Source organism: Manduca sexta, chromosome 11, assembly GCF_014839805.1.
Source record: "Manduca sexta isolate Smith_Timp_Sample1 chromosome 11, JHU_Msex_v1.0, whole genome shotgun sequence".
Taxonomy (NCBI): Eukaryota; Metazoa; Arthropoda; class Insecta; order Lepidoptera; family Sphingidae; genus Manduca; species Manduca sexta.
The window spans coordinates 843,166-915,254 of NC_051125.1; the positions used below are offsets into that span (position 1 = coordinate 843,166).

The window sequence follows — 72,089 nt, forward strand, 5'->3', positions numbered from 1 at the left end:
TCGCCGGCGACTTCAACGCGAAGTCCGCGGTCTGCGGTTCGCCGGCGACCAACGCTCGCGGTGGGCGGTACCAGGAATGGGCGATCTCCGTCGGCCTGGCCGTCCTGAACAGGGGGTCGGTGAACACGTGTGTGCGGCACAACGGCGGGTCTGTTGTGGATCTATCGTTGTCGGACCATCGTCGCCCCCGAGTATTCGGCCGAGTATTCTAGTGTTGGACCGAGTGCCCCTCGACAGGACGGCCCGCGGTGGGCTCTGGGACGCCTCGACAAGGAAACCATAGGGCTGGCCGCTCTGGCAGTCTCGTGGCTCCCCGCACCGGACCCTCCGGTGCGGGGTCGAGCAGCAGGCGGAGTGGTTCGGGGTGTCGGGGTGGCAATGTCGGATGTTTGCGACGCCGCCATGCCCCGGGCGCTCCGTCGTCCTCCGCGGCGGGAGGTGTACTGGTGGTCGGTGGAATTAGCGCAGTTGCGCGCGTCATGCGTGGCTGCGCGCCGCCGATGCGCCAGGCATCACCGCCGCCGTATTCGCAGTCAGAATCACGAGGACCAGGAGCGGCAGCTCTACGGCCTCTACAAGGAGGCGAAGAGAGCGCTGCGGGTGGCCATTCATAGGGCCAAGGTCGCGGCACGTAGGGAGTTTTAGAGACTCTCGACGCGGACCCGTGGGGGCGGCCATACAGACTAGTGTTCAACAAACTTCGATCGGCGGCGCCCCACTGTCGCAGAGTCTCAGGCCTGATCTTCTGGGATGTGCTAGGTCAGGAAACCTCCACGTGGTGCACCCCGGGCAACGGCGCGTCGATCAGACCGGTCAGGCTGATCTGCGCGCCGGCAAATATCCTGACAATGAGGTGGTTGGCGGTCGTCGCCTCTTGTGGCGGCCGTCGTATCGTAGTGTGACGTGATTGGCCCATCTTGGGCGGCTCCCGGTTCTGTCCCGGGGGTGTCGACGGACGGATGGATCTTTCAAATTTTAACAAAACACCAATCATCACTTTGACGAGGTTGCCTACTCCAGTTCCGGCTGGAGAGGCGGAACTCAGGGGACGAAAGTCCACCGATGGTATCTTGGTAGAGGAGTGCGTGGGCGAGAAGCCTGCAGAGGTCGTGGCCGAATTTGTCCGGCCTTATAGCAACATCGAGGTCGATTCTGAGTCGAGCGAGAGTGTCTCCTCAGTTCGTAGTAGAATGTTTTGGAGGAGGTACTCTCGCTCCAAGGACAGCCGAGCCCTGACGACCGATACGAATGAGCCGGCTCCGAAGACAGTCACAACGGATGGTCGCGGTAGAGGGCGTCCGCCATCAATAGGGAAATACGTGGGGCTCAAAAAGGCCCAAAAGGAGCTCGACGCTCGAAGACGAGAGCAAGCCCGTCGAAGGATGGAAGAAGAGACGGAGGGGCAACGCAAGAAGGAAAAACCACCGGTGGCTCCCTAAGCCTATGGACGTTGGAGAAGATCGCGTCATAAGCAAGGAAGACCTGCTACACTGCGGTCAAGTGGTCCGTCAAATAGTTCGTAAGTCGGTGAACCTAAAAGGCACCTCGCAGAAAGCTCTCAACTACGTGACGGACACAATCAAACAGTACGTCGTGCAGCCAGAATCAGCCAGAGCTGATGGCACGCCTTGAAAAAGAGGCAAGGGAATGGAAGGAGCGCGGCGCTCAAATTGAGGCGTCTGTGAAGACGCTCCAGGATGAAAACAGCTCCCTCCGGAAGCGCCCGAAAGAACTGGAGACGTCCGCCAGCAGGCCTTCCACGGAGGAGGAAAATGTTAGCAATGGTGGAGGCATTTCATAGAAATCATGGATATCTAACTAGTCTGCTCGTGACTTCGCCCGCGTGAAGTTTTTATCCGGGATATATATCCCGCTATATATTCCTCCAGGATAAGTAGCCTATGATCCCAAGGTCCACTATCTCCATACCTTCATCGAATCCGTTCGGTAGTTATTGAATTAATCGCGTGATAAATAAACGCAGCGAGTGTCTTTGTTTTATAATATGTAAGGATGTAGTGACTTGACTTCTAAATTGGGAACTGAATCATAATTTACAATCGAGTAGGAACTCGCTTACTTTACTATTGATATATTATATATTTATTGATTGATTCCTTTCTAACCGAAGTTCGACTACGGCGGCCAATCACATCGGAGATAAACCAAGTACGCAGGACATATTATAGTGCACAAGTGTGTGCAATACACAGGTGCACTCTCTGTTCTTTCACTCTCATAGTCCGGTGAGACGGCAACCCGACATGACCGTAGAGAGATCCGGTGCAGAACCAACGGCTTTACGTGCTCTCCGAGGCACAGTAGTATCACACCGCCAACTTCCTGACTCCGAGCTGCGACTGAGTATATTTTGGAAGAACCCAGTCGCAAATATTTTGCCCGACCCGGGATTCGAACCCAGGACCTCAGCGTGGTAGTCGTACTCATAACGTGTACAAATACAACTACGCCACTAAGGCAGTCGGGCGTTATTTATTATTTTATACATGAGACAACTCAAACTCTATTGATACAGAAGTATTCTAAGTCGCAACTGATAACCGTCGCGTAAAGCAAATAAATTATTAGTGTTCGGAAGTTCCTTACAAAAATATAACCGCAATTAATTGTCTGAGTAATAACGTTAAAATTGTAACCGTTAGGCATTTTAAATGTTGTACATGTTATTTTTATATACGTCATGACTTCACTTGCTCCGTAGCACTCTCAGCGCTCACATCGAATTGTCAAAGTTAAAGGGAATTATTGTAATTGTTTAAAAACTATTTTGTAATATATACCAGTTGCCGAGATACGTGATTTTATTGCACCGACTACAGTGTGTCCCCTACGAGACAATTAGGTACTAATAAACACGTTAAGTGTGGACGATTTTGTTGGGTCGGAAACCTCTAATTAATTGGGATTTATATTGAGACTTATTTATATTTTTGCTAATATAATATTTATGATACTATCGACACATATCGTAGATCTTTACACTACTTTTGCTTTTTCATCAACGTATCGTCTATTGATTAGAGTCAATTCGTTAGGACACCGCTCTTCAAAGTTAACGCTACAAGTTTGCCGAACGGGGACGTGTGTCATATTAACTGCGTATTCAAAATTAACTGATAAAATTCGTTTTATTTGACTATGAATAATAACTATGTAAGGTGATAACTTACCTATCAGTATTTTCTTGTGGCTTGGTTCGCTTGCAAGTGTTCTCCTCGTTTAAGTTTGTATATGAAGTTATGTTTATATGTTCGTAATTATGATTAGGTATGAGCGTTATATGGAGGTTGTCTCAGAAAACGAAGTACATACATGACGATATACTTATTATTCTAATAGATTTCCTTTTAAATTATTACTTGTGCGAAAATTAGACCTGAAAAATAACGTGGAGGAAGAATACAAAATATTTTTATTATAGATCAGCGATAAAGAACACTCATTTCTGATTTATAATTGCACGCGACACTCGTGACACCTAGCGAAACATAACGGAACTTCAATATAAGATCGATCGAATTAGAGAACGCCATCTATAGAGCAATGTATAAAACTTGGTGCAATATGATTCTGTTCACCAATTTTAATAAATACCAGATGGCAATTTTAGCCCCGATTTAATTGCCAAGGTTGACATGACGCGGGCGAAGGATCGAATCCTGCGTATGTATGACAAGTGGTTTTACATTGCACAATCAAGGAAAGTGTTGAAAATTAAAATAGGTTAGCAAAACAGATCGGTAAAACAACAATATTTACTTACAATACCGTTTTTGATAATGTCATAAAGTACAGGACACAAGAACATTCGCGCGCGCTCGCCCGCCCGCTATAGATAAAATACATACTATTATATTCTTGACGCGCCGCAAAATGCGCGCTACGCGGTGCGGCTGAATGCGTTTCCTGGATGTATGTAGTTTCGAAGCAAATGAAAAAGCAAAATTAATACAACACGATTCGATGCGACTCGCCGGGTCTCACAGGCGACTCTAGCCGCCGCGCCGCGCCGTTATGACCATGAAAATTATTGGAAGGTACGAAATACGCCAGGAGGAGGCGCGAGTCGAACGGGCAACAAGAAGAGTTCTGTATCGAACGGCGAGCGGCACAGCGACAAGCGGGCGGCATGTATGGGGCAATAGGAAGGATGGCCGAAACAAAGCGAAGCGGGCAGCGGCGTCGCTACGTAACGTTCCTGACATGAGAACCGTGTCGTCGTACCGCTGCCAGCGGTACACACCGCTGAGCTCATCGTGGTAGCTGAGCGGTTAGGATACATTGACAAAGCGTGGCTGAACGATCAGCCGCGGACAGCGATGATCATGACACCCGCAAAGCGGCAATACCATATTTGGACCTTGATCGGGCAAAAAATTGAATCAACATTAACATTAACATCTGACAATGGTTAAGTAAAGAGTAAGCTTAATAAAAGTAATCATGCCTAATAACGGTTCCACTATGTTATGTAGAATGCAATTCGCCAATATTCGCGGACTGCGCTCGAATCTCCACGAAGTTCACCATCATCTCCAAACAGAGCGTCCTCCTCTCCTATTCTTGACGGAAACGAAAATCGGTGATCCAAAAAACAAGGATTCTTTAAAATGTAATGGCTACGTGCTTGAAACACATTTCAAACTCTACGCTGGTGTATGTGTTTACATCCGCTCCGATTTGGTTTACCAACGTCTACGTAAAGATAATAGTTTTCCTGTCCTATGGATTCAAATAATGTATGGCAACCAGCGGTGGATCTACGGGTGTCTTTACAGATCTCACAAAGAAAACAAATATAAAACTAGTCTTTTTGAGCATTTGTCTGAGCAATTAAAACAATACCAAAGAAATAATTATGAAGTAGATAAAATAGTTATTTTAGGGGACTTCAACGCGCATCATAAGCAATGGCTTGGGTCATCGAAAACTAACCACGCAGGGAAGGAAGCATCTATATTTGCAGTTGAAAATAATTTGATACAAATGGTTAATGAGATCACCAGGCTCCCTGATCGATCAAGGGACACTGCCGCCCGTCTAGATCTTATATTGATGACTTGTCCAACCGAAATGTATGTAACCAGTGTGCATGAACCGCTGGGCACGTCTGATCACTGTTTGGTGAAATTATTCGAACAAGGTAAACATATTATTGAAGGGTCATCTGCGGCCACTGACAGAAGCTTTCAATGCAATTCTGAGTGCACTAAAGCTGCCAGTAAAAAGACACAGTCCTATGAGGTTTTGAGGAATGCTCTTCTAAATGGGAATCCAAATGTTCCGGAACTGAGACAATTCTACAAAAAGGATGCGATAACTTGCAAAAGAGCCCGTTGCACAAAACGATTAAAAAAGGGAATAAAATGAATTAAACTAGCGAGGGGATGCGTGGCCGATGGGAAGTTCGATCTCGAGTGCGGCCCCGCTAGAGTACTAGAGTGCAGGACGAAAACTCTTTCCTCCGGCGCCGCCTCGAAGATCTAGAGGCGTCCACCAGCAAATAATCAACGGAAGAAATAATGGAGCTGGTAGAGGCGAGAGTGCAGGCTAGATTGGAGTCGGCGCTGATGGGGCCGGCTCAGAGACCTTCACTGGCTCACGAGAGGCGATTAACTCCAGGGGACATCCCACTCGCCGAGATGGATTTGGAGGAGATCGTCCATCAATAATGGACCTCAGTTTGCTCCAGGCGAACAAAACCACTGGGCCCGCGCCCAGGACCTGTTGTCCTAAAGCCTGGCGCAATGGTCGGTGCAAGTGGCCGTGGTCGCCGAACCGTATTTTGTCTCGCCCCGCGATAACTGGGTAGGGGACATCGACGGGTCGGTGGCCATCATCACCCAGAGTGCCGCTGGCTCCACGCCCTTCTCGCAAAAAAGTCGAGAAGGGCCAGGGATGCGTCGCGGCTTTGTTGGGGGACTTGTGGATAGTAGGAGTTTATTTCTCCCCCAACAGACCTCTGGCCGAGTTCGAAACGTTTCTTGTTCGGCTGGGGACCCTGGTTGAGCAGGGCCAACCTCACCCGACGATCGTCGCCGGCGACTTCAACGCGAAGTCCGCGGTCTGCGGTTCGCCGGCGACCAACGCTCGCGGTGGGCGGTACCAGGAATGGGCGATCTCCGTCGGCCTGGCCGTCCTGAACAGGGGGTCGGTGAACACGTGTGTGCGGCACAACGGCGGGTCTGTTGTGGATCTATCGTTGTCGGACCATCGTCGCCCCGAGTATTCGGCCGAGTATTCTAGTGTTGGACCGAGTGCCCCTCGACAGGACGGCCCGCGGTGGGCTCTGGGACGCCTCGACAAGGAAACCATAGGGCTGGCCGCTCTGGCAGTCTCGTGGCTCCCCGCACCGGACCCTCCGGTGCGGGGTCGAGCAGCAGGCGGAGTGGTTCGGGGTGTCGGGGTGGCAATGTCGGATGTTTGCGACGCCGCCATGCCCCGGAAGCGCTCCGTCGTCCTCCGCGGCGGGAGGTGTACTGGTGGTCGGTGGAATTAGCGCAGTTGCGCGCGTCATGCGTGGCTGCGCGCCGCCGATACGCCAGGCATCACCGCCGCCGTATTCGCAGTCAGAATCACGAGGACCAGGAGCGGCAGCTCTACGGCCTCTACAAGGAGGCGAAGAGAGCGCTGCGGGTGGCCATTCATAGGGCCAAGGTCGCGGCACGTAGGGAGTTTTAGAGACTCTCGACGCGGACCCGTGGGGGCGGCCATACAGACTAGTGTTCAACAAACTTCGATCGGCGGCGCCCCCACTGTCGCAGAGTCTCAGGCCTGATCTTCTGGGATGTGCTAGGTCAGGAAACCTCCACGTGGTGCACCCCGGGCAACGGCGCGTCGATCAGACCGGTCAGGCTGATCTGCGCGCCGGCAAATATCCTGACAATGAGGTGGTTGGCGGTCGTCGCCTCTTGTGGCGGCCGTCGTATCGTAGTGTGACGTGATTGGCCCATCTTGGGCGGCTCCCGGTTCTGTCCCGGGGGTGTCGACGGACGGATGGATCTTTCAAATTTTAACAAAACACCAATCATCACTTTGACGAGGTTGCCTACTCCAGTTCCGGCTGGAGAGGCGGAACTCAGGGGACGAAAGTCCACCGATGGTATCTTCTTGGTAGAGGAGTGCGTGGGCGAGAAGCCTGCAGAGGTCGTGGCCGAATTTGTCCGGCCTTATAGCAACATCGAGGTCGATTCTGAGTCGAGCGAGAGTGTCTCCTCAGTTCGTAGTAGAATGTTTTGGAGGAGGTACTCTCGCTCCAAGGACAGCTCCGAGCCCCTGACGACCGATACGAATGAGCCGGCTCCGAAGACAGTCACAACGGATGGTCGCGGTAGAGGGCGTCCGCCATCAATAGGGAAATACGTGGGGCTCAAAAAGGCCCAAAAGGAGCTCGACGCTCGAAGACGAGAGCAAGCCCGTCGAAGGATGGAAGAAGAGACGGAGGGGCAACGCAAGAAGGAAAAACCACCGGTGGCTCCTAAGCCTATGGACGTTGGAGAAGATCGCGTCATAAGCAAGGAAGACCTGCTACACTGCGGTCAAGTGGTCCGTCAAATAGTTCGTAAGTCGGTGAACCTAAAAGGCACCTCGCAGAAAGCTCTCAACTACGTGACGGACACAATCAAACAGTACGTCGTGCAGCCAGAATCAGCCAGAGCTGATGGCACGCCTTGAAAAAGAGGCAAGGGAATGGAAGGAGCGCGGCGCTCAAATTGAGGCGTCTGTGAAGACGCTCCAGGATGAAAACAGCTCCCTCCGGAAGCGCCCGAAAGAACTGGAGACGTCCGCCAGCAGGCCTTCCACGGAGGAGGAAAATGTTAGCAATGGTGGAGGCATTTCATAGAAATCATGGATATCTAACTAGTCTGCTCGTGACTTCGCCCGCGTGAAGTTTTTATCCGGGATATATATCCCGCTATATATTCCTCCAGGATAAGTAGCCTATGATCCCAAGGTCCACTATCTCCATACCTTCATCGAATCCGTTCGGTAGTTATTGAATTAATCGCGTGATAAATAAACGCAGCGAGTGTCTTTGTTTTATAATATGTAAGGATGTAGTGACTTGACTTCTAAATTGGGAACTGAATCATAATTTACAATCGAGTAGGAACTCGCTTACTTTACTATTGATATATTATATATTTATTGATTGATTCCTTTCTAACCGAAGTTCGACTACGGCGGCCAATCACATCGGAGATAAACCAAGTACGCAGGACATATTATAGTGCACAAGTGTGTGCAATACACAGGTGCACTCTCTGTTCTTTCACTCTCATAGTCCGGTGAGACGGCAACCCGACATGACCGTAGAGATCCGGTGCAGAACCAACGGCTTTACGTGCTCTCCGAGGCACAGTAGTATCACACCGCCAACTTCCTGACTCCGAGCTGCGACTGAGTATATTTTGGAAGAACCCAGTCGCAAATATTTTGCCCGACCCGGGATTCGAACCCAGGACCTCAGCGTGGTAGTCGTACTCATAACGTGTACAAATACAACTACGCCACTAAGGCAGTCGGGCGTTATTTATTATTTTATACATGAGACAACTCAAACTCTATTGATACAGAAGTATTCTAAGTCGCAACTGATAACCGTCGCGTAAAGCAAATAAATTATTAGTGTTCGGAAGTTCCTTACAAAAATATAACCGCAATTAATTGTCTGAGTAATAACGTTAAAATTGTAACCGTTAGGCATTTTAAATGTTGTACATGTTATTTTTATATACGTCATGACTTCACTTGCTCCGTAGCACTCTCAGCGCTCACATCGAATTGTCAAAGTTAAAGGGAATTATTGTAATTGTTTAAAAACTTATTTTTGTAATATATACCAGTTGCCGAGATACGTGATTTTATTGCACCGACTACAGTGTGTCCCCTACGAGACAATTAGGTACTAATAAACACGTTAAGTGTGGACGATTTTGTTGGGTCGGAAACCTCTAATTAATTGGGATTTATATTGAGACTTATTTATATTTTTGCTAATATAATATTTATGATACTATCGACACATATCGTAGATCTTTACACTACTTTTGCTTTTTCATCAACGTATCGTCTATTGATTAGAGTCAATTCGTTAGGACACCGCTCTTCAAAGTTAACGCTACAAGTTTGCCGAACGGGGACGTGTGTCATATTAACTGCGTATTCAAAATTAACTGATAAAATTCGTTTTATTTGACTATGAATAATAACTATGTAAGGTGATAACTTACCTATCAGTATTTTCTTGTGGCTTGGTTCGCTTGCAAGTGTTCTCCTCGTTTAAGTTTGTATATGAAGTTATGTTTATATGTTCGTAATTATGATTAGGTATGAGCGTTATATGGAGGTTGTCTCAGAAAACGAAGTACATACATGACGATATACTTATTATTCTAATAGATTTCCTTTTAAATTATTACTTGTGCGAAAATTAGACCTGAAAAATAACGTGGAGGAAGAATACAAAATATTTTTATTATAGATCAGCGATAAAGAACACTCATTTCTGATTTATAATTGCACGCGACACTCGTGACACCTAGCGAAACATAACGGAACTTCAATATAAGATCGATCGAATTAGAGAACGCCATCTATAGAGCAATGTATAAAACTTGGTGCAATATGATTCTGTTCACCAATTTTAATAAATACCAGATGGCAATTTTAGCCCCGATTTAATTGCCAAGGTTGACATGACGCGGGCGAAGGATCGAATCCTGCGTATGTATGACAAGTGGTTTTTACATTGCACAATCAAGGAAAGTGTTGAAAATTAAAATAGGTTAGCAAAACAGATCGGTAAAACAACAATATTTACTTACAATACCGTTTTTGATAATGTCATAAAGTACAGGACACAAGAACATTCGCGCGCGCTCGCCCGCCCGCTATAGATAAAATACATACTATTATATTCTTGACGCGCCGCAAAATGCGACGCTACGCGGTGCGGCTGAATGCGTTTCCTGGATGTATGTAGTTTCGAAGCAAATGAAAAAGCAAAATTAATACAACACGATTCGATGCGACTCGCCGGGTCTCACAGGCGACTCTAGCCGCCGCGCCGCGCCGTTATGACCATGAAAATTATTGGAAGGTACGAAATACGCCAGGAGGAGGCGCGAGTCGAACGGGCAACAAGAAGAGTTCTGTATCGAACGGCGAGCGGCACAGCGACAAGCGGGCGGCATGTATGGGGCAATAGGAAGGATGGCCGAAACAAAGCGAAGCGGGCAGCGGCGTCGCTACGTAACGTTCCTGACATGAGAACCGTGTCGTCGTACCGCTGCCAGCGGTACACACCGCTGAGCTCATCGTGGTAGCTGAGCGGTTAGGATACATTGACAAAGCGTGGCTGAACGATCAGCCGCGGACAGCGATGATCATGACACCCGCAAAGCGGCAATACCATATTTGGACCTTGATCGGGCAAAAAATTGAATCAACATTAACATTAACATCTGACAATGGTTAAGTAAAGAGTAAGCTTAATAAAAGTAATCATGCCTAATAACGGTTCCACTATGTTATGTAGAATGCAATTCGCCAATATTCGCGGACTGCGCTCGAATCTCCACGAAGTTCACCATCATCTCCAAACAGAGCGTCCTCCTCTCCTATTCTTGACGGAAACGAAAATCGGTGATCCAAAAAACAAGGATTCTTTAAAATGTAATGGCTACGTGCTTGAAACACATTTCAAACTCTACGCTGGTGTATGTGTTTACATCCGCTCCGATTTGGTTTACCAACGTCTACGTAAAGATAATAGTTTTCCTGTCCTATGGATTCAAATAATGTATGGCAACCAGCGGTGGATCTACGGGTGTCTTTACAGATCTCACAAAGAAAACAAATATAAAACTAGTCTTTTTGAGCATTTGTCTGAGCAATTAAAACAATACCAAAGAAATAATTATGAAGTAGATAAAATAGTTATTTTAGGGGACTTCAACGCGCATCATAAGCAATGGCTTGGGTCATCGAAAACTAACCACGCAGGGAAGGAAGCATCTATATTTGCAGTTGAAAATAATTTGATACAAATGGTTAATGAGATCACCAGGCTCCCTGATCGATCAAGGGACACTGCCGCCCGTCTAGATCTTATATTGATGACTTGTCCAACCGAAATGTATGTAACCAGTGTGCATGAACCGCTGGGCACGTCTGATCACTGTTTGGTGAAATTATTCGAACAAGGTAAACATATTATTGAAGGGTCATCTGCGGCCACTGACAGAAGCTTTCAATGCAATTCTGAGTGCACTAAAGCTGCCAGTAAAAAGACACAGTCCTATGAGGTTTTGAGGAATGCTCTTCTAAATGGGAATCCAAATGTTCCGGAACTGAGACAATTCTACAAAAAGGATGCGATAACTTGCAAAAGAGCCCGTTGCACAAAACGATTAAAAAAGGGAATAAAATGAATTAAACTAGCGAGGGGATGCGTGGCCGATGGGAAGTTCGATCTCGAGTGCGGCCCCCCGCTAGAGTACTAGAGTGCAGGACGAAAACTCTTTCCTCCGGCGCCGCCTCGAAGATCTAGAGGCGTCCACCAGCAAATAATCAACGGAAGAAATAATGGAGCTGGTAGAGGCGAGAGTGCAGGCTAGATTGGAGTCGGCGCTGATGGGGCCGGCTCAGAGACCTTCACTGGCTCACGAGAGGCGATTAACTCCAGGGGACATCCCACTCGCCGAGATGGATTTGGAGGAGATCGTCCATCAATAATGGACCTCAGTTTGCTCCAGGCGAACAAAACCACTGGGCCCGCGCCCAGGACCTGTTGTCCTAAAGCCTGGCGCAATGGTCGGTGCAAGTGGCCGTGGTCGCCGAACCGTATTTTGTCTCGCCCCGCGATAACTGGGTAGGGGACATCGACGGGTCGGTGGCCATCATCACCCAGAGTGCCGCTGGCTCCACGCCCTTCGCAAAAGTCGAGAAGGGCCAGGGATGCGTCGCGGCTTTGTTGGGGGACTTGTGGATAGTAGGAGTTTATTTCTCCCCAACAGACCTCTGGCCGAGTTCGAAACGTTTCTTGTTCGGCTGGGGACCCTGGTTGAGCAGGGCCAACCTCACCCGACGATCGTCGCCGGCGACTTCAACGCGAAGTCCGCGGTCTGCGGTTCGCCGGCGACCAACGCTCGCGGTGGGCGGTACCAGGAATGGGCGATCTCCGTCGGCCTGGCCGTCCTGAACAGGGGGTCGGTGAACACGTGTGTGCGGCACAACGGCGGGTCTGTTGTGGATCTATCGTTGTCGGACCATCGTCGCCCCGAGTATTCGGCCGAGTATTCTAGTGTTGGACCGAGTGCCCCTCGACAGGACGGCCCGCGGTGGGCTCTGGGACGCCTCGACAAGGAAACCATAGGGCTGGCCGCTCTGGCAGTCTCGTGGCTCCCCGCACCGGACCCTCCGGTGCGGGGTCGAGCAGCAGGCGGAGTGGTTCGGGGTGTCGGGGTGGCAATGTCGGATGTTTGCGACGCCGCCATGCCCCGGGCGCTCCGTCGTCCTCCGCGGCGGGAGGTGTACTGGTGGTCGGTGGAATTAGCGCAGTTGCGCGCGTCATGCGTGGCTGCGCGCCGCCGATGCGCCAGGCATCACCGCCGCCGTATTCGCAGTCAGAATCACGAGGACCAGGAGCGGCAGCTCTACGGCCTCTACAAGGAGGCGAAGAGAGCGCTGCGGGTGGCCATTCATAGGGCCAAGGTCGCGGCACGTAGGGAGTTTTTAGAGACTCTCGACGCGGACCCGTGGGGGCGGCCATACAGACTAGTGTTCAACAAACTTCGATCGGCGGCGCCCCCACTGTCGCAGAGTCTCAGGCCTGATCTTCTGGGATGTGCTAGGTCAGGAAACCTCCACGTGGTGCACCCCGGGCAACGGCGCGTCGATCAGACCGGTCAGGCTGATCTGCGCGCCGGCAAATATCCTGACAATGAGGTGGTTGGCGGTCGTCGCCTCTTGTGGCGGCCGTCGTATCGTAGTGTGACGTGATTGGCCCATCTTGGGCGGCTCCCGGTTCTGTTTCGGAGGTGTCGACGGGCTCGGTATGCGCTCATCCCGCCCCGAGCAGGCAGTGGGGGGACTCTCTCTCCCATTGTCGCCGTCGTAGTTCGTAATCCGGTATGGAGGTCTGTGGATATGTCTCGCGCTCCTGCTGGACCGAGGGTTTTGGCTTAACCGCCCGGACCGCGAGGAAGAAAACCTCTATAAAAATCACCCCGAATCCCAAGCGGCGGCGCACCGCGAGGGCATGCATGGCCGATGGGTAGTTCGGTCTCGAGTGCGACCCCCGCCAGAGTACCTCGCCTAAGAACTCAAAAATCAAAAATCTTTCAAAAATCCTTATATCTCACATTTTGTCTCGTTGTTTGTAGAATATTCTCAATAATACACTACCAAAGGAAGATTTTCGGAGTATAAAACAAATTAAATGTCTACTTCTCAAATATATTCAGTCAGTTCAATATTTTCGATTGCCAATTTGGGAGATAATACCAATTTGTAGTAACAAATAAAACACAAGGCCCCGGTAATAATTATAATTTTCATAAATACAGTAAACGTCCGTAAACTAGATATATCTAAAATCACTACACATTAAAACTTAAAATTTAAAAACAGATTTAATTTAAAATACATTGATTAAAGATGGATTATTTACAAACAAATATTATTTTTAATGTTTAAGTTATTAATTCCATTAATTTATATTTTAATTATTTAGTATTAAGAAAATTTCGAATTTATTCGAGTAATGACCAAAATTTAAATACATTATTATGACTAGATATATAAATGCATTGGTTATGAAACACTATTTTCCGAACGTAAAATTAATAATGCGATTATGAATTTTCAAACTGATTGTCGAATGAAGAAAGTTAAATATTCTTAATTTAATTTTTTATCTTACTGAAGCGTATTTTGGGCAGTTGGTATGCGGAAAGTGAGGTAATATTCCATAATAAATTAAAACATACTACGACTAGAATATAATTAGATAGCCATATACTTTCATTTAAATTAAAATATGTCGAAATAGTTCGCGTCTAGCAAGTTAAGCCAATGTTAGAATAATAAATAAAAATATAAAACATTTGAAACTCCTACGTACTAAACTGCTAGACATTAATTACTTCAATGATTCAACCAGTCTATTCAATTAGGAAATTAAATAATTAAAAACATACTCAATAGCTTTAAACTAAAATATTAATCATGAAGGTATATGACAAATCTCATACCATTTCGTTTTACCATGGTTTCTTTAACTTAAGATATCCCTGAATATATGAGATGGTCATATCTATGTTTCCTTAATCATAGTTTATGATTGAACTCTTATTTCGTAAATAGATGCCATTGAAATATATTTTGGGATCCTTACATTTAAAGGCTTGGCGAGTATTTTTAAACATAACAAAATTCCTGCAGCGCTAAAATCAGATCCGACAAACTTAAATCGCTATTGGAATCGAACTTTATCAAACGGGTATCGGGTTTGCGGGTATTCGAGTACCCAGGGTAAGGATTTGTGATGCGTGGGTCTGCGTGAGTGGGCTGCGCGCGTCGCGAGGGCATGGGGGGGTATCTACCGCCCGAGTCCGGTCCACAGCAGGCCAGGGTCGTGGTTGTTGGCCCCCGGGTATCCATGATCCGCCTCCACATACGATCTGCGGTTGTAAGATCTACGTACAACGATATTTTAGACAATATTTGTATATGAACCGGTTTAATGTAGCGTAACATTTGAGCGTTTAGCGCGTATGCTTATTTGTCGAAAATCACGTGTCGACGCGTTGCTTTAGTCCAAAACCGTCTAAACGACAAATGTGTACACTGTATTATATTGTATTTGTTGTGCATAAATGTGCGTGTAAATTGAGTAAATGTGTAAAAGTAATAGAAACTAAAATTGTTTCATCTAACGTGAAAGTCTTTAGCCCCAATTCCAATCTTGTGCAATGTGCAATAAGTGTTAAAATCAAAAATACTTTTGACTTATAGACCGGGAGTCGAACCATGGTCTTTACTGGTTTCAAAATGTTAGCACCTTGCTAAAAGGTTATTGATAAGTTCTATAATTAAATATGTTGTCAGGGCTTCTCTTAATATTTCTTTTGATTTCAAATCTCAACAAGGCCTAGAACGATTATTCAAGTACTTATCATGTTTATGAGCGTAAGTGATAACTTAGCATCATTCCTCAGGTAATTAGTATGACGGTAATCTACTATAAAAAGTGGATACACACCTGATACTGCCGAAGGGTTTGACCGGGCGCAGAGAGTAGATCTTGTGCATGCCTCCACCACCGCCGCCTGGTACAAATAAGCAATACATTAAGAGTCTTATTCCCGTGGAACCAGAGAGATCCTGCGCTTCAGGAAGGAGGCTGGCTAGACCCTTAGCAGGCATACCACTTACAACGACCCGACCTACTTTAGGCTAAGAGCGGAACAAGAAGCCCCTCAACATAAAACATAGAAGTCTTATTCACTATAAAAGTAAACATTAATCGTATATAATGCGACCAACTACAGAAGTCAAGCCCAAATAAATGGTACACAAAGGGGGTTTTCAGTGTTGTTTGTTTTATTTGTTAACTGGCTGATATCATTAATTCGAACGTTGTGAAATAGGCTTTAAGATATTAAAAACGATATAAGGGAACAGAGAAGACGCATGTCGGCACATTGTTCGGGGGGAAGAATTTAGATTCCTTTGGTTCGAGCCGAAATCGAAGAACGGAAGCTGTTGTTTCTGAAGCCAGCTCAAAAGTTTAAAAATTTAACAAGCGATCATTTCTATAAGCGTCTTTGATAATTCATCAAGTGGATTGCTAGCGATTGCCTACTAAATATTCAAAGGCCAGCCATAAAATCTGTTACAAATGCCAACGCCCTGATCTTCCGAGGAAGCGGCATCCTTATCAAAGATAATTGACATCCGCAGTGCGTGGTTTAATGTGTTTAAGGTCGGGCTTCTGTATTTATTATGTCCCATAGCTTAATGGCATGATGTAGCACTTTTGCATAGTGATATTTTATAAGTCGACTGAACAAATGGTAATTTGAATAAGGGCCGATGACCTATGAGATGAGACTATAAATAGGCGATTAAGAAAAACATATGATAAAAGTTTTTAGGCAGTATATAGTAGGAAGGGACGAGAAATATACGTTTTATAGACTTTATATATAAAATAATGCTGGTGGTGATGTATTTAATATCCGTTCGGATAGCGACCACCGTACACAAGTTGTTAAAACCCGCCATAGTGGCCCATGTAAATGTGTCGCGTTCCGGGATCAGCCTGTGTATATCCGGATCCGACAGGCCGGCATAATTGTGTCGACTGTCGAGGGGTAATCATCTCTCGTCAGTCGACATTCTATTGGACCCCTCACCACTTACCATCAGGTTGGATCACTTTACCGTGGCAATATAAAAATAAATAATTGTATTTAGTTGCGTACTTAATTAAAAAACTAATATATCGCTTATTTATTGGCTATTACTAAGTGGGTCACAGAGTCCCTGAGGAATAACAAATTATGCCACATTACATTATTTAAATAATTATGATAAGGATATACTGTTTATGACGTAAAGTGTTATGGAAATAGTAAATAATTAAATTTTATACTTAATTTTATATTAAATGAAACCAGCATTAGTGCCTTCTCGGGATAAAGAGGATCTCATCACAAGCAACTGTTTTCGACTTTGCCAGTGTAAAAGGCCTTTCCCGCTAAAAACGTCGCGTCGTCAAAACACTGTATAAAGTCAGTGCTGTCTACTTAAAAATTCTGATAAAAAATCCATTATTTCCCATGGGAGCAAATTACCGGAATAAAAAGTAGCCTATGTTTCAATCCAGGACACGGTCTACATGTGTGCTAAATTGCATCCAAATTCGTCTAGTTATTTTTGCGTTTACTTTTAATGAATATGAAAACATTTTTAAACACTTTCGCATTTATAAAATTAGTAAGAAGATAAGACAATAGTAATATAATTTCAATAATCGGAACAGTAGTTTCAAAGGCTACTCACTACATCCAGACCTAAAACTCTTTGTAATATACGTAATTACTCGTAAGATGACGAAAGACTTGAAAGTTGCATCATTGCTTTTAAATTTAAAACATTTTTGATACCAATAAATTGGTATTTTCTTTTAAATTGACGCGATACGATACAAGATTTAATTCAAACAATATAATCTATCACTCAAAACTTCCATTATAGCGTTCTGAAAATCATTTAATCCAATAGAAATATTATTTATTAAACGGTTTTTATGATATAAATTTAAGCTTAAAATATACAAAGCCTTGTCTCAAATCTATAAAAATATAAATTTTGAGAAATGCTTGTGAATAACAAAAATATTTACGGAGTTGTTTTTGTAACGCCAACACAGGCTTCTGAGAAGTTTTAACAACCCACCTACGACTAGGTTAGTGCGACAAACCACACCTATTGTTAGCAAACTAATCAGCAAGTTTGATGGCAAGTTAATCCATCACGGGGCTCATGTATCAAGCACAGACGGTGGCAGATCGAGTTTAATTGGAAGTTGTCCCTCGGGCTTGCAACTGCGAGTTGCGACTTGTCATTACAAATAGTTGCAATTGCCGATACGGTTTCCTGTTTGAAATGGTGCAATGATTCAATTTTAGAATTGGAATAAACTGGATGTATTTTGTGATTTCATATTTAGAACATTGTTTTTTATGACGTGGGCTTATCTATAAATTTAATTAATTAGTGATTATACCATTTTTGAATTATTTAAGAAAGAAAAGGGGTAAACAGAAATTTATTACATTACTGAATAATCTGTATTAATGTATGCGATATTGTATAAATTATTTTGTTCTCTGAGCATTACAATCGTCTTCGAAGTTTTACATAATTTATACTGCACATGGCACATGATACCTACTGGTATGGACAAAGAAATATTGTAGTCCTCGGTCTATACCTGATCTAAGAATCTTGGCTATCCAACTCCAATCATACCAACCATTAGAAATTAGGTAAGGTAGCTCAGCTATAGGTCTTGTATTTTGTAATAATTTATTATTTAGTGTACACAATTTTGTCGAATCTAAATTTTCGTTAACTTTAAGTTCCATTCAACAAACATCGAGTTAAAAGTTGAAACAAGGCTCATTGTCTACGTTTAAAGTTACTCGGAAAGTAACTTTTCTTATGTTACATAAAATACCATGTAATGAAGCCGTTACTCATCCTTACAGCTAATAAGACAACGAATAAACAATATTACGGTCTAAAGTCCGTTACATGTAACATATAGGGTTGCTAGAGTTTACTCGTTTTAGGCGACATCGGCATTCTAGGGGATTCAAGAATAAAATACGCGACGACCATTTTGAATATTAAAACATCTTAAATAAAACTATTTATTGTAGTTTTTATATTATAATGTTTTCCTTCAACGTTTTAAAGACTTTGCAGCCTTTGTAGACCGGGAATGGGCCCCGTGACCATATATAAAATCCGAGATTAAATCAGCAAAATAATTTTGTTTCAATGTCTAACATTCGCGTAAACATAAGAAATCATTATTAACACATTTTTTTTTTAATTTATTTTCAGATTATCTTTCATTAGACCCATCGACGCTTTTTCCTTTCTTTGAACTGATATCATTCTTTATTGCTTTTATTAAACTTAGGGTTTTACAGTTAAATTCATGACAAAAGGACATGGGTGTCCCTTTAAATACTTACGGGCAACTGGTCAGCCTAGTTACAAAGTTACTAGTTACTACCCTCCAGTTATTACCGCAACTCTGTATGCTTAAAGATATTTTTAAAACTCAGTTTATTTCTTACTTTACAAGCAGATGTGGCATACTTAACAGTTACGTATATTTTAATTGCTTTCTACACATACAAGAATATGTATGAAATTTCCGAGATTTCGTAAAGTTTTTACCTTAGCTAAAATATGATTAGTATTTTGTCAAACTTGTACAAAAGTATTTGTCTTGTTGAGTCAAACTACAAAACTAACCAATTTTGATATGTTAATAATTTATCTTCTAGGCTATCAAAAAATGAAGGTAAAATAGAGCTTATTTCATGCTTTTAAGATCGCTCTTAATGTGCTGCCAGCAGTCTCTTGACAGCGAGCGAAAAATTTACACGTAAGTAAGGGTTGCGAAAGTAGACTTTAATTCATGCAATATTTATCATTTTGGATTTATCACATACATATCCTGGAACAGATGTTTGTACTTTATAGGTACTATAAGTTATTTTTTACTGTTCGCACAAGTTTACTACTCCGATCTATGTTATGAGGCACTTTTTTCGTACTTAGCCTGTAATAAAACGTACTGTTGTGCGTGATTACAACTCCAATGATGAAATATCTGTCACTAAAAGTAAAATACGTTATACCTAATGACTCCAGGCCACTTGTAATCCTGTTAACTGACGTTTACCCGCAGGATATAGGTACTGATTAAATATGATTTGTATTTGCAAAAGGCGAAAGAGGTATCATGCTGTCAATGGTCTATGTATGTAGATATTCATAACATTATTATTTAATAAATACCATTTGAGCGTTGACGTCATTATTCCCTGGTCAATTTTTTATCTATAGCCCCCCAAGGAAGAATATTCGTAATCAATAATTATAGACCTAATTAAGGTATTTAAACTAAATGTGCTTACCGGGAATCGTATATTATTTGATAACATTGAAAATGTGCTTACATAAGTTCAAACATGAGAAGGGAGTGGTACTAACCTACATTTAATCATGTAGTTTTTTTTATCATAAATACAATATTTTTCAAACACACTGGCTAAAATGACCTTTAAAAGCACACACACACACACACATTTTATCCCTGGAGGAGTATGCGAAGACGCATCTAATGCACCCACTTTTCACCATATGTAGGTACTCCGTCCTATGATAGAAGAAAGCTATGGCCGTACCAGGCACTAATTTTAGACTCCGCGCTGATACTGAGCAGAAACCCAATAGCACTCTCTGACTCGGGATTTGAATCCAAAACAAAGCGATAATGTGTACCTAGCACGAATACTATGCAACCGAGGTAGTCCTTAAAGCACAAAATTAGAAAATGTGTTCTTACCGGTGGCGAAAGGTTAAATTTTCCGTTAGAGAACCCGATACAACGTATAGGCACTTATATACATCAGCAATCAATATAATAATAATATATGCAAATCGGTATGATTATAACTACATTCTACATAAATTCCATATAAAGGGAAGCCGGGATGAATCGGGTTATATGGACTCTTCACCACTGATCCTTGCTGAATTAATTCTACCGTGGAAAAGTAGCGTGGAATGGAATGAACTATCTCCCTCGGAGTTATCTCGGCGTAATGACTTGTCCTTTAAACGAGGTTTCGAAAAAGTTTTTTCACGGTAGACAGCGGCTTGGCTGTGCCGACGTCCATGGGCAACGGTAACCACTTACCAACAGGTGGGCCGTTAGCTCGTCTGTCTTCGGCAGCAATAAAAAAAAATATATTACTCTAGTAAAGTTATGCTTACCGCTAGCAGGCGCTTGGACCACAGTTGGCGGCTCGTGGAAGAAATTGGATCGTTCCTCAGGGGACAGTGAAGCCATGGTCTCCAGGTTCTCGCGCAGGGAGTCGAAGAATGATCCCACGTCGTTTAGCACTCCTGTAACATATGTACTATTTGAAAACCAAACAGCCTTATACGGGCAAAGGGAGTCCACTGTACCTAGTAAGTTCAGTGGTGGAATAATGATTAAGCAGAGATGGTCATGCTTCCCTAGTCGAAACAGTAGAAAAGTTCAAAACTGGCTAAGTGTAAATACGATTTTATTTCTTTTAAATTCTGTACTAGACATAATACAGTCATCATAATCTATAATATTATTAATGAGAATTTAGATGGATGTTTGTTTCTCAATCACGCGAGAACGAAACGGATCTGGATGTTTGGCACAGAGATAGATTACAATCTGGAGTAGCACATAGTCTACTTTTTATCGCAAAAGAACGATCCACCCTTGCATACAAAGCAGACTTAATAAAATGTACCAAATGTTACACGAAAGCAAGAAATCTTCAAATATTTACGCCTTACGACGTTTCTTTATCAATATAATGTCGCCGAAAGACATAATATTACAGATTTTCCTTAACATTCTGACTCGATAAACAATTGTGGTAAACATGGCAGTAAAAGGAATGCATATACGAAGCTCACGAGACGATTTCATAATAAAAAGATTGCCATTTCTTTTATATTCGCCAGTTTTATATAACTCAGCGATAAGACCACGAAGTTATTTTGTTGATGGTGTCACGATTGTTGAAAAAAATTACTATATGGGGGTACCCATAGGGAATAGGGGTGAGGAAAGGCAGCCGCTTGAGTTCAATACAAGTTTTTTTTCTAGACAAATGATTCAACTATGGGACATTTTTACTATCGATATGTGAGAGACAATGTCGCTATTTGTGTCTACATTCTAGTTAGTCAGTGGGGGATACGCTATTTGATACGTTTGTCCCCCACCACTAACAGTGTTTCTATAAGGTTTGTTTGAGCGATTCGATAAAAGGTTAGATTAGTAAATAGGGGTCCGAATTCAATACAAAGTGTATACTCCTGTATGGTAAGTACGTGAGTACTTTTGTTGTATTATTGGGACTATTTGAGATTTGCAACCGTCTCCCTCAGATAAAAAGCTGGTTACGCCTAAAAGCAATTTCAGAAATACGATCAACACTTCAGATTATTGTACCTGCCTATACTAAGACTTAATGATAGTGATTAGATACTATCTGTCTGTTGTCGGCTTTGGAAAATTCAACCAAAGAGTGTGGGACTCTCACGATCTCAAGTTTAAGACCAAGCTTGCAGTGTACAGTGCTATTTTACCGATACATCTGTATGCCTCTGAAACGTGGGTTGCTTACAAAACTGTTAATAAGAGACTAGACGCGTTACACATGAAATGCTTACGCGCAATTTTACGCATAAAATAGCAAGATCTTTTTCGTAATACTGAGGTTCTTCCAAGGATGGGCCTAGTGGGTATTGTCTTTGTTATAAAAGCTCAGATACGCTGGTGTGGACATCTGATACGCATGGAAGAAAATCGCATGCTTCGTCTATTTTCTATGCTGATTTACAAACAGGCAAACGCAAATCTGGTGGACAATGCCTCCGCTATAAAGATGTCCTAAAAAGAAACTTAACAATCTGCAACATCCCAAGTGACAACTGGGAACGAATCTCGCAAAAGGGTTGTCGGTGGCGCAGATGTGTTACTGATGGTATACACAATTTTGAAGCAGTGTGTCTTGAAAGCCTGTATGCCAAACGCCAATTAAGAAAGACACCGAAGAGAACTTATAACTACGTACTATGTATTGGGCCTACTGTGCTGTTTGACGTGCAATCGCATTTTCCCAACTAAATTCGGGTTCGTTACATTCAAGCACACTCCAGAATATAGCCAGATGTCGCCGTCGACGGATACGTCGTGGAGGACATCATCACGGCGAAATTGAACGAGTATAGTATCTTCCCAAAACGGATTAGCTTATTTTGAGTATATAAGATTTATTAGAAAGTGGAGATCCAATAACATAGCATTTCAATCCTGCGAACTCACGTGTATTATTTATTGAAAAGTCAAGTATATTAGAACCATAAAAACAATTTTATCAACCTACAGTGCATGTAAAATTACATTGAAGTGAACGTGTCATGCATGTCATGTGTTTTAAATTATCCGTTCTGGCGCATACCTAAGTCCCTTGGGAGCTGTCCACGTCAGCTCACGATGTCTATGCATCTATAAAAGTCATATTTTATAACATAATATTGTATTCGACGAAGCAGTACGATGAAGCATTTAATATTTCAAACATTTACAAGTGGATTGCAATGACATTTAATTTAAATACCTTCTTAATTTATTTCAGGCATTTATTACAAAATTTTGTGCCGAGCCGGCGAGGATGTAATATGCGGTAGTATCATTAATCGTACTAACTGTTGGCTTAGTTGATAGATGTATTTAGCATTATTATGGTAATGTACGTTCCTAGCTTAAACAACTGAAAAAAAAAACCATTGTAAACCTGAACAAGTCATTAAAAGAAAGCAATATAAATGGAAGATGAATTTGCTATAAAAGTTTTAGTAGGCACTTGTACATTTGTTTATTGATTTATATGATTTGTAGTGTTTTTACAGCGAAGTAACAGCATTTAGAACGAGAGGGATCTAAAATTGTATTTCAATGTCTGGCACAACCTACGTGAAAAAGCTACTGAATGAAGTTATTGATAAATGTATCAAAAAGGCCGGTGAAAAAAATAAAATATAAGTCTATGAATGCATAGACTTATATTTTATTTTTTCACCGGCCTTTTTAATAATAATTCTCAATTGCATCAGTTATATTCTAGCAATCGTATGTTTAATTTTGGCGTATTTTTTTAAACATATTACGTAGGTATACTATTCGGTTAGCTAAAGGAAAAAATATTTACTACTATCTGGCTCCTTTTTAATACTTGCAAATAAGATACGAAGTCACGTTTTCACGTAATAAGCTATGTTATGTATGTATGAAGTTACCTTAGAGGTTTTTGCATTTTCCAGTGTATTTCCTTTCCCTTGAAGCACTTAGTTAATATGGTGGAAACACGCACTATTTTGTTTTATTTTTTGACCCAGAACAAGCTCGGAACAATTTATTCCACCTTATTGAACTGAAAGGGTACCGTGTTGTATGTCATTTTATTTTGCAAAAATGACTTAAAAGGTACAATATCGGTATGTTTCTATACCCTAATAAGTAAGAAAAAACTAAATGATAATATTAAAAGTATTTTAACATCCCACAGAATTACTCGCGGGTATAGGAATTTGCGTCCTTGGCCAAGAGTATAAAATTCAAATTTCATAGCTAATAGACTGGCAGAAAAGCATATGGCAGTAGTTCCTTGACGGAACATCACATAAACCAACATAAAGGGTCTAGGATTAGAGGATGTCTTCAGGATAAAGGATCTAACTACAGTGAAACATGTAGAAAACGACATACTTCCAGCGTTTATGATGGATGATGGATTCATGGCAGTGGAATTTACTTTGCCTACTCTCCGGGTATCAAAAGCCTAACTGTATAGCAACATTTAAACGGATAGCCTATTTCTTATCTATATTTAGCGTAACAAGCAGACGAATACCTTATCGATAGATCGCCGTATCACCAAACATTAAAATCCACTGAAAAGCGACGAGGCAATGAAATTGACCATCTTCTGTTAAGTTGCCTGCTTCACCGAACGTGTAAGCTATGAGAGGATTTGGGCAGAGGAATATGACTTCTTTTTCAAGGATTTAAGGTATCTAACTACACAGCGATAGCCAATGCATGACGTTAACCAAAGCTGCTGTTTTTTGTCACGGCCTTACCAAACACGAAAGGATTTGGCAGGGGAATATGATGTCTTCCAAGGATTAAGGTATCAACTATTCGCCATGAATAGGAATTGACGTTTATCAAATTGTCACATTGTGTGACTGCCTCACCGAGCGAGAATTTTGGCAGAGGAATATGACTTCTCTTCCAATGATGTAAGTTATCTAACTACACAGCATTACCAAAGCTGTCATACATTGTGACTGGCGCACCGAGCAAGGATTAGGTCCGAGGAATGTGAACTCTCTTCCAATAACATAAGGTGTCTAACTACACAGCGACAGACGGACAGTGAAGTGTTCTGGCGCTGCTTACCGACGCCGACATACGGCGTGACTGCCTTACCGAGCGCCGGCGTGGGTTGCCGCCGCCGACGCCCCGAGTTCAGCGCAGTCGCCACCGCCGACCGCTTCTCCAAACCAGCCCTGTCGTAAACAAAAAATATTATTGTATTTTGTGAGATATATTTCTTATTTTCTCTTATTTGATTGAGGGGTCGTTTAAGTATTACGTAACGCAATTTTTGAAGATTTTTGACCCCCCACACCCCAATGTAAAGCGCCGTAACGTTTTCCTGTATGCCCTCCCTCAAAAAGTTATGTAACTCGAAATAATTTTTTTTCTAATATTCACAATTATTTTACGCAAAATACCGGAAAGTCGCTAAAATACCTTTGTTATTGTTTTAAAATAAAATAAACAATGTTACGTAACGCGTTGTACGATCCCCCTCCCGCGCCTGTTACGCATCGTAACGTTTTACAAGACACCCTCCCCCCAAATTGCGTTACGCAATACTTGAACGGCCCCTGAACCACAATGTCTTGTCATAGACAAGGATGGTGATAGAGTTTTCTATTTATCGTTAATATCAGCTTTGCTAATATATTTTATAAGGCTAAAGTTGAACGATCACATAGCTTAACTCATATTAGAAACTACTCCATCTTAAGAGTTAATTATGCATTTCTGATTCCTCAGGTATTGTTTTTATGACAGTACTGTACAGATACTATACGTGATGAAAGCACAAAGCCTGCTCATAAAGAATAAGAATACCATCTAGACAGATGTGGATCTCTACTCTCTATTGCAAAACTTTTTCTGCACTATTATGAAAAGAATATTATGCTAAGCTGTCCACCCTCAGAACAGCTTGTCATTGTTCTAAGTGTCCACCTCATTGTGATATCACGGGCGAGCAACGTTTGCCTAATTAAAAAGGGTTTTTCTTTTATATATATTATAAACCACATTTTTATCATGTATTTTATGCACTAGATGTGACAATAATCGTTTTTTTTTCTTTCTTTACCGGCTATTACATCTGCGATTGGTTTTAAGTAACTTATAAATCAGCAACCAAATCTAGTTGTCACACAATTCCCTACCTTATTTCATCATCAATATAGTTCCTTTGGTCTTCGCGATACGGGGGTGGTCCCTCGAGATCAGCCATCTCTGCTGCCACCCGCGGCGCTTCCCAACGAGCTTGCAGGGGAATGCCGCGCCAGTTCTTCTCTACCAGGAGTCGCAGCAGGTCCTGGTTTAGGGAGTAGTCTCTGGTTTGCGCATCAGTGATGGCTAGCCCTGTAGACGGAATATTTCAACTGAGTTATATAATCAGATAGCTTGATACTTTAAAAAGTTTTTGCTTATTGTCGATGTACGTCAGGGTGGTTGGTCAAGAATCAAATCTACAATATATTATGTGAAAAATGTGTATCAGAGAGTATACTGCTGATAACATTACGAAGATAATATATCGTTAATTATAATTAAACAAAAAATAACTTGCTTTTTTGTTTATTCAAAGAAAAAATTTACACAAAGAGAGCTAACAAAGGCAAACCAAACAATAACAGTGTTATGCTAATATCGTAATCAGATCATATCATAAATCATAATTTATCCACTTTTAAGTTACAATAATATCTCATTGCGTTGTTCGCAACTAAAAACTAATTTGTGGCCCGCAAAATAAACCTTTTACTCAATTGAAACATTAAGTTGTTTTGTTAACACAATTATTTAATCATATTATTGTGAGGCTAAACTACAGTTGAAAAGTAATAATATTATACAAAGTCCAGATATTTCACAAAACATATTTTGACTAATGGAATTTCGCGCGAATGCACAATACTAAAATTGACCTACGAAGCTGTTTTAACGCATAATGGAAAAATCTAAATGTAATTTGTAAGTATGAGACACTTTGTTTCGATTGATCCATTTTCGATATAGATTCAACGATAACGATTAAGATCATTTATAACCACTACCTTTAATCTAAGTTCGTAATCGAGCAAGGATTAGGGTTGAGGATATTTGGGCTTCAGGATATGAGAACATTCTCTACCGAGAAATATTTTCTCAGTTTTATTTTAAAGATCATTTCCTTGACAGTGACAATGCAAATTTAGCTACCTCCAAACCATTATATGCTAGTACCATACAGCTTAGAGGTAAAGTGGTCTCTTCAACAGCGAGCTTGATTCAACAGAGACCTCGTAGATATTAGACGACAAGTACCCATCTCCCATTTGTTAGACACATTACATCGCGCATTCGTAAAACAAATTAACCTGCTACTAATGGAATCTCGTAATCTGATTCTTTACGGTTACCCTAAGGGAATGCAGTGATATGTTCATTGTAATGACCTTGGTTATAGCATCCCAACTCTGAATAATGAACATCAAACGACGCAATTTAATTATTAAAAATTTTGCGTGCGGAGAAGTCACAAAATAAATGTACTAGTTTAGGTTATAGAGTAATGGTGTAAAACAAGGTAAAGTATATATAATTTAAAATCTTTATATACTTTGAAATAACTCGTGCGCAAGACTGATAATGATTTAGGGTACATTTAGGCATTATGGATTTCAGTTTTTGCAGCAGTTGCCGTGTGCCGTGATGTTGGCCATTGCACTTGTCATGATTATTTATTAATACTTTCAAACGGCCCGAGCAACGAGCAAAAGTTAGATAATACTAACTTATTAGTAAATAATTTTACTGATTCACTATTAATTTAACTGCTGTACAGTTACCGGCCCTTAATACAATATCCAAACACGATGTCGAGTCCTTTGGGATCCGGAGTTCACGCAAGCTCTTAATTTTAAATTGCTTACGGAGAAAATTGTTTTATTTCAATTTGCGGTTATAGTTTGAAAACACGATTATCATATTAAATTGTAATGTTTTTTTTTACAAATTAATGTTTTGCTGTGTGACATGTACATATTTATACAAAATATTTTTCATCTGTTAAAGTTTAAAGTCTTTGTTTAAGGCTCATTTAGTTCCTGTTTTTGAAGATCTTTTCTAACCTGGAAACCTATCCACGTGTCTAGAAAACAATTCATAGGTTCTATACACGTATCGTTCCAATTTCTTAGTTCTTGGTTGTATATTTTTCCTTGTTTGTCCCCGTCGCGTAAAGATTAATGATATCGCTGCATTGCTATTGCATTGTACAATCACTACAGTCGCTAGTCTTTTAGACTGCCAAGTTGAATGAAACCGCAGAGGTGTGCTATCTCTTTGAAGGGAATTTATTTTCTTTGCATGTTATTTTGACAGTGCGTAGAAAGCAAATAACGCACCGCGTCGCGTATTCGCCACAGGGACCTTATTCTCTATGCCACACGTTATTTTTACCGTGCGTAACAAGCTCTTAACGCATCGCGTCACGTCCAATGCAATAGAAATTGGCATACAGAATACCATTCCACACAAATTTCACGAAATAACGTGACACGGCCGCGTTACGCGTTTGCAGTTTCATAGAGAATAAGGCCCTGATTGGCATACAAAATAGCTTTCCGCGCTAATTTCACGAAGATAACGTAATAAGGTATGACGAGCTTACACTGTCATAGATAATAAGGCCCAAGATTTTATGATTTCACTTAATAATAGTATGTGGGAAATGAGAATTTGTTGTGAACTATCGTGGTTTTGCCCATTGGCCATGTTCCCGTAATATTAATGTTATTTCTTCTTCATCAAATCAAATTCTTTCAACGGTTTCAGCACGTTTTTTCCCAACATCGACTATGGATAGAAAATAATTACCTATATACATATCGAAATAGTCTGTACAATTTGTATGTAGGAAAAATCAAATTACAAATATCAAGATTTCTTAACACTTATTTCGGTCAATTGTAATGTCTTTGGAGGTTACCACATTCGTTATGTTTAGGGTTCCCTAGACGATGGTTGGTTGTTACAAATCGGATCCTGATAAAAAGAGACCCCATTATAAGTGTGCGTAATAATAATAAATCTCTGTATGTCACCAGTTGATAATTTGACACCCTTATTTGTTAGGGTTGGAGGGTTTCAATTTACTATATTTTTTTGACAATTCATATATCTTTTTTATGGCATACGCTGGCAAACGAGCTTGTAAATCCTTCATCAAGTGTAGTGGTTGGATGTCCGGAAATTTCATCTTAATAGATCGTCATAGGCTTCCTTACTTACTCCAAAAAAGTTATTAATTAATAAGTGCCAATTAAAATTATCGTTTAACGTATGGTTGATACAAAAAAGGTTGAATGGCTTTGGCATCAGAATACACCAATTCCTGTACTAACATATAGGCTACTTCTTATACCGTCTTATCTTATCTTATCTTATCTTATCTTATCTTATTAGCCTACAAATGTCCACTGCTGAACATCTTATACCGTACATACCTACAATGTGAATGAAGCCACGAGAAAAGCTAGCATTTAAGAACTAACAAGCATCTAAATATTTACTCATGTTAGAACACTTGAGCGGATATTGCTTTCTTGATAAATAATTAAAACTGCATGTGCAATGCATCATGCACAAAGGCTTTACCAGCTTCCCTTAATGTAAAAGCATAATTAAAGCTCACCGACGTGCTTGAGAAAGCTCTATAAAGCCTCGAAGCTTTATTGACATGTCTTTAATGGCAATTATAGTGGAAGATTTATGGGAAGGGTATTAACAGTAGATTATCATGTTAAGAGTCCATGGTCTTGTCAGTAACTCGTGAAAAATTATTAGATTATTTTTTAGTTAATTTGGGTCAGCGCTAAGTTTCTTCGAGTATGTTCTAGTAATTGGTTTGATTTTTAAGATGGGCCGGATGCCTAATACGCTTTGTACAAGTTAACTTGTTATTATTATAGCGAATATTATACGAATATATGTAAATGCAGACTTATAAATGAAATAATATTATTTTTATGGATTTTATTGCGGTTTTTTATATTATAATTTTTTCCGGACGTTTCCAAGGTTTTACGGCCTTCGTGGTCACGGACAGAGGTGTTGGTCATCCGAAAAGTCAAACTTACAATACCTACCTAAATTTTACAATTATACAAAAAGGACATGAATATGCAATAATTACGCAAAAACTTAGTCAACAATAATGAATGACCAATTTAATTTTTCATAGTAACTACAAGAATCGAGCAGCTTTATTTATACCTAATTTCCTGTGTACACACGAATGAATGGTCAAAACATATGAGAACAGGAAATTAAGTAGAGATTCATAAGTTACTTACCGGAAGATAGCTAGCAAAAAGAAAGATTTTAATTTCTCAAGAATATAAAAGGTTAAATATTAAAACAATTTGTAAAAGTAAATTGTTAATATAATATTTTTTTAGTAATATAATATTGTCTATGCTAATATTTATCGCGATTTATTTAAATATTTGAAATCTATCGTGATTCTATAGAGGTGTGGGCCAAAATGTATTACTGTTTATAGTTTTTGTGTAGTTAATATTAATCATACCGGTAAATTTTATTATGGCTTGTTTTTTATTTAGAGTGCAGAAGTCAGAAGTGAAATATGTTTAAAATCAATAGTATCGATTTTCACCATTATGATATAAGAGGAAATTAGGCAATTAAAATTTATAATAATATTTACTAAGCGATATTTCTTTCTACATAACTCGTGGATAATTAAGTAAAATATGATTCTGTTATTAAATCATGTCAATTTATTACATACAGAATCTATACTTGATTTTTAAGATTTTTTATTATGTAAGTCTATAGCTAAAGGGCGTGAAGGTGAAAAAATAAATATATTCTGAAAATAAAAGGTTGTCCGCATCCGTCAATCTGTTATGGCCTGTCGGGAACATGCAAAAATAACAATTTTGTTCCTAGCATACGCCGCGTCAGGTGAAAGTTTTCAACAAATAAAACTATTAACTTGTTTGCTTGGATCCCGATTTTTTTTCGTCTAAAAATGCCCGTTTTTAAGCGAAATATGGACACAATATTCTATAAAACAAAGTAAAATCACGGACTGAATATAAATTGACAGTTACTGTTAAATATAAGGAAGTGTTTGATTAATATTAAAAAAACTTAACGCTACATTAAAACCACAAAAATATTTTCCTGGGTGTCTATGTCATAATAATACAATTCAAAAGAAATATGATGAATAGTAAATTTAGAAATAATAATTATTCTTATAAATCACTAACGTATATTCTATAGACACGAACGTCCATATAAACTATTTGTTCAAAATCTGAACTAAAATGGCAACCAAAACGTCACTGTTATAACCTATTTATTCTCTTGAACATCAAATAATTTTACTTATTTGACTAATATTTTCTATTCAAATCCAGGTTTACACTTAGACTCGAGGTCTTCTATCATGAGCGCTACTCCGTGCACAATCACAAGCTGACAATGTTGACCATATTAAAGTTAGTTTGAATGGATTGCAGTTGAATTCAGTTGAACACAGTGAATGTTCGGAACGTCAAATCTAGTACGTAGTACATATATATCGATGTTATAAATTGTTTTGACGTATCATAAGTACAACTTTTTTCACCTACGTGATAAATAAGGTATGTTATTTTATTTTTTAAAAAAAAGTATCTCTCAGTCAACGAAATAATTCTAGACGAGATAATGATATTATTATATGGTAATGTCACCCCATATAATATGTATGGGTGACGGTCATCAAAAGTGCATCAAACAATATTTGCAATTGAAAAGGGGTCATAATGCAAAATTTGAATAAACCTATAGAATAGTTAGCCTATATGGAGGACAGCGTCTGTTATGTAGATCTAGGTTATTGTATAGGAAGTTGATGCAAAATATTATTATATGTCCTTCAGTTGTGGTCTTTCAAAACGAACTTTTAACATTTTCCTTTTACATAACTTGGATCTAAATTTATTTTTAATGATGTGTAAGGTCTAACCCTTGTAATGAACTATGATTATCTTAATATTTAGAATAGTTTATGCAGCTGAGATCGTATATCATCAGGTGATTCTTACTTCTTTCCCGGTTCATGTAAAAGCCATCAACAGCTTCCGCCCGTATTTATAGGCACGAAAGAGTTTCTAACAATAAAGCTACAATAGCCAGCTAAACTTATATTTCAACATATACATATCATATCTTAATGAAATGTAATTTTTGAAAGACGACCACCCGATCATGTTGTGTTTGCCTGTTTAATATCACTATTTTTTTTCCTTTCCTCATGATTGAAAACTATGATTGTAAATGTAGGCGAATGCACGCTGTACGCCGTTATTTAAGTATGAATCTATGTTCTCTTTTATTTGCTATCGCTAATTTTATTTTATGCCGCTCCAGGTTTAGTCGATTGGATTTCATCTTATCCCATGTTAACGGTGATGTGCGTGCATTAGCTTATATAACTATTGTGACCATGTACAAGAAAGACTTGGAAAAAAATACAAAAGAAGTACTGAACAATTGATGACAAAAAAGAAAGCCCGGAGTTTCTTTCTGCCTTTCTTCTTCGGGTAGTCATCACTTAGGTAGCTAGTGAAAGGCTGGTAGGTTAGCTAGGTTAGGGCTCATGTCCTCGCCGGTGAGGATCGCGACGCGTTACCCTTCTATTCCCCCTACTTGCCAGCCCGAGCTGGTTACTTCGGTTTGTACCTTGTCTTTTGTATAAACTTTATCCCTAATTTAAAATGTCCATAGTTATATAAGTAATTTTAATAGTTGTTTAGAAATAATAATTATTCTTATTCTTTGTTTTGAAATATCATAAGTGCAACTTTGTTCGCCTACGTGATAAATAAAGTATTTTATTTATTTTATTTTTATAACATGGGAGAAGCTTATCGTCATATCGTTTTTAAAATTACAAACTATTTAACGCATGGTTTATCAAAATAAAACACCTATGTGATATCTTGGTACTTAGGAATTAAAATAGTATGGAATTTAAAAAGTATAGAGAAAAGTTGAGTGTCGCTATAATACTACTGTCTAATCATTATAGAGCAATCAACCAAAATATAACCCCATAAAGATCGTTTTAATTAAGCTATGAGAGTAGTTTGATATTAAATCACGGGCAGCTTCTTGGCGAGCAATATTTACGTATTAAGGATGTTCTGACAGCGGGAGGTGTTTATATTGTAATATGTGAAGACTATATAATAGTTATTATGTCATATGAACCGCGAATCCGGTTAATTATTGAGTTTTTAAGACTAATAACTGTAATCATTATTTAGTATAGCTTAGGTAGGCATTTGTTTTGACAAAAAATCAGGACACTGGATTTAAAACTTAATCTACTGTTGCTAAGTATAAAAACATTTTCACATAAACGTGGTATCATTCTACATCAGACAAACATGGGCGTTAAATAATATACTACAAACTCTATCTTACTGTTTAAGTGTGGTACGTATACATATTGTTAAAATTAAATTTAGTGTAAACATGTCCTTGAACACTATTTAATAAATTACAAATACTTTATATATTCTAAAAGCCAGTTGACAGAAAAGAAATTACTTTCATATTATCATTATTTTGATGTTTTGCAGAACACTTCCAACTAATTTTAATAAAAGTAAAATATAACTGATTAATTGAAACGTCACGAATATTATTAACTCTGCAGAAAGTTATTCATGACAGGAGCTCATAACTCGGTACGTTTGTATTTTTAAAATAAAACAACATTCAATTTTCAGTGTTAGTGGAGCTCTTTAAACCATTATCTTAATAACTGTTGGAGTTATATAGAAATTGAGTGATATTCGATGGATTAGTACTTCAGTTTTAAGATAATGGTTAAACAATCTTAATGGAATGTCTTAATTGGGTCTATTTGTTTTGATAATTGTCGTTTGATTCGATGAGTTCGGGTTATTTTTTAAAATGTAAATTGGATCTTACCAATGATATTTCCATTTGTTTAAACAACTGAAAGTACTGTAGGTTTACTGTGTGTTTGTGATTATGTGTTTAATTTTGATAAAATAATAATTAAATTTTAATAATACTCTACAGTCCCAAACATAGTTTTGTGTTTTGATCATTTCGTAAGGTTATATTGTATTAGGAACGACTTTGAGTTTAAAACACAGACTAATAAATATTTCCGAATATTATTTACTTCGATTCGAGATTTGAAGTCCATATTTTACTTATCGCCCTGTCCTGTCCTATTTGAATAAAAGGACTAATCGGTTAAACACTTAAACATTAGAAGAGAAAGATCTGGATGAATACCTAATTATTATCATTTATAATCTGACGTTGATATACTAGATGCATTCGTCATGAAAGTATTTCAGTTAATTAAGAAAACTGGACGAAAACATAATTTAAGTTGTTAAGAACTCTTTTTATTTGAACTGTAGTTTCTAAAATGTTTTATTTGTAACTAAACGCCACGAATATTAATCGGTACTCAGACATTATAAACATTAATCTAGGTGAGGATCATCTATAATTTGGAAAATAGGTAAGGTCAAGGGATCCTACCCTCTTAGGGGACGAATTCGTTTTTTAGGTGGTTCTATTCTGTCTACGGGGGCTTATTTTTGCAATTACGGGCGCTCGATGATTTTTTGATTCTTTTACCTATACAATAATTTATCCGTCTATAGGGCTTTGTAGTCATACTCTGATAGTTTGCGCAAGAATTAGATTAATGCGTTATATTTTTTTATATACTTGATAGTAAATGGAGGGAGGTCAAATAAAATTTCGACTGTCGAGAGATGATTCACGTCCGACAATCGACATAATTATGCCGGCCTGTTGGCATCGGATATACACAGGCTGATCCCGGAACGCGACACACTAACTTGGGCCACTATGGCGGGTAGTGTTGCCCAAATGCAAGAACAAGACGAGACTTAGCCAGTCTTGGTCTTGGTCTTGCGCCAATACACCTGATCTTGGTCTTGGTCTTGGTCTTGCGCTCCCAGTCATGGTCTTGGTCTTGGTCTTGCAGCAAGAGTCTTGCAAGTCTTGCAATTACCTATTAGTCTATTACTATTTATTAAAGTTTACTTTAAATCTTAGAAAAACGTATTAGAATTGGAACATTGTGAGCTTGAATTAACATAGCCATAGTAAAGATCAAGCAGATTAATAAATAACTGAAGATTTGATAAGAAATTCGAAAAATCAACTTACCTATATGTCGTTTTCCATCGAAGTAACTGTTTCTTAATAAACATTTATGATTTATAAGCTTACATTTGCTAAAACATATAAAAAAAACAAATTAATTACAATAACTTGACTGTATTTTAAAGAACAATACTTATCTGTCTAGAAAGAGATTGAACCTTCAACTTATAAGAAATTTAATAAAAGAGTTTTACGATTTATCATTGTATCCCAAAGTAAAATGAAAATTATTATTAATATTTCCCAATTGGGACCCGAGTGGGGCCAAAGTGGGAAATCCCAAAGTAAAAATGAAAAATTATTGTTAACATTTCCTAATTGGGGCTTGAGTGGGATTTAAGTGGGAAATCCCAACGTTGAAATAGTAAATTATTGCTAATAGTTCCGCTTGAATAAATCTAACTAAGATAAACGAAAAACAGAAACAAATATTAAACATTTAACCGCAATATTAGTAATATCATCTAGTTGATTCGATGTACATCAAATAAAGCGACGAATGTAATATTCCCGCTTGGACCAGTGGTAACGTGAACGACTGATGATCAAGAGGACCCGAGTTCGAGCCCAACTGACGACAAGGATGCATTCAACCAATAGTTCACTTTCTAATCGAAATATAAAGTTATAGTACCATCAGAGTCCGTAATTCAAAATTATTTTTGATTTTTGAAATTTTAGATTTTTTATAAATTTAGATTGGGACCTGATGGGGATTTCAATTGGGCCCCATTTGGGATTTCCAATGGGGGCCCATTTGGGATTTCCCAATGGGGGCCCAGAGGGCTTTGCGTGACATCCCAAAGTGGGCCCCAAGAGGGAAGCCCAAGAGGGCCCCATTGGTCGCACTTTTAAATTTCTAGTCGGGCTATCCTTACCATTTTATCCCAATCATAATACTACTTGCGTGATCAGTATAATGTATTCATTTTCATTCTAAGCACTCTGAAACTTATTTATTCTTTGGAACACCTGTAGGTACTCTTAAAATTCGAAATTATTTTGCATGAGTATACCTACGCCCTATGGCGGCAATCAAATAGTGTCAAATGTTATGATTTCGGCGTGGCGGCAACGATTGTTTTAGATTTCAAAAGAAGCCGCCGGCGCGTGTATCATAACCATGTACTTCCGAAAAGCGGCAAATTTCTTTGAGAAGTAAGTACAAAACCTTTGATGCCGCATTATCAAAGTGCCGATGGTTAAAACATAGCTATGCATGCACTCAGTTTGATTTTAATAGATATTTTTTATTCGCTATGTTTATGGTATTAGTCGTAATGCGCATAGGTCCAGTTTTTCATATTCTTTGATACAGTTTTTGCGTCTCATAGAATTCCTAAGCGTACCTAGGTAACACCGAACTGTTACACCTAACTACTCAGTGAAATAGCGTTAAGTCCTAGCTGCAAGACGCAAGAGTCTTGCAGGCTATGTCTTGTTCTTGCTCAAGTCTTGCACGGTCAGTCTTGGTCTTGGTCTTGCTAAAAATACGCGGTCTTGTTCTTGGTCTTGGTCTTGCAAAAACGCAAGAACAAGACCAAGACTGCAAGACCAAGACTGAATTTGGGCAACACTAATGGCGGGTTTTAACACCTTGTGTACGCTGGTCGCTCTCCGGGCGGATAATAAATATATCCTACCACCAGCAAAACCTACTCAAGTGTATTTTCCAAAGACCTATTAAAAATAATAATTCCAATTATAATGTATTTAAAAAACCATTTGCCTTTAAACGGTGTCAAAATAACATTCGTTTTCATTAATTAGTATAGCGTGAAGACAATTACTGCTTTGGTTTTGGGGTAATTTGCGCTGTCACCGCCCCTTAATTAACTGATTTAAACACTTTGGTGTGATTTAAGGTTGACTTCCCCACAAGTTACAATAGCACGGCACATCAGAAATGCTTTAGAAGTGATTTATTGAGTATTTTTATGTTATCGTCTCAATATAATAACTTTGTAGCACAAGCTTAGTTTGCGGTGATTCCAGATTTTTACCTTTAAGGAATTTTAAAAGGATAAATTTAATTCTAAGTCATATATTCGGACGATATTTCTGGTTTTGTGGACGTTGGTCACCATTTAAAGTCTATCGCATTCGGACTTTTGGTAATGCAATAAAGACCTAGAGTCTTATTAATCGTCAGTTTCACTTTCAAATGCGATATCAGATGAGACGTTGTCAAATTAAGGTTAGCATCTTAAGATAGTTCCTATTTGATACCCCAATATTAACATCAGCTCAAATGACATTTTAAGTCACAATATGTGACGGTTTTGACAGCTAAGTTTTATTTATGTAACAACGACTCAGCTAACCACAAACTTAAATGACAGCTCAAGCCTAGTTGTAGGAGACATTTAATGTATCGAATAGTTCAATACATTAATACGGCTCTTAGTAAAGTAACACGGCTTGTTTGTATTTATAAATAGACTAGCTAACCCGACAGATGTTGTCCCGTCCTAACTATGAATTTGCAGCGCGCATTCTGTCAATCGCTGACAGTTATTTCAAACAATTGACAGGTATATAAAATTAAAATTTTCGTTAAGTTTTCTTAAATTTTCAAATGTTCCGCGCATATTTTTGCATATCTTCTTTCATAAGAACTTTTTCCTGACAATAACAAACACAACAAAAAAAATAGTGAAATCGGTCCAGCCGTTCACGCGTGATGGTGTGACCAAGGGAAATAGGGATTCATTTTTATATATATAGATAGAAATGTCGACATTATATTAGGATAGATAAAATTTAATCAGCGAATGCTAGCCCTTCCTGGTTAGATCCAAATTGTTAAAGCGACCATTTTGGTTTACACGATTTTATGATTTTGCTGGCTGTGTGCCCCAGGGAATTAGAATAGTTTAAAACTGTTGTGTTTGAGTTTGAATGTGCAAATACCAATACACACGTAGCCGGGCGTCATGGACACGGGAAAACATGCATAAATATTTTACACAGAAGGGAGTTCTATTTTCAAAGTCTTATTTTACAACGTTAATAGATTTCTTGGAAATGATTTAGCTGTTTTTAATAATTTCTCCTAATTGGGCTAGATCGTTTTTTTTCGACAGAGTGGCGTTATTTTCAAGAATATAATATTTATTTTAAGTCTTTTCATAGAATAAAGATATCGGTATAATATATAAAATTTTAAAAATCTTCCATGCACTAAATCTCTTGCTAAGTATATAATATCAGGACTCATGCTATTTGCTAGCTATACCAATCGCCCAATAGGGGTCGTGTACCCACCAAAACCCTTTACTACATACCTTGTGTGGTTAATTCACTACTGAAACCGCTCGGGGCTGTGCCATGTGCAAATGTTTATTTAAAACCTTTGGCCCGACAAACAGTTATGTTTTAAAAAATTAAAAATACCGTAACTCGTTCAATGAACTTTTTGTAGTTCTTCTATACTATACATTAAACTTGATTTCTATTGCGTTATAAATTATACATAAGGAACTATTTGCAAGGTATTTTTCCCACGCGTTATGGCGTCTACGTAAACAAACTATCTTTTGAGTTACGTATCCTATTTTCAGATAGGTTAAATATGGAAAGCATGTAAAGCTGTTGGTCCTGCGCCTGATCCCTCTCTGACCATGTCAGATTGCCGTCTCACCGTACCATGAGAGTGAAGGAACAGAGAGTGCTTGTGTATTGCGCACACACTTGTGCACTATAATATCTCCTGCGTACCTGGCTGATCTCCATTGAGATTGGCCGCCGGGGTCGAAATTCGGCGAGGAGGATTAATACATTAATTCATTCATATTATTTTTATAGCTATATTATGGTGTTAGAACGTTCAAATGTTTTTTCGTAATTTACTTAATTAAGTTGAATTTCCTTTACAATAATTAACCAACATGTAAAGTTCAATATCTCTAATGGTGCCTTTCCACTAAAGTAAGTAATACAAATCCAATTAACCAACATTTTCAAGTTTCGTAACTTTTCTTTATCAAGAATTATTAATTTGTTACAACTAGCGAGTAAGAGGGTTCCAAGTAGATTTGCCTAACATTCAAATATTTGTGAACAAATTTTTTTTTCAAGCGAATTTTCAAATTAACTAGAAACACTGAAGTTTGTTCGCAGTTTGTGAATGTTGCCCAATGAAATTTGTATTTCAGAGATATTTTTTGCGATTAGACCGAAAGATTAATGTGAGTCTATTTAACAAATAATTATACTGCCTTCAAAAACGACTAAAAACCAAAAAATAATTTACCATTACCTATATACTGCGTAAGCGGCGATAGCCTAGATGGGTGTGGAACGGACTGCCGAGACGAATGTCCGCAGGTTCAAATCCCAAGGGCACACACCTCTGATTTTTCTAAAAAATTATGTGTGTATTCTTTGTGAATTTATCGTTCGCTTTAACGGTGAAGGAAAACATCGTGAGGAAACCTGCACATCTGAGAAGTTCTCTATAGGAATTTCGAAGGTGTGTGAAGTCTACCAATCCGCACTGGGCCAGCGTGGTGGACTAAGGCCTAATCCCTCTCAGTAGTAGAGGAGGCCCGTGCTCAGCAGTGGGCAAGTATATAATACAGGGCTGATATTATTATTATATACTGCGTACCAATTTTGAAGTCGGTGTCCACCGAGTTCTGACGTAACAATTATAAAAAAAAAATATACATATCGAATTGATAACCTCCTCCTTTTTTGATGTCGGTTAAAAATCTGATCGTCTAGAATTTGTTGTAACCTTTCTTTTATTGAAAGACATAACATGATCGGCTAATATTTTTGTGCTAGCATAGCGATAAAACTTACATGGGTTTTTATCAGTTCTAACTACACCATATAAGTACATAAATGTAAATATTTTGTACATGTATACATATCTAATGAAAACATATTTTGATCGGATAACATTTAACATTATTTGAGCTGGAATTACAAATAAACACTCGTTCGGAAGTAGTGCTTGATAAATACGTTAGAGGACTAAATAAATCTAGGAAGTCTGAACGCAAAGGGAGGCTTAGTATCGTGTGTCTGTAAAGCTACGGAAAATATGTTCAACGTACGTGAAAAACCGACGAGGGACATACTTAGTCTTTGATGAGGGGTCCGAACCTCCCAGTGTTAAAAGTTAGGGTGAATTGCTGATATTTTGTATATATTATTTTCCACTAGAATAATAGGCATATTTTATTATTTTATATGGTATTAATATTTAACTGAAAGTATTGAAAATATTTAGTATCACATCACTTCGATTCTAATAAGTCTTGGGCACCCAATAATATTTTATTAAATATTGAAACATATTATTGACAGTTTCATTTTTTCATCTTTAATAATAACAATTAATCTTGATATTATATAAAAATGTAAAAAGCAAGTAACTTCAAAAATATATATAATTCATCTTTATTTATAGTACTAATAAAACCAATCATAATATATCTTTATTTAGAGTAGTTATATAGTTTTAAAATTAAACTAAGTTAAATCACACTTAATATCATAATAGATTTGTTCTTAGAATAAATTAATTCCATCTAGCAAGTTGTTTACCATTTTACTGAGACGCTGGTTTAATAAACAAGACAAACGTTTAAGAGACCCAATAAATATCTGATTACATCCCTGTACAAACACGGCACAAGGGTATTGAGTTGCACGGCGCAATCTTTGGACTTTTCTTCATTGAGAATCAACTTACTTTCAAAATTCTTCGCGTCGTATTTTTGTTAATACCTTTTTATGTTCTGCCTTTAAAGCACTTTATGAAAACTTCAAGTGACAAGATAATAAAGTATTTATATCAAACGGCGAGGAATTTAGGGTCTTTTTAGAGATTTTCTTGTAGTTTTTATGGAAATTCACTAGCGGCTAATGTTTAGACTTTAGAGGTAACACTGCTTTCGTCTATTATATATTTAAAAATCACAAAATTCATGCGTCTGACTCAAAATAACGGTGTAATATTATCCGGTTAAAAATTAATCGAAAGAAACCCGACAAGCTAATCAACTTAAAATTTTCGGATTTCGGTGATATTTTGACCGCCTCGGATTTTTAATCACACACAACTTTACAGTTGAAAAATTTTGAAAGAAGCTCAATGGCATAAAAATAACTTCAACTAACGCTTTCTGAAAATGCGAACAAAGCCGATGTCTCCATAAGGTCTTAAAGTATTTTTTTACGTGCACGGATAAGTGACCCAACTCCACCTGATGGTAAGTGGAGAGGGGTCCAATAGAATGTCGACAGTCGACACTCGACACAATTATGCCGCGGCCTGTTGGAACTGGATATACACAGGCTGATCCCGGAACGCGACACACTTGCGGGCCACTATGCCGGGTTTTAAAGTCCCCTTTTCTATCTGTCTGTATGTTATCGATTTTCTTTAAATCTTCTGAACGGATTTTTGTGAAATTTGGTATGGAGATAGTTTATGATTCCAGGACGGTTCTTCCTATCCCGGGAATATAGTGGGAATTTTATCCCGGAAAACTCCTTCACGCGGGCCGAAACTACGAACCAAAGCTCTTTAACTATAATTTTGTACATTTAACCTAATTTACCGATTCAATTAAATATCCATTATAATTTACTCAGTGCGTTCTAAATAAAATTAATTTATAAAAGCACTTTCAGTGTATTTTTAAAAATAACAGATAGTACGTCTGTTCTGACAGCTTTTGTATAAACACAAACTTTCAACTCGATAACGAGGCGTCACTTGTCATACCGCGTGTTGTGTTTATTTAATCTAACTTTACCTGCGACTTTGGTAAATATTTTTCTATAATAAATAGATGAATACCGTGGGTAGTAGAAGAGGGCCAGTAGTGGGACAGTAAGTCCAAACTAATAATAAAGAGATAGAGAAGCGATATTTGAGTTTGTAATGGATATACTATAAAACAACTAAACTTATTTTATATTACTTGTTACTAATAGGAAGCTATATTACCTTTGAGTACTATAGGCTACTTTGTATTCTGTAATTATATTTGTATAAATTGTGGCGGAGGGCTTAACGTCATTTCCTTCCAAAACACTAAAGATTCTTTCAAATTTGATAATAAAACGAATTGTTAGTTATGTTATTAAATAACATAAGTAGTAACATAAAAAAATCGCTTTGTTATAAAAAAGTGATTTAAATTTTTTATCAAGAAACTTTTAACCAAATTAGGATATACCGAGCTTATATTAGACTCTACACTGGGCCTAGGACCCTAATCTTTCGCTTAGGTATATAATTAGGTTTCGTCCAAAAAAATATAGCACTTATACTATATGGCCATGAATAATAACAAAATATTTTGGGTTCATTCTCTTCTAGTTGATGAATAAATTATCATTTTGACTTCAAAAACGGAGGAGGCTCACAATTTGCCAGTATTTTTTTTCTTTCACGAAAGATTTCGTCCAGCTACCATAAGTTATAGAGGAAACGACAGAATCCTCTTGTATATCCGCCTACCGCTTGTGCTTATCTCTTGAGATAGACGAGGCCAACCCGATTTTTGCTCTACAAGTCCTAGTTCCACAATCTAGTCACGAATTTGTGAGCGATTGTGCGACGTAAATAGAAATTTTGGACTAGATTATATTTGTAAGTGAAAAATTCCTGGCCTCTTTCTGACTCCCAATGCAGATATTGTGAACAAAAAATAATTAATATGGTTCGAAACATCGTAAGACGACAAACGATAGATTATAATAGTTCTTTGTTTTGAACCTGTTAATTTAGTGCATACGAAGTAAGGAATAAAATTTATATATTTGAATATGCTTTGATAGAAACTATTAGGTAAGGAATTTTCTAAAGTCAATTTAGTACAACACATAACATGCTTTTTGGAACAATTAGTAACTTTATTTATATTGAGGATGTTGTCATATTAAAAATCAGCGGTAGTATGTGCAATATTTTTATTTTAACCATATTTATGGTTAGAGATCATTAAAAGTGCGTCGTTTTTATTTTTTCAATTGTGTTTGGAGTAAATTCACATTTTTTTTAAATAAATACTTTTAAACATATGTTTGTATTTTTTTCGCTTGTTCCTTTCACAAGTTGTTTGAATCGATGCTACAGGTTTTATAATACCGGCAGGCAAGAGATCAACAGGTGGTCAAACTTCGGGACATTCAATGGGTACTCCACTAGTATATTTTAAGGCGTTGTTTAAATTAATATTGAACAATAATGTATGTAATGTGTTTGTTAGATGAGGCTGCAATGACTTGCAGAATATAGCTGAAAAGAGTTTGTTATTGGAACAGAATAATGTTTAATTTTGCCTTTAACATGAATATGCTTCTATTTATGCTGCCTTTATAATATATTTACGTCTTTCTTTCTATATAGAAGCTCACTTATAGAGAAGAAAATTAATATAAATTGACATATTGAATTTAAACAAATTGGTGTAATGATTTCTTATGTTAACATGAATGTTTCGACAGCTGCAATTAACATTACGCTAATTTGAAAATGTCAACTTTACAGGAGAGACGTTTAAAATGAAAAATAATATAAAATTTATAATTTCTTTCTTGCTTTCTTAATGAACTTTTTGTGTAATTCAATAATTCTTCCTTTAATTGTAAAAAAAGAGATTTTTTAAGCTTATAAAAGATGAAGGAATAATAATTTTGCTTTTTAACGGAAATTTGCCAACAATTGCCTTACTTAAGTTATGGAATCGAAATGTTAATTGTAGTTGTCGATTTGACATTGAAATAAAACTACTTTAACGATTAGTTTGTTCATCCCCCCCGTGACCACGAAGGCTGCAATTTTTGAAACGTTGGGGGAACAATAAACTAATCGCGAAAAAATTTCAAAATATCTTGTTCTAAATATAATAACCAGGTATTTGGATGTTTCGAATATGAAAATTTATTTACCCGTAAAACTATTTCATCCATTGGTATTGATTTTAAATACGTTAAACCATTGACGTATATTCTATAGACACGAACGTCTATATTATAAACTATTTGTTCCAACTCTGAACTAAACTGGTAACCAAAACGTGTTATAACCTATTTATTCACTTGAACACCAAATAATTTTACTTATTTGACTAATATTTTCTATTCAAATCCGGGTTTACGCTTAGATTATATCTCAGATTTTATATCATGAGCGCCACTCCGTAAACAACCACAAGCTGTCAATATCGACCATACTAAAGTCAGTTTGAATGGATTGCAGTTCAATTCAGTTGAACACGGTGAATGTTCGTAACGCCAAATCTAGTACGTAGTACATATATATAGATGCGTTAAACATGATAAGTGGAGTGGAACGAATTAACATAGCAGGGGCGCAGTTATGTTTCAATCTAATTAATTAAACAAATTTCACAGCTCATTTAATTTGCGATCGCAAATACAATTCGTTTTGTGTTCACACACTGTGTGCTTTGCGACTGCGGTGGCCTCGTTGTATTACCTTACGACTTTTGAGGTCTCGGGGTCGATCCTCGATTTGGTAGACGTGTTATTTTTGTTTATTTCAAGTAGTCTGGTATATGTGCCCGATATACAATATTTCAGGTAAGTATTAAAGATAAAGTAAAATTGACGTAAAAACTAAGAAGTTTTTACGTCAATTTTACCACCTAGGTATTTTTAGCTGTTTTGAAGCTACAAGCAAGGTTTGATAGTGAAGAGAAAACGTATCATACTTGAAGGTCATATTCATACCTAATGATCGTTTGGATAGGTCAAACTAGTTGCTAGCACAAGGATACCTATGCGTTGGGAGACTTTTTCGATTTTTTTATTGATGGTTCACTCTGGCATTTTTTTTAATATTTTTATTAGTACCAATATGCAAACATGGACTACAGTTTGCTTAAAGAAATTTTTAAACTAAATATTCATATTGTATCGGCTTGCTCCCTATCAGGTTATGGTAGAAAATACACAAAGTGTTTGCATTGAGTTTTTGTTTGCATCATTTGCATGAGTTGCACACCTGCCGACCTATAATATACTTCAATGGTAATATATATATTTCTATATGGGTTTGGCAAAGTGTCTCGACTGCATCTGATGGTAAGTGGAGTGGAGTCCAATAGAAAGTCGACTGACGAGAGGTGATTACCCCTCGACAGTCGACACAATTTTGTAGGTCTGTTGGAAACGGATATACCTACACAGGCTTATCACTACATAGTATAAAACAAAGTCGCTTTCTCTGTCCCTATGTCCCTTTGTATGCTTAAATCTTTAAAACTACGCAACGGATTTTGATGTGATTTTTTTTAATAGATAGAGTGATTCAAGAGGAAGGTTTATATGTATAATAACATCCATTAAATAGTGGAGAAATACTGTTATTTTGTTATGTTATACCCGTGCGAAGCCAGAGCGGGCCGCTATGTTTTTATATACAACGTTCACAGTTTTTCTGTAGTGTATTTAATATCAGCATTGCACCCGTGCAAAGCCGGGGCGGGTCGCTAGTTTATTATATAGCTTTCCCGAAAAAAGGAAATAAAATGAATAAGTAATTCATTACCATCTTTTATATTGATAAATTATAGTGGTTTCAAATAATAATATAAAATATTAATTCATTTTATATAATACTACTATTATCGTTACGAGGAAATTCATCTCCTACAATTTATTTTTTACTAATTAAAATGGAAAATTGACATGTAAATTGATTATTGTGTAATTCCTGGTGATGTAATAAATCAGGAAAATTTCGTTATATTCTGTATTTTGGGATAACCCCGTCTTTGTTCATGTGCGTTCATACAGGTCGCCACAACAATTGATTCGCTTTAAAAAACATAATATCTATTATATAAATGGCCATATAGAATACTTAATATTTAGCAGTATATTACAAAGAGTTATCTTGTTCTTTTTTTATTATGCACATCCACATCGTGTATATTAAAAGTTCTTATAAACTAACTTACATATGGTAAATAAATCTGATATACAAGACACTTATGGAGCGCTATACAGGTTCTTGACACTGTGTCACTCAATGAAACCACATATTCGTAATAACTAACTACCTTCCTGATTTCCAATTGAATTCCTTGATTTTTGCAAAAAGGATTGGTTACAGTTTTCCGATTTTATTAATCACGCTATGGTTAAAGTAGGAAGTAGAAGATATTTATAGTCTTTTCAGGTATGCAGGAAATCTACATAACTAAGAAATTCTCTATAGGATTTTTAAGGATGTGTGAAGTCAATCCGCACTAGACTAGGGTGAAGGACTAAGGTCTAATCCCCCTCAGTAGTAGACGAGGTCCGTGCCCAACAATCACACCACTTTCTGATATTTTCAGAATCAATATAGAGAGCATGATTTTCATATATAATAATAATTAAAGCCATTGTGATCACTTTAATAGCATCTAAATGGCATTAGTTCACGTTTAAAAAAAATACTATGATAATTTAGTTTCTCCGCGAAATAAAATCTGCTTCATTAATTCGACATACTTTATAGGATTGCAAAAAAGTAGCAGATGTAGTACATCGATTCAATTATAAAAATGTATTCCATTTGGAACCAAATGGTTAACTTTTTATTGGTATTTGGGCTTGTCATAGTTCATGCCACGTGATTTAAATGGCATTGCAATATGTAGTTTTAGCTTATATTGCTAAGGTTTAAAATATGTAATAAGTAGGAGTTAAGTTTCCTACAAACACAGGCTAACATGAGATTATATAGCTATAAATATTATAGCATGATTTGGGTTCCAAATCGGAGTGAATTATATATAAAGAGCAAAATAAGTTTTTAGTAGGTATGTTCTTGCTTCAAAGGCGTTCGTTGTTACATATTACATGTGGATTAGATACAACGAGATGGGTAAAAATCTCTATAAAAATCTTGAAGAGTTTTTTATATTTTTCAAATTTCTTAATTCTTATTTATATTATTATTAATTTAGTATTTTTTATTGTTTCGATTAATTATTTATTATTACCGTTGATTTTCTTTTTTGGTGGTGTGCAACTATAATTTTTATTGAACTTGTGTTAGTTTATAAGAATTTATTTAATTTGTATTAGTGCTTACAATGTGTTGCAACTGAATAAATAAGAGTTGTCTTTTTGCCTTTTCCACCCCAACGGCATGATAAATGAATTTGTAACGAATAATCGTTGGTTCTATTCCGACACTAGCACTATTTGTGCTGTTCGTAAGTAAATGACCAAGTTTCCTCGTGAGACTAAAATTCTCAAAGTTAAAATCTACCATAAGCCTGCAAGTGTAGGGTTACTTAGTGTGAAATGATGTTGGTGTATTTTTGAGTAACTTTTGGTATATTTGGTGTTTTATTTATCTATTTTAATTATTAACAATTGCAATTTGGAAATTCAATCAGATAGTTATTTAAGTAATATTTTTTCGGTCAAATTTAATAGTTTTGAAGTATTGAAATTGATGACTGATTGGTCTATATTGTTATTTAATTGCTTTATTATGTTAATTTATTTTATTTATCTTTCAATTCGGCGATGATTAATGCTTATATTGTTCTTTGAAAAGATTTTATAGAAACAATTATGACCTGCAATTTTAATTGTAAGGACATATTTTCAGTTTTATTATTTTTATCTTTTATTTATTTATATAATGACAAATATAAATTCTGGAGTGTCGATAAACATCTTTGTATTTATTTTAATCGATTTAAAGACTACGTAGAGATACCAGTATTATAATGTTACGAAGTTTACTCCAACAGTAGAAAGAAAAATACGGGTACTGCTGGTACGGGCTCAAGTTCTGATTGTGAATAATTTTGTGATGTTAGAAATACAATGAAAGTTTTAAATCAAGAGGGCGAAAGTATCTCACAAGTTCCAATTAATTTTACTACGTCAATATATACGATCAGTTATAATACAAATATCAGGAAACAATGTTTTTATAATCGTACCTAATATGTACTTGTATTATTATTTTGGGTATTAAATGGTTACGAGAGGATATAGTAGTAAAATCTAAACAAAACGATATTAAAAATGGCCGAAGCAGTTTACTTAATTTTTCCAAAATATACCTAATTATTTTTAAAAAAATCAAATAAAAAAAAATATTTTTGAACTCCAGTTTAAATGCGATTTAAAAACTCACCGCTCTCTTCCTTTGCACAAAAATATAACTGACATTTAATAAATAAAAGAAAACTAACCGACAACTAGGAGGGCCAGCACGACCGTAGCGCTCGCTGCGTTCCGTTTCATGGTTGCTTTCAGAATGGCGAGAGAGGTGTGTGCGCCCGCCTTATAACTTTGGGGTCGTGCCGCCCTAGCGTAATGGCTGTACGCTGTAACTTCCCACGTGTACAGAAAAAAATGGTGAGTAAAAGATTTGAATTTTTATTACGTGCAATTATTCAATTAGTCAGCCTTTATGTACTACTAATATTGCGGGAATATTTAAGAAAAGTATTAAGTAAGTAAGTCTTTTTTAAGTTTTCTTTTCACTGTACGCTTCGTCAGAAATTAAAAAAATATTTAGTCAATTTTTAACTATTGATTTGAGCATTATACTATAATTTTTAAATAAAAGGAGGCATTGAGTCAATTGATGAGCCGTAAAATTATAACAATACATAATAATATTCCTGTTTTTATATAAAAGAAAAATCATTACGAAGTTATGAGGACTGACAAAATTCCATATTAATCACCTTAACGGTATCTAACTACCTACATAGAGAAGAACATGTAGTATGTGCTGAATCTACACAATGATTTTTGTCATCGTAACCAATATGTATTTGTGTTATAAGGTTTTTCTTTTTATTTTGTCTTAAGACAATGGAAATTTTAATGCTATTGTCTGTTATTTTGTCAGAGAATACCGTTAAGTAATTTCTGATGTCAATTATGTAAGAGATTGTGGTAAGTGAGTTGGTGCTAGGATATATTTTATATCCACCCGGATAGCGACCACCGTACACAAGGTGTTAAAACCCATAGTGGCCCACGTAAGTGTGTCGCGTTCCGAGATCAGCCTGTGTATATCCGGTTCCGACAGGCCGGCATAATTATATCGACTGTCGGGGGGTGATCATCTCTCGTCAGTCGACATTACATTAGACCCCACTCCACTTACCATCAGATACAGTGCGGTCATATTGTCGGGCCATGGTAAAAAAAATAAGATTATATGTATTTTAAACAAAGAAGAAAATTATTTCATTGATTATTGAAGACCAAAAAGCCGTGTGTGGTATGAGATCACATCGCTTTTAAATAAATACAACTAAAATCAAAGGAACCATACATTTTTGTGTTCCAATCGTTATTTCATAAAAATGTAATCCAAAAGAGAGAATAATTAGGACATTATTTCCTTCGTTATGACTCAGAAATTTTATTCAATAAACACGAGTTTGATGTAAGTCACGTGTCGTATTTCAAACAGTTGGAGGTTCGCGTATTTCATGACGTGAAAAAAGCATAGGTTGTTAGATAACATTTTATAAATATTTATCCTTTTTTGATTTCGTATTCAGTGATATTATTTTAAATATTGTTTGTATTCAAAGGTAAACAATGACCTATGTATCTTTAATACCTAAAAAATAAACCTAACAATATAATTACAATTTTGGTATTAAGACCTATGTTCATTACCTACATTGTTATTTACAGGGAACATATATATGCATATATTTTTGCAGTATATTAAAATAAAACTAATAAAACTATATTAAAATACAAGCAATCGAAATTTTACTACGACAATTATGATCCGATGCCTTTAAAGACAAGCAATTAATAATTTTTCCAAATATGCTAATTCTTATACGTTACAGCAATTTACGTTCTTGGCCCAAAACGATTGACATAACTAATTTAAAAAGCTTCCATTATCTATGGTGAAGGGTGAAATTTTTTAAAAGGTAACCCGAGAAAAAAATTGCATACCTAATATATCGCGGCTAATTTAACACAAAACAAAAACTAAGAGAAACGTAAATAAACCTAACAGGAATGCCGGTAGCAACCGGGTTGTATGGACGCTTCGGCACTGCCATCATCTTCTATATTCAAAAATATCATTTTCTAGAACAATGACGTATCCTTAAAAATGTATACTGTTGAGTATAAGTACATAATATAAAAAATAAATCATTTTATAACAATGACGTACCTATCCTTAAATATATTTGAACACTATTGAGTAAAAGTACATACGTAATATTTTTAAATAAATCATCAATGTACATTCAAACGTGTAGCGTTACGTTCTCCCGCTGCTCGCGTAGACCATTGGCGGGAACAGTGCAAAACCCACACAACGCATATTTATGACTAATAATGGCTTCTTTTTGTCTCTGCCATACATTTCTTAATCGCAATATTGCGTTTCTAATTAAATCCTATATCGATGCTTTTCCTTTCGATGCTTGGAATGACATGTTAGTTTAATTAAAATGCATTTTGAATTATGATTTCTTCGTAGAGATACGCGTAATGTTTACGGCTTGGCTGAAGCCCGTAGGAAAATGATGTTTGCTTAACTTGCAGCTGAGTGTTACAGAAATGTTTTCTTTAGTAACTTTTACAACTATTGCTAAGTTTTTGTAATATAGCAATAAAGTGTTACTAGATTTTTCAATATTCCGTCCCAACCTTTCAAATTCTAAGAGCGTCTCATGTTTTTATTTTCTAATTCCATCGTCATTCACATTATTAAAATTTTATTTTTTATTACTGAAGCAGCAGTCAGTCGCATCGCATCCAAAAAGTTATTTCACAATATATTGATTAAAGTACTTGATCACAATTCGCACTATTGTTTTATATAAGTCATCGTTGCATACACATAATCACGCCTTAAAACCCTGAAGAGGTTGACAGAAGAGTAACTAGTGCACTGACTTTTTTATGTATAGCGTCCCATAACGTGATAGGGAGAGAGTCTATTGTCAATATTGAGTACAAATTCGAGGCTCATGGCTGACACCGAGTTAACTGAATAGCACTTTATTCGAACCGGGAACGAACTGAAGATCTGTCGTACCGTTAATGAAACTATGCCACCGCGGCAGTACTAAGTAAATTGTTTTCCCCCATATTATTTGTTCTAAGTATGCCCGGGAATGACTTAGCTTTTTTTAAAGGTCGTCTTAAGTGCACACACGCACACGCCTGCATAATCCAGTAAACAGGAGATTAGCGGCTATCTATTCGTAGGATATACAAAAACCAATTAGCCTAACGTCAATTTCGTATCATGACGTCACAGAGTGTGATGATGTCACCGTCTTATACAGGGACATTTGGCATTGCGTTATTAAATGAAACCACATACTTATCTTCTTGAAAATAACGCTAACAATAAGTTACCCAAACCGTAGGCCTAAAATAAATAAATAAAAAAAGAAAGAAAAAACATTTATTGGCAACAGGTGGTTAATATAAATTACAGTAAATAATACTTAATATTAAAAATTATATAAAAAAGAAAAAAACAAAATGAAAAAATACAGTATTGAGGAATTTCATAGATGGGTGAGTACCTACAGAGTACAGACATATGTACCCAGTGTGGATGGTACATGTCCCACCACAACAGTGCCAATAGGATCTAGATCAGCATAATAATAAGTGTAAGTTTCCCATTTTATGGATAATTTAAATTAAGAATCAATTCTGAGAACGTTTGGAAAATCCAGCCGTTATGACCATTAATTAAACTTATCATTTTGTTGTGCTTCATAATTATATTTAAAAGGTGCTTCGGGCATACTACCTACTTGTTGTTTTAAAATTAAACGTCATAAAAAGATATTCCGTAAATATCAGAATCAAGGAACGCAAACATATTTATGTAACCGTAACTGAAAACAAATATTGTTAAATTTATTATCTGCCAGTTATTGCTAGTGGTTTTTGCGGTTTCATTTTTTTATTGTCACTCTGATTAGGCAGGTATGTTTTTGAATTGGATGGGGGCTCATGATTTGTACTCAGGGGCGTAACTACCGCCGTATCAGTGATACGTGGTTCCCGATTCGAGGCCCCTCTTGGCCCATACCTACAAAAGTTCGCACTGCCCTGAAGAGCCCCCAACAAATATAGATATAAGGTACCAGTATGGCAAACTACGCTACTGATTGGACTATATTATAATTAATTATTGAGGATAAGTATTTTTATTATTACTTATGGCTCTATTCTGTTTTTTCTTTATTAATAAATAGACCGCAGCTCCTCCCGCATAAAAAAGTTTTTCTGGGATAAATATTTTCCCGGAATCTATACTATTATATAAAGCTGAAGAGTTTGTTTGTTTGTTTGTTTGTTTGTTTGAACGCGCTAATCTCAGGAACTACCAGTCCAAATTGAAAAATTCTTTTTGCGTTGGATAGCCCTTTGTTCGTGGAGTGCTATAGGCTATATATCATCACGCTATACCCAATAGGAGCGGGGCAGTAATGGCTAATCTCAGGAACTACCGGTCCAAACTGAAAAATTCTTTTGTGTTGGATAGCCCTTTGTTCGTGGAGTGCTATAGCCTATATATCATCACGCTATGACCAATAGGAGCGGAGCAGTAATGACTAATCTCAGGAACTACCGGTTCGAACTCAAAAAATATTTTGTGTTGGATAGCTCTTTATTAGTGTAGTGCTATAGGCTATATATCATCACGCTATGACCAATAGGAGCGGAGCAGTAATGACTAATCTCAGGAACTACCGGTTCGAACTGAAAAATTCTTTTTGTGTTGGATAGCTCTTTATTAGTGTAGTGCTATAGGCTATATATCATCACGCTATTACCAATAGGAGCGGAGCAGTAATGGCTAATCTCAGGAACTACCAGTTCAAACTGAAAAAATATTTTTGTGTTGGATAGTTCTTTGTTCGTGGAGTACTATGGGGTATATATCATCACGCTATGACCAATAGGAGCGGAGCAGTAATGGCTAATCTCAGGAACTATCAGATCGAACTGAAATAAATATTTTTGTGTTGGATAGCACTTTGTTCCTGGAGTGCTATTTTTTGTGTTGGATAGCCTTTTGTTCCTGGAGTGCTATAGGCTATATATCATCACGCTATGACCAATCGGAGCGGAGCAGTAATGAAACATGTTGCAAAAACGGGGAAAAATTATTAGTTTTGAGAGCTTCCGTTGCGTGCGCTGCGTAAACGATTAAAGTTATGCAACAATGATGTATGACGGGATTATTCCTCTTAAAAAAGTTCTAAAAAATATATTATAAAAACAAAAGTCCCCCGCTGCATTTGTCTGCCTGAACGTGTTAAACTCAAAAACTACCCAACGTATTAAGATGAAATTTGGTATGGAGACAGTTTGAGAGGCTCCCGGGAAACTACTACTTTTATAACGGAAAACTTTAGCCTGAAAAACTTTATAACGCGGGCGGAGCCGCGGGCAAAAGCTAGTAAACTTATAACACTCAGGAGTAATATAGTTTGCTATTAATGAAAGAATTTCAAAATTGGTTCGGTATTTCAAGACGTTAGCTTCTACAAACCTGTAAACTTTCTCTTTTTATGTTTTTATTTTATTTTATTACACTTTATTGTACACCATGGATAAAAATAATGTAACAAGAAAATAGAAAAAAGTACAAATGGCGGTCTTATCGCACAAGGCAATCTCTTACATACAACCATGGGATGGATATAAGAGAAAACGGAATAATAAGGGGCAGCATAAGGTGTACGAAGGATATAATTAATTACTTACTCTGTTGTATGTTATGTTAGTACAGATAAATGAAAGACGATCTGGCAGTGATGAGAAGGATTGCGAAATGAGTGGGAATGAACACCCCATGTCTCAACGCTACTCGATACATGATTCCATGTATTTCTATTTTTTATACTTACGTGCTCGGTAGTGACTCAACCTGATGGTAAGTGGTGAGGGGTCCAATAGAATGTCGACTGACGAGAGATGATTACTCGACAGTCGACACAATTGTACCGGCCTGATGGAATCGGATATACACAGGCTGATCCCGGAACGCGACACTCTTACGTGGGCTACTATGGCGGGTTTTAACAACTTGTGTACAATGGTCGCTAGCCGGGCGAATATAAATATATCCTAACAGCATAGTATAGAACTATAGAAACGGATTAATAACTCGTTAGCGAATATTGCCTGTATTTAAGCTTTCAATTTATTTATTTCGTAGAGCATGTCTTTACTGATATGCAAATTCTTTCGCCGACTTGTCGATTTTTTATATACTTCGATCTATAATATTTATTGCTGAGTATAGTAATAGCTAAGAAATTACCGAATATCCCATTAAAATGACGCGACAATATCCTACCGTAGGTGTTGAAGTAATTATAAGCTTCAGAGACAATAGGGTTGTCATTCGCAGGCAATTTTCAGGTGTTAAATCGTGTCAGGGCCCACGCTTGACATCACTCATCGGTTCGTGCTTGGGACGGCTTTTGTCTCTTTTTCAGACTCATTAGTGCACGCGGTTTCGCCCACGTTTAATGATTTTTATTATAGACTATGTGGTATTCATAGCTTCGTCCGCGTAAAAGCTTTGGCTGTTACGAAAGTCCCTAAATTATTGTAGTGATTAATATATTGCCTTTAGTACGCAAGCGCCATCTATTTTCAAAAATGGGTTAAAAAAACATTATCCTCATAGGAGAAAAAGTATCGCGATCAAGTTGTCTATAAGTTATTGAAAGTTACAGTCTATCTGTGTGCCAAATTTCATCCAAATCCGTACAGTTGTCATCTTGGTTGCATCCTGCAAAGATCCAAGCGTTTTTAAAAGCTTTCCTATTTTTAACCGACTTTAAAAAAGGAGGACGTTATCAATTCGACGTGATTGTTTTTTTTAACATTGTTAATATATGATAATATTATGAAGTACTAGCTTTTGCTCGCGATTTCGCCCGCTTTCCATGATAAAAGTCCCGCTTGTACATTGTAAAAAAAGTATCCGATTTAATTATACGTATTTATGGCTCACTATTTTAGTCATAGTGACTTTCACATAAAAGGACTTTTATTTAGAACTATTTAAGGCAAACAATGCTATGGTACAATATCTTTGTCTAACTTCAACGGTTTAGGCAGCGTAGGCCTAAGACGAGTATGTGGTCTCATTCAAATTTAAATTCAAATTCAAATAATTTATTTGCTGAATAATAATAATAATAATAATAATATCAGCCCTGTATTATAATACTTGCCCACTGCTGAGCACGGGCCTCCTCTACTACTGAGAAGGATTAGGCCTTAGTCCACCACGCTGGCCTAGTACAGATTGGTAGACTTCACACACCTTCGAAATTCCTACAGAAAACTTCTCAGATGTGCAGGTTTCCTCACGATGTTTTCCTTCACCGTAAATGCGAACGATAAATTCACAAAGAATACACACATGATTTTAGAAAAGTCAGAGGTGTGTGCCCTCGGGATTTGAACCTGCGGACATTCGTCTCGGCAGTCTGTTCCACACCCAACTAGGCTATCGCCGCTATATTTGCTGAATACATGTACATAAAATAAAAAGTCTCGCCATATTCTACCCTAACTGGATGTGCAAATAGTCACGCAAAGTAAAAATGACCCAATATATTTTAGCCTATGTGTTATTTTGATGTATAACCAATATTACTATTAAGTTTCATCCAAATCCGTTCCGTAGTTTTTTCGTGAAAGAGGAATAAACATACACACATAGATCCATACATTCATCCTCACAAAGTTTCGCATTTATAATATAAGTAGGAAGACAAGACTGTGTCTAGAGTGCACAATACGTATTCATAGTATTGTCTTTGTACAGAGACTTAAATAGTGATTACTTGTACGATTTTGCTGAAGATTTTTCTATTACGATTTACAGGTCGATTTCCTGCAGACGCCGTGTCTTAATTTTTTTCCAAATTCACGTATTTTCTATATATTTCACAAACAATTATTATCACTTAATAATTATGATACCTTATGTCTTAACAATTTCTGGGTGACAGATGGAGGCTAGCTTCCGCTGTTTGATTCGCAGCTCGCCTCCATTATCTTAAATATTAAATCACATCGTTTTTGTAATCTTTTTTGAAAAATGTGGGGCAGTTTGGTAGCGCCGATCCCACATTGGTACGGGATGGGTGAAGATTTCTAGGATAGATAAGGATCTATCCTAGAAATCTTACATACAAGGGTATGTTGGCAAGATTAATGAAATAAATAAGTATTAAGAAATACTTGACTTATCAATGTAGTTAAATAATAATATATTTTCCCATTACATTGTATGTTACGTGATCTTTATCATATATGCCGTTGGATCAGAAATGACTGCCGTGACAATATAAATCATATATAATTTTTCCTGGCGTAAATACCCTTGTTACAACATACAGATAATATATTTTGTTATAAAATTATATGTAGCATTTAATATAACGCAATAGCAGCAGGTTTGCAAATTGTTTTTTGTACGTTAAGGCAATTACCTAGTTTTTGTTTAACTTGTAATGTTTGCATGTGTGTATGTTTGGGTCGAAGTAGGCAAATTAATTTTAAAGCTGTTATCCTCAATCGATTAAGATGACATAATACACATACGTTTAATTTGGTTGACATTGCATGGTAAAGCTAAGTGTCATTATTCTAAATCCAATATGGCGGACGGCCCAAGGCGATGGATTTATTATTTTTTGTGCACATCCTGATATACAATAATACGATAAAATGACTTTTCTCTAAATCCAACGTAGCAAACCAACCAAGACGGCGAAGTAGTATTTTTTTACAATCAAATTAATGGCTTTGCTGAGAAAAATGAATAGAAAAACATTTTTATAAAGAAGTTTTTATTTAAATGCTCTAAAAAGGAAAAAGGAAATCATGGGACAGGGGATGAGCCTTTTGCCATATCAGGCACAATTTTCAATCTTCGGGCAGATACTAAGAAGAAAACCAATATTACTACCCGACCCGGGATTCAAACCCAAGACTCTGGAAGTCGCACCGCACCCGCAATACAGATCTACACAACCGAGACGGTTATAACGTAGAGCTGATAATATCAAAATCTTGCCAATTTATATAAATATTTAGGTGTACCTATCTAATCACAAATTCATTCCAAATTATGTATTTGCCGTTGGAATATCGCCACTAATTCAGGGATTTCTCACGTCTCAAGAATTAATCTTGAGATTTGCATCAACGCTATTATTTATTATTCATAGCTCGCCTTAATTTGTGACAGGAAATGTTACAGAATTCCTTGAACTATGATATTCCATTATATACCTCCTATAGTTTTGCTCACCAAGATTTGATGTTAAAAGGATACTTTAAACTTGAAACGTAATGCCAAATATGATGGTGTGTGAACAAAATAATTAGACTGAATTTCTAATTGGGAGATATTATGTATCAAAGAACAGGTCTGGATTGATACCTGCCATTGTTTTTGACTGCACCAAGTATCCAGTATGATGGATACAGGAGACAATATCTACACTGCCGTGCTAAGCGCAAAAGCGGTACCTATGTCAGGGAAACCTTATTTCGAGATAGTCAAAGTTTTTAAAATATAGTTTTATAGTTTTGTATGTAAAACTGAAATAGAGAAATTAAGGATTTTTAATAAGTTCTAAAAAAACCGTTAGTTAGGTAAGTTCATTGGATGGGTATTTCTTTGAGTTACCTGACGACATAAAAATCAAGATTTTGTTTTTTTTTTAGATAGTATTTTTGAGCAGTACATTAATATATAAATCTGAAGAGTTTGTTTGTTTGAATGTGCTAATATGAATGAATTACTAAACCCATATGCATTTATTTTTACTAATAGGAATCGCATTACTCCTGACTGATATAAGCTACTCTTTATCCCAGAAAGACATTTAGCCCGGAATAACATTTCACGCGGGCGGAGCCGCGGGCAAACGCAAGTTTTATTTTCCTATGTAATGTGGTCCACTTGTTAGGCAAGGTATAGATTGGCAAGAAACTTGCAGAAGTTAACTTATACAAGCTATTTTTACCGCGTGGACAATATGGCAAACTAACTTCTGCAAATTTTGAAGCTTGCAGGGCTTGCGTTGAGTAACAATGTAGAGAAGTATTGGAATATTCCCCCTTTTTAATCGTGTATAAAAGTTCTTGCGCAATACATTGCTGCGAAAATTTGTTAGTTTAATCCGGGGATGGCGAACCAAAGGCACGTGGCAAAAGAATTCGGGCACGCGAGTAATATGCCAAACATTGTATATGTATCTTTCTTTGGGCTTCATTTTGCTGAACATCACGTGCAATGACGCCACTTTGACAAGCCCCAATAATAAATAAATAAAACAAAAACATAGTTGGGTTATACAATCACTAAAAAGGGGCACTCAGCTAGATAAAACCGGTCCTGGATGGCACGTTACTATGTTTTTTTTATAAATAATCGGACATTAACTGAAGGTTCGCCATCCCTGGTCTAAGCTTTGCAAGAATAAGTTGTAGAGTATTGTCTGTATAAAATGACGTGCTGTTGTTTCATATAGTAAGTAAGATTCCCGGAATCCTAAAACAATCTGCTCTCCTCATAATCCCTATATCCGCTATATCCGCTTTGATATGGAGGGAAGTGGACAATTAACATTTCCAACTCCTCCCTATCTTTCTATTTGATTAATTTCGTTGCGGGATAAAGACAAATTTGTGTTCCCTGAGACTCGCCGAGCTTCACTGCTCGGTGTCATAAAATGCGTGCCACTGCTGATCCTGGCTTAAAGGAGTTGTAGTGGTGGGTGTGAATCTCTAATCCCTATATCTTTCCTCTAAAGTCGACTTTCTATTAACGACTTCTAAAACTATAACTTAAAAATATGCGATGAAGATCCCTCAACTCACATTTGGCGACCATTTTGCAGTGATTTGCGCCCTGTATTAAGTTAAAAGGAAAATTATAGTTTGAAGGTTCGATGTTATTTTCAATAGATCCAGACGGGTATTTATAAATAGACATATTTACCATTTTCTTTATTAAAAACTAGTCTGTCTAAAGGATTTAGTTTGAGGGTGGGCGGGTAAGGTTATAAATAAATAAATAAGTTTTTACTTTGGTATTTAATGCTATGTATTTTTAATGCCAGTACTAAATCGTATTTAATGTGCTTCCAGGAAAAGGCGCGCTACCGTATTTTTGGAAGATTTCTATTGAAATTTATAATATAGAAAAAAATTAAGCATTATACTTCTATAATTTTATCTATACTATGGTTGATAATAATATGGAAATTTTTCCATAATTTGGATGTAGAAAGGTATTACGTACACAGATTCCATACACACTTACGTGGACCAGTACGGCGGATTAAAAACCAAAAATAAGTGTGTGCGAGGTGTTAAACTTGCAACTTTCGTCTTGGCAGGCTATTTTACAACTAGGTTATCCATAGATTATGTACCTGAATTGCTTTTCCATTTTCCATGTCTAGGTTTGCCTCCGAAAATATGTATGTTAGTGTTTATCAGTGGCGAACGATGCTATTTTCCGAACGGGAACCCAACTCCGTAAATATGTAGGTATGTTAGTTTTTATCAGTGGCGAAGGATGAAAATTTCCGAAGGGGAACCCAACAGACCTTATACGTTCTAATAGTATGCATAAATGTGGTCTGGAAATCATAATAATGATTAGATGTTCCATTAATTACGAAAGGGAAGTAGTACTTATCATCAGGTAGATTGGGGTCAATTTAGCGTGCCTGTGGTTCAATAAAAAATATATAAACTCGGTATGTACTCGACTTCTAAAGCTTACCGTATTCAACTTTGAAAAAAAAACTCGGTATGTACTCGACTTCTAAAACGTCTAAGGCTTACTGTATTCAAATTTGAAAAAAAAAAATAACAATGACTAAACAAATATTGTGAAATTCAAGGCTTGCCTAAGTTAATTTATCCGTTCGAAATTCGAAGGTCGCCAACAAAGAGTTTTGTTCCAATAATTTTATTTCGTGCCGACGTTTTATAGGTTTCATTTACTTCTCTACCTACAACTTAGGATTGCGCGTGAGAATATTGGAATCGTATTACGAGAAAATATAACTCCAGTAAATTAAATTCGCTTTTATAGATGTTTACTTATTGCCTTTTAATAAAATATCACGAGGTATATAATACAGGGTCCTTTTGACATTGCGCTACTAAATGAAACCACATACTCGTCTTCACCTTTGTGGACATTGTGCTAAAAATCATCCATTAAGGTGGTAGCTCAAGGTCCATTTTCATACATTTTGTTTCGGCTTTAATCTGGGTAACTAAACAAGTATTGGCAAGTAAAGAATTTAAATTCACGTCTAGTTAGTGATTAGTTCTCGCAGTTGAAAGAAAAATGTAAAAATAATTAATAATCATGGATATTTCTGCCTTTAAAATTTCGTCATATTAATTTTTAAAGGCCGAAATATCCATGATTAATAATATTTTACATTTTAACTCTATAACTTTAATTCTTTACTTACTAAGTTACAGATAAAAGCCATGAAATGGACCTTGAGGTATCGCCTTAATAACTAATATTTTCACGAAAAATCCTGGTTTTAGTGTTCTGATTTTTTTATCATTTCAGTTATAATTCATAGAATGTAAATTTTTCACTTTACACCAACATTTTCATAATTTTCATTCAAGATACGAAGCTGATTGTTTTTAGCAAAAAATTACAACTAATGAAAATTTCGATTAAATAAAAAAATCTTGAAGAAGTTTTCTACTTTTTTAAAAAGAAAACATTTAATCGTTCAAATCGAAAATTCTCGAAAATTCAGAAAAATATTCATAGCTCATAAACTATGAAAAATCGCGGAACATACATGGGGGTGATTCGGATACCCCAAGGGATGCTCTATCTCTGGACCTCCGCTTGACACTACTTTCTGGGACACCCTGTATATGTATGTGGTTTCATTTAGTAACGAAATGTCAAAATGATTCGTATAATAGTATCTGTAGCAATATAATTATTACTACAATTATTGTCCCGATTGTCGTTTCTGCGCATGGGTTGATACCAAAGAGCTTCGACTAACATCTTCGGAAGCTCTCAATTGGCCGTTGGGTCGGAGGCCAGATGCAGAAGGCAGTATTGCTGGACACGGCGTGTATTGTGAGTTCCTCACTTTGAATCCCTAACCGCCGGTGGTCTGGGTCTTGAGCTTCGCCATCGGAGGGTCATTAATTTTATTATATTTTTATATGCATGTTTTTTTTTGTAAATATATATGTAAACATGTAAAAAAAACCTTTAAAATAAAGAGAATTGACAACAATTAGTACTTAAGTACATATCATCGTTACGTGTGTGTTTATGAATAAATACGTCAGTCGCCATGACAAAGGCAAAAAAATTAGCATAAAATATTAAATCATTACACAATTACTGTCGATGATATTATGACGCACGGAATACCTCACTGAGTTTATGACTGCATTATTTAGAAGAATAAGCCGTGTATGTTTTAACAAATATGTGTATAAATAAATAGCATGTTTTGTTTCCATCTATGTGTTTCTCTATTCAATTATAATAATACTTTTGCTCGCGAATTCATCCGCGTGAAAATCATTTCCTGAGATAAAAATTAGCCTTTATCTTTCTCAGGGTATCAAACTAGTTGCATACCAAATATCACCGAAATCCGTTGGGTGGTTTTTGAGTTTATTGCATTCAAACGCGGATACTTTATTTTATAATATTTAAGGAAGAAACATTGTTAAACAAAAATAAACATTTATGTGACACACCTTTATGTGGTCAGCATATTACATACATAAATTGAACGTATGATGACAAAGGGAAATACCATAAGAATTTATGGATTTTACGTAAATATCGGCGATAGCCTAGTTGGGTATGAAACGGGCGAGAGGAATGTCCGCAGTTTCGAAACCCAAGGACATGCACCTTTACCTTTTTTAACGTTATGTTTGTATTCTTTGTGAATTATCGGTTGCTTTAATGGTGAAGGAAAACATCGTGTGGAAACCTAAATACCTCAGAAGTTCTTTATAGGAATTTTGAGGTTGTGTAAGGTACCAATCCGCACTAGGTCAGCGTGGTGATAATAATACTTTTTTTTATTAAAAGTTACGTCAAATTGTAGATATGCTATTTGTAGGGTAGTTGGAAATAAAATTACCTTCGGTAAAATAAATGACCTGTATTTCAATTTGTAACTAAAACAGATGTATTTAGCTATAGACCGTAGCTATCTTATAGCTACAATACTATGACATCGAGGCGACACGACGGGATCAAACAACTTAACCAAATGTACCTTTTCGGACCCATTCTCGTACAAATACAATACTCTGTCCAGTAATATTACACTTTCCACAACTTGCGCTAAACATAACCTTATCAAATAGAATAAAACTAGTTTTTTCCATTGGCTGTCTTCGTCTTCTATAGACAATTGGCGCTCTGACAATCTGTCAAGTATATCTAATTTCAAGATGGCGTCGGCCGCATTGACATATTGTTCGAAATTTAAACATTTGGACGATATGCGTTTTAATTTTCCTTCTGTTATTTTCACGTCAGGTAAATACTTTTTTATTATGTCCTGTTGAAAATAATATTGTTTTCATTAGATTTTCACTATTGTGTTTTTTTTTTAATTAAAATATATGATATTAATTCAGTTAATAATCGACTTAATTACGATATACTTATTATATAAAATATATAGGTTTATTTTTAGATCTCGTACCTGAAGTAGCGCTCTGTATAAAAGACTTTTGGACGGCAACTGCCTCTCATTGACCACACGGTCTATAGATTGCGCCGCCAGCATGCGACCGTTGCGTCCTAGACTAAACCCTGAAATAAAAAAAATAGTTACGACATTAACATATTTTCGACGGCAATTTACAATTATGAAATGTTACAAGAATACTTTAATACTTTACATATAGTGAAAGTTGTGAGTACCTTAAGCAAATGTTACTTTTAAGTATTTTATTGGAACTAATTGTTTTATACCAAAAATACTGTAACAAATACTGGCTACCCTACAATAAATAAATCACTACTTATATAAATTCTACCAATCCGCACTAGGCCAGCGTGGTGGACTAAGGCCTTCATCCCTCAGTAGTTGAGGAGGACCGTGCCCAGCACTGGGACAGTATATAATACAGAGCTGATATTATTATATAATATATAACTAACAGAATGTATCTCTTAATTATTTTCTAGTATGATAAAAGCATAAATGAATGTAAGTATTCAGGCAGCACACAAACAAACAAGGATATCAATTGTAGCGCGAGCAACAAAAACAACATAAACTGTTAATTACCCTTTACCTATGCATTACCTGTCAAATATTCCGACATCGGAAACCCCTGGACTCCATCGCTCACTCCACCACCGTAATTTCTCTGGAAGACGTCGAACAAGTTCTCATCGACAGTCTCTGTTAGGAGATGGTAGCAACACGGCACGTTGAACACGGTTGCAATGTGGTCGTTGGTCGCAAATAACCGGAGGGAGTCTGGTCCCAGGTTACCACACGTGTGGAGACCTGTAAATTGTTTTTTTTTTTTTGTAATAGTTTAACAGCTGTTTTCTTTTTTCTATTGCTTTGAATGACGTGACGAGCTTGCCGTTCGCCTGATGGTAAGCGATACGACCGCCCATAAACAGTAGAAACACCATCCAATACCTTGAATTACAAGTTATTTGGTATTCCACTGCGCTCGCCATCGTGAGACATGAGATGTTAAGTCTCACTATGTCCAGGAACGCAACAGTGACTACACACTATTGCTTGCCGGCAAAAATAGACATTGCGGTGGTACCTACCCAGGCGGACTTTCACATATGAGAAACCTACCACTAGTCAAAACGATCGCATTGTTTTAAATAAACGATCGCAATCTCAATCTTCAATTCGATTCCGAGAATAAACCAATCAAAATAACTCATTTGTAAGTATGTCAAAAACAAACTAATCTGATTGGTCCATTTTTGATATAGATCGATAAAAGGGATTGCGATCTTTTAGTGAAAATAGCGGTTAATTAACAACGGTTTTTTTTAAGTCTTGGAAGTTTCGTTTGTGTTGTTTATTTATAATTATCGTTCGTTAATAAATAAACTGTCCCTTACCAGTAAGAAGTAACTTCACATCCTGATTCTCAAATTCAGGGAACTTTTCCTTTACAATCCCACACAGATCTGTGTTATTTGTGATAAAAACCTTTGCGAATCGATGTATATTGTTACTAGCATTTCCTGTTACTCGCTCTTCTTTACCTTTGTTGATTCTTTTAGCTATTGCATGCCATTTTTTCTAAAAAAATATTTTTTGTTGGTTAATTTTGTTTTATTTATTATCGATTTATAATGATTTGTTCTTTTCAGTTTTATTTTGCATTCTTGACTACACATGACTCTCATTATAGGTATTCCAAGATACAGGGTTGGGTAAATTAAAATCGATTATTCGAATAATCGATAACAAATGGATATTTCTAATGTGGATATGGATAATTACCTGGATAATTTTAACCCGTTCGACAGCCGCTGCTAATGTTTTATCGTCACAGTCAATGGTGAGGCTGGGTATATTGTACCCAAGTGATAAAGCGGCGGGCAAGTGGCCTCTTCCGCCACCCGCTTCTACGCAACAGGTGGCCGCAGTGGCGTGGTGTAAGGATGCCACAAGTTGGGACATGGTTTGGACCTATAAAATTGTTAGAGGCAGTGTTAAGGGGCAGCAACCTCGTGCTTACAAAGAAAAAAATATATTACTATTTTCACCAATCATAATATAAAAATGCAAAAATCTGCCCTCCAGAGCGTCGTATTAGTTAAAACCATCACCAGTCTCGAATCTAGATACTTTTTCGAAACGAAAAGCCCACTAAGTAATACTCGACCAATGATGCGGTCCAGTATTTGAAGCCAGAGGTACTTCTTAACTATAATGCATTTTTTTACCTCATAACTTTTCTTGCTTGTCATAAACTCCTTAACTCTAATCTCCTCCTTGAGTTCTGCACCCCAAGACTTGATTTTGTCATGAAACTGTTGTTTTGACAAACAATAGTCATTGTTGGCGGTGACACAGTAAGAGCGAGCGTTTGTTACCCATTTTTTTAGTTCTGGTACATCTACAAAAAATACATCATAAGTTTCCATAACTCACTTCAAAAGTAATTTTACTCAAAAGACACTTCCATTCTCTAGTTTAAGTGCATCTATTTTATTCTTGAGTATTATACAACAGTCGTTCTGGGATCTGTTTGTCTATCAGAATGCGATAAATTAAAAACTACTGAATTGGTTTCCATGAAATTTGGATTGGAAATAGTTTGAGATTATGGGAAGGATATGTCCTACTTTTTATCCTGGGGACATATTATATAGCGGCTTTTTTATCACAGAAAAAAATATCTTGTATGTGGAAAAAGTTGTGAGCAAAAGCTATATTTTTTAATGATTCATAATTTTATACATCATATTATGTAGCAAATACCTGTTTGTTCATGTCCTTCTGCTGCTTGCCAAAAATTTTGTAAAGAAACTTCTAATTCCACTTTATCCAGACTGTCTCTCAATGCTCCAGGAAGAAGTTTATTCCAGTGGTTTTCAGTGAGGAACTCGACCATGTGACAGTTGGCTATTGGCAGTAGTGGTGTCAGATATCTGATGATGTTGTCTAGTTGATGGTGGAGTTTCCTTATTGATGTCATAGGAGTGTGGTTACCTGTTTCATTCAATGTACAATAGATTAGTTAAAAATATAGTTGAATAAAAAAATAATCATTTTTTTAATATTAGGTAGGTTGTTTTTGTTTTGGACCCTGCTGTTAACACTGGGGGAAACCTGCGAATGGGACACTGGAATCCCCTAGATTTGTGACTGCAGGGTTCTGGTGGAAAGTTGGGAGGGGATATTTGGGGAAGGAGTAGGTATAGCTCTTCAGATGGGATGAGGGGAGAAGGCCCGGAAATGTTCACAAGCCCTCAAAACTATGAAGAACTCTTCATGTGAATATGAAACCATGAGGTATACACACTGAACTGTGTGCCTAGGGACGTGACAAATGTTCCCTTGGCATGGGACAGGTCTACATTTGGACTTTGTTAAGTAGGTACTACCATTTTGTTCATTTGTGCTGCCTAGCAGTACTTCGCAAGCTTGATTATGTTCTAGTTGTAAGGACATTGTATAATGGAATTCTCACAATCAGATGAGCAATTTTGACATTTTATAATGTAGTTTTATAAAGATTTAAGTATTATCTCTTAGATGGGCATTTTCATTAATATCTTGAAACAGAAAATATTTACTCACCACTAAAATTTTCAGAATGAGACTCCTGCATCATATGGATTAGCTGAAGATATCTTCAGTAAAGCACAGGCCTTCTTATACTGGGACCTTATTGTTTCAGACATGCTCAATATGTCATGTTCCTCTGAATTTGTCTTTGGGAAGTTGGCAATTAAGTCTTTTACCTTCGTCAATTGATTTATAATTTTCTCAGAATATTTTGTTTCTGATACTTCGTTTTGATCTAAGTAGTGTGTTACGATGCCGTAGTAGTAACCTAGAAGAATTAATGGAAAATTAGGAAGATTCGTTCTCAGAAGCCAATGTTTTATACATCTCTACAGAAATTGGCTCTTTATTTATTTTATTTATAACACTTTATATACAAAGAGCATAAAGCGGACTTAAAAATTACGTACCAAGTTCACGGCCCAGTTCAGCCCCTCTGTGGTATCCTAAATGATAACCTTCTGGATTCCCAGCTTCTGTACCAGCAGCAAAACCCTCTTTGTAGCTCTCTTTATACGCTTCCTCTTCACTCAAAAATATCTCATCTAATACGTCGTTGAAATCTTTCTCTTCAGCCATTAGCAACCACTAATCACATTATTTATTTTAGAAAAACAGTAATCATTAATATTTTTTAAATGTAAACAATATTTGAGGTTATGTTTACCATGTTTTGTTCAATGACGTATTATACAGTATATGATATGCAATGACTAAATATACTCTTTTATCATTGATGATATGCAGTAAAAAAACGTTCACGATTCGGTCTAAAAAGTACTAAGATAAATAAAATACATAAAAATTTATAGAATATTTAATAGATTTTTCCTTAAAATTAATGTTATGAGTTAAAAAAAAATTCTTTATCTGTTGGTGGTATAAAACGTATTTTATTGATAATGTCAGCGGTTACGTAAAACGATAAAAATAATGCAACAGTTGCGTCCTTGGGTATGTCAACTTCATCTGATTTTGACATTGAGTTTTGACTCTTGATTTGTCAATTTGACGAGCTTGCTATTTCGTAAAATATTTCGGCGTGTGTAAGGTGGAAAAATTCCTAAATTTTAATACAGTGTTGAATTAAATAGTACCAGAAACAGACATGGCTAAAGTAATTACGCTGGGCGAAGTTAAGAAGCACAATTCCGACAAGAGTGTGTGGATGGTAATTCACAATGACGTTTATGATGTGACAAGTTTTTTGGAGGAGGTGAGAAAACCAATAGTTTTAACTTTCCATATAAAGTTTATTAAAAAGTTGCTGTATGATATGATTAAGACAATATTAAACCCATAAAATAGGTTTTACCAACGACTTATTCGTAAAATCGTGCAAGGAAGTAGGTATCTACATAATATTCTATTCGTAGTTTGCACCTGAGGAAACTGGCGAGTTTATATTTTTAGTTGTACCTTGAATCCATTTGAAATAAAATGCACGCTAAGTATTATTGGATTATTTCAAAATGATTCTATATAATTTATTGAAGTTTGCAAATAGTTTTAAAATATCTTGCAGCATCCAGGGGGCCCGGAATCATTATTGGAGGTGGCTGGAGAGGATGCCACAGGACCCTTTGAAGATGTTGGGCACAGTGCAGACGCCAGGTTTGGATACACAACTATAATTAATGAAAATAATCCTTTTATTTCAGAAATTAAACATTTCGAAGTATAATATTAGTATTATAGTAACAAAATTATGTACTTATTACCTATGTTATGTATATGATGCAATCTGCTCAGAAAATTAACTAGAGAACAATCTTATTTTTTGGCAATTCCAAAAAAGACTGTTATTATTGGTTACTATTTAATTTACTTTTCCGAGATAATACTTCAAGTATGTGATTTAAAAATAAACCTTAAAAAGTTCAAAGGATTTTTCATTTTATTTTAAATACTCAGTTTCTCAATAAACAGAACAAATTATAAAGTACAATATTGAAAAATAAAGTGCTGAATTGGTAAAGGATTTATCAAGTTTTAATAATATATTAACCTGTTACAGGGAACTCTTGACAAAATACAAAATTGGCACGCTGCCTCCCTCAGAACGCACAAAGGATGTGGAAAGTTGGTAAGTAAAAGAAAATTTTACTAATAGATGAATTTTGGATGTTTGTTTAGGTGATCGTAGAAAATGCTGAATGTATTTGGATGAAATTCTGCATACAGATAGATCATCAATGCAAGATTCTAAATAAGAACAAAATAAGTGGGGCTTTCATGCCTTAAAGCCAAGCCACATTTATATTGAATTATAATAATTTTAATTGTCCAATTAGACACTGGTATTATTAATAACAAAGCCCATGCAAGGTTGCGATTATTAGCTATGACTGTAATAATAAGCATAACCAATTGTTTCCAGTTGTAGAGTGAAATCAAAGTGGAAAAAATCAAGGTTACTATTTCACTTTCAGTATTTTTAGAATGTATTAACTAGTAATGAATATTATAATTAATCACTACACTGAAAGTCGACATTGGACGTAAGATCGATGAAACAACCATAACCGTTCCACTCACTTCTCTGTGGTGGCAGGGATAATGTGTTTTACCTGTGACTAAACAAAATAGGTCCATAGTTATACAAAGTGATTGACTTTTTGTAAATGTCTTAGCACTTAAGTTACGTATGTATTTGGTCTAATTTAACTTCCTTCATTTCATTTTGTAGTACCTAGTCTTTATAGTCATAATTTGGACAGATTAAGTGGCTTATGAAATATGTTATTTGAATAGAGGTTAATTGTATGCTCTTCTGGTATCTGATCTGGTTATAGGTGAGAGATAATGGTAAACATTTAACAAGTAATTTCATACGGCCATTTTAGTACATGAACCGCATGTTCGTAAGTAGTAGGTAATTACGACATTTATTTACTAAAATCGTGTTTCACATTTTATTTCTTCATTTAACGATGGACGCCTGTTCTTGCGGGCGAGTTTGAAACGTTGTTAATTAATTAAGACATTCTTATTATCGCAGAGTAATACGTACTTATAATCGTTACATGGTCATTTTTATGCAATTTCTATTTTGGATCATTTATTGGGATTTTTCTTTATTAAATTTCGCAATGTTCGTTTGCGCGTGAGCAAATTATGTTTAGAAATTTTATTGGAGTGGCAACAGCCGCAGGCGTATTTACTGTTCTATATTACAGCTTTAGTTTCATCTTTTGTCAACATATTTTAGCGTAACGAGATATCTAATTTTAGATGTTATCTAGTTCATGTTTGTTGTATGTAAATGTCTATCCACACTACGCTTTATATTTAAATAAATAAATTATATGTCATAATTTTCATATAGTTTTATGCGTCTCAAACGCAACTAACACCCGTATTCAAAAACAATACTTTGAGAACCCACGGTGTGCCCGAACGCATTGTGTGCAATTTCATAGTTTCTCTTTGGTATCGTTCACTTTCGTTTAAACACAGTTTCGACAGCCAAATGAAATTAATGTACGCAACGAAATAGATTTTACGTTTTTTTTGTCTGTTTTTGTTTTTTTTTGTTTCATCGTAATACATTCATTCATTGATAGAACGAATGTATGAAGACGAAACAAATAAAAGGAAGATGATACAGAAAATGTCGTAACAACTTTCGTTACGCGTATTTATTTTAATACATACTTAAGTAGCGTTTGTGAATACTGATCTAAGACGAAATTTCCTCGATGCAATCATCAATTAAATATTAAATTATTAGAAGGTACTCGAAAGAAAAAGACGCACAGGGACCGCGCGTGTAAAAGCCCACGTCACTGAGTTTATAGGACGTCGTGTGTAAGACTTAATATAATTATGAAATAATTAAGTCTAATTATTTATTTTGTGGATAGATATTAGGTGTAGAAGTTTATTAGAAGGGTTCCCTATCTAAGTAATTAATGTCCACATTGAACTTCAGTATTAAGTTTTATTTTATATAATTTATTGATTGCTCAGTAGGAATATTTAGGTTAGTAATTATAATAAAATAATATGTTAATGTAGAATAGGTGGTTAATGTTATAAAATATATTTAAATATTTTTTCAAATTTGAAATCTACAGATCGGAGACCGTTTGTGTGCCATGCGAAGCTTTGAGGTTATTTTTTATATCTTTTTATTTTCATTAAGTACTTATGAAAAATCGTTAACATAATTTTTAAAGCGCTTAATTTATTTTATATTCAGTACCGGTCATGGAAAAGAATCCAAGGAAAGTAAATCCTGGCGGACGTACGATGGATCTTCCGGAAGGTCCGGCATTTCTTTTTTTTATTTTACACTTACTCGTGCCATTTTTCATAATAGTTACGCCAAAATTAACATTTAATTTCAACAATTTTAAATTAGTTATCTTAGATGAAGATTTTTGCATTTAGATATCTACCTGTATTCTTTGTTCCGTATAAAATCAAATATAAAATTGGTTATATAGAAACATAAACCATAGAAATAACTAAATCCTACAAAGATTTAAATAGAAGAAAACAATGCAATCCGCATAACACCTTGTTTAAAGCACGCGTATCTTCATAGCTAAGTGTAATGATTGATTAATAGTAATCTGTTTTTTTTTGTCCAAATAAATAAAGAAGCATTCGTTGGAATCCTTTTTAGGTTGGAACCCTTTATAGGTCTGACCTTTATGAGATAAATAGTGCGTATTCTGTCCCACAGTCGACACGTCACGCCAAAGTCTAACTACAAACCTCCAACCAGCCCTAGAGTCGAAAAGAGAGTGCAAACAATAGTTGTGCCCCGAGAAAGGTTTATTTTTATTTTGTTTTTGTATTTTGATAATACTGAGAGGGATTAGGCCTTAGTCCACCACGCTGGCCTAGTGCGGGCTGGTAGACTCAGTACCTGGTCCTCTCAGTAGTAGAGGAGGCCCGTGCTCAGCAGTGGGCAAGTATATAATACAGGGCTGATATTATTATTATTATTATATTTTGGTAATATAGTTATTTGAAATAGATTATATTTTAGGGTCTTTGCTCAGAGTTTTAATGAGCTCTCGACACTACGCGCGTGTTGAGAATGCACAAGCTGTGTGTGTATTCGCCTTAAGGCGCGTTTGTCTGAGTGAGAAGTGAGTAATCGCTCGCAAGAAAAAATCGCATAAAATAAGATTTAATATGCAGGTTTATCAATGTTGTAAAACTGTTAAAATAGTAACACAGATTAGATAATATAGACCATACTTATTATGATAGATATGATAAAAATATTACGAAATATATCCAATAAAATCGAAATTGTGCATAGATCTTAGTTATGTAAAAAGTTCTTGTGTGGTGTTAGCAAATATTTTTATCGTCGAAATATTAATGTGGTACAGTCGTGGTAACAAGTGTAATGATTACTGTCTCAGTAAAAATGCGTGAAGCAGATTTACTGTTGCGTGCGATTCGTGTGATTGTAATGGACCTTTTTGAGTCAGCAGTTCATAATTCTTATATGACATAACCATTGTAATTACTGGGCATTTCTCTGAATGTCTGGGCATGTCTCAACTGACGAGCGCAGTGTGAAACCACGATTAAATGTATAGTGGTCTATAATTTAATAAGGTGTTGTCGGCACTGTTACAAGGCATTACCATTAGGCGAGGCCTACTTGATTTTTTAATTTATGAGTATAGCTCCTTATTTTAGAAGCACTTTAGTGCCCATTAATCGCAGTGTCATAACTA

The 72,089-nt window shown here is 36.8% G+C and overlaps 3 protein-coding genes across 3 annotated transcripts in view; 1 reads left to right on the forward strand and 2 right to left on the reverse strand.

Moving 5' to 3' along the window:
- Window positions 1-13,744: 13,744 nt before the first annotated feature.
- LOC115447205 lies at window positions 13,745-48,283 on the reverse strand. The gene is made up of 6 exons (XM_030174194.2): window positions 48,226-48,283; window positions 25,936-26,134; window positions 24,890-24,969; window positions 20,617-20,748; window positions 15,290-15,356; window positions 13,745-14,723 (listed from the first exon to the last, which is right to left on the reverse strand). Exons 1-6 carry the CDS (start codon window positions 48,275-48,277, stop codon window positions 14,627-14,629), a joined length of 627 nt encoding a protein of 208 aa, XP_030030054.1. The 5' UTR covers window positions 48,278-48,283; the 3' UTR covers window positions 13,745-14,626.
- Window positions 48,284-62,228: 13,945 nt separating this feature from the next.
- LOC115447197 (methyltransferase-like protein 25) lies at window positions 62,229-67,080 on the reverse strand. Its single transcript, XM_030174180.2, has 9 exons — window positions 66,792-67,080; window positions 66,394-66,649; window positions 65,572-65,802; window positions 65,034-65,206; window positions 64,588-64,776; window positions 64,200-64,383; window positions 63,406-63,612; window positions 62,797-62,906; window positions 62,229-62,649 (listed from the first exon to the last, which is right to left on the reverse strand). The coding sequence occupies exons 2-9, from the start codon at window positions 66,425-66,427 to the stop codon at window positions 62,293-62,295; spliced, it is 1,485 nt and encodes a 494-aa protein (XP_030030040.2). The 5' UTR covers window positions 66,428-66,649; window positions 66,792-67,080; the 3' UTR covers window positions 62,229-62,292.
- A 198-nt stretch (window positions 67,081-67,278) lies between these two features.
- The window catches only part of LOC119188995 (cytochrome b5-like), a 7,098-nt gene continuing 2,287 nt past the window's right edge, over window positions 67,279-72,089 (forward strand). The window contains exons 1-5 of the mRNA XM_037437448.1: window positions 67,279-67,597; window positions 67,907-67,995; window positions 68,399-68,467; window positions 70,586-70,651; window positions 71,075-71,164. Coding sequence (XP_037293345.1) covers window positions 67,490-67,597; window positions 67,907-67,995; window positions 68,399-68,467; window positions 70,586-70,651; window positions 71,075-71,164 — 422 coding nt within the window. The 5' untranslated portion in view covers window positions 67,279-67,489. The remainder of the gene's footprint in view (window positions 67,598-67,906; window positions 67,996-68,398; window positions 68,468-70,585; window positions 70,652-71,074; window positions 71,165-72,089) is intronic.

Bases quoted from the DNA above. Each gene is read 5' to 3' on its own strand.
- LOC115447205 (XM_030174194.2), bottom strand. From the start codon at position 48,277: ATGAAACGGAACGCAGCGAGCGCTACGGTCGTGCTGGCCCTCCTAGTT. The intron at 26,135-48,225 runs GTTAGTTTTCTT...TTCCGTCTACAG, and splicing joins GCTGGCCCTCCTAGTTGTCG to GGCTAGCCATCACTGATGCG. The intron at 14,724-15,289 runs GTGTGTATCCAC...CGTTGTACGTAG, and splicing joins AAACCCTTCGGCAGTATCAG to ATCTTACAACCGCAGATCGT.
- LOC115447197 (XM_030174180.2), bottom strand. From the start codon at position 66,427: ATGATGCAGGAGTCTCATTCTGAAAATTTTAGTG. The intron at 63,613-64,199 runs GTAAGGGACAGT...AACAATTTACAG, and splicing joins TGTGAAGTTACTTCTTACTG to GTCTCCACACGTGTGGTAAC. The intron at 62,650-62,796 runs GTACGAGATCTA...TATTTTCAACAG, and splicing joins TATACAGAGCGCTACTTCAG to GACATAATAAAAAAGTATTT.